The following is a 70618-nucleotide window of genomic DNA, read 5'->3' as shown; positions in this document are numbered from 1 at the left end:
TTAACCTTCTGCAAGGACCGGCCGTAGTCAAATTCGATTCAACTAAAGTGAGAGAAACAGACATCCGCCAGCCACCTTATGCAAAATAAGTTGCATCAATCGGTGGAACCGGTCTCATGTACGTGGACATGTAAGGTTGGTCCAGGCCGCTTCATCCCACAATACCGCAGAATCAAAATAAGATGTTGGTGGTAAGCAGTATGAACATCACCGCCCACAACTCCTTTGTGTTCTACTCGTGCATATCATCTATACATAGACCTAACTCGTGATGCCACTATTGGGGAACGTTGCATGGAAAACAAAAAAATTATACGCACACGCAAGATCCACGGAGATGCATAGCTACGCGAGGGGGAGAGCGTATACATACCCTTGTAGATCGCTAAGCGGAAGCATTTATCAACATAGTTGATGTAGTCGTACACCTTCACGATCCGTCCCGATCAAGTACCGAACGTACGGCAACTCCGCGTTCAGCACACATTCAGCTCGATGACGTCCTCGCCTTCTTGATCCAGCAAGAGGGGTGAAGTAGTAGATGAGTTCTGGCAGCACGAAGGCGTGGTGACGATGGTGGTGAAGAACAATCTCCGCAGGGCTTCGCCAAGCACAACCGAAACTATGGCGGAGGACAAACTAGAGGGGGCGGGGTTGCCGGCACATGACTTGGTGATTCTTGATGTGTTCCGGGTGCTAGCCCTGCCCCTCTATTTATATGTTGAGCCCTGGGGGCGTTTCTTGGAGAAAGAGCCTCCTCAAAGTCGGTTTGGCACACAAGGCAAGAGTCCTTCTCAGACTCCAGGACCAGACGCCGGGGTCCCTGGCGTATGCCCCCCTGGCCTCCGCAAAACTCATGTTTGCACCTTCCTTAGGACTCGCAGGCTTTACCCCTTGGCCCAAATAAAGTGTTCTCGTACTCGAACATTTCAGGAAACATCTGAAACCCCTTTCGGTGATTTCTGGACCCTTCCGGAGACTAAACACTATTATCCGATTCCATATATCAATCTTCACCTCCGGACTATTCCAGAGTTCCTCGCCATGTCCGTGATCTCATCCAGGACTCCGAACAACATTTGGTCACCAACATACATAACTCATATAATATTATATCATCAACGAACGTTAAGCGTGCAGAGCCTACGGGTTCGAGAATGATGTAGACATGACCGAGACGCTTCTCCGGTCAATAACCAATAGCGGGACCTGTATGCCCATATTGGTTCCTACATATTCTACGAAGATCTTTATCGGTCGAACCTTTATGACAACATACCTAGTTTCCTTTGTCCGTTGTTATGTTACTTGCCCGAGATTCGATCGTCGGTATCTTCATACCTAGTTCAATCTCGTCACCGGCAAGTCTCTTTACTCGTTCCGTAATACATCACCCCGCAACTAACTCCTTAGTCACTTTGCTTGCAAGCTTCTTCTGATGTTGTATTACCGAGAGGGCCCAGAGATACCTCTCTGTCATACAGAGTGACAAATCCTAGTCTCAATCCATGCCAACTCAATAGACACCTTCGGAGATACCTGTAGAGCACCTTTATGATCACCCAGTTACGTTGTGATGTTTGATGGCACACAAGGCATTCCTCCGGAGTCCGGAGTTGCATGATATCATGGTCGAAGAAACATGTATTTGACATTACGAAAGCAGTAGCAATAAACTGAACGATCATATGCTATGCTAACGATTGGGTCTTGTCCATCACATCATTCTCCTAGTGATGTGATCCCGTTATCAAATGACAACTCATGTTTATGGTTAGGAAACCTTAACCATCTTTGATCAACGAGCTGGTCTAGTAGAGGCTCACTAGGGACACAATATTTGTTTATGTATCCACACATGTATTTAAGTTTCAGGTCAATACAATTCTAGCATGAATAATAAACCTTTATCATGAATAAGGAAATATAATAATAACAACTTTATTATAGCCTCTAGGGCATATTTCCAACAACTACTGGCACGCCCTGGTGCCTTGTGGGCAGCTGGCCCCCCTCCAGTGGGTCTTGGTTGTAGCATTTTTTATTTATTCCAAAATAATTCTCCAAAAAGTTTCGTCCAAATCCGAGAACTTTTATTTCTGCACAAAAACAACACCATGGTAGTTCTGCTGAAAATGGCGTCAGTACGGGTTAGTTTCATTCAAATCATGCAAATTAGAGTCCAAAACAAGACCAAAAGCGTTAGGAAAAGTAGATACGATGGAGACGTATCAGGCACCCAGGGCTATACCATATCATGCTTTTATGAATTTCCTGGGATGTTTATCTCTTTGTTATTTGCACACTTTGATTGCACAGTAGTCAATTATTAGGGCGATCTCTCACAGTAAATATCAAGTTAAAAGGTGCTCTTCCCAGTGTTGCAACCGTCTACAACATTCTAGCATCACGGAGTAGGTCATGTCCACATGAGTACAAATGTGGTGAGAGGTGTAAGACGGATATGGTCAGACCATGTATGCAGATAGCACTCGGTTGTCTTGAAGTTCTGGCAGAATCGTTCTGAGCTCAGAGCACAAAGCATCGAAAGATGAACAAGAATCATATGGAGATATGATCGACAAAAGATTACCACCGGTTAAAATTCTCGTCATTAGTGATGTCCACATCAATGACTGGAAACTAGATTTGGATCTTGAATCACTTAATATCAATTATGAGAGATATTGTTCCGAGTGGGACAAAAATTATGTATTAAATTAGTTTAATCACTAATGCAAATTAATTATGAACAATGTCTATGTGTAGTTTGCACTATAGTTGTAGAATTATGGCTCACGGTTCCACCCTTGCTGTTGAAATTGATTGACTGTTGTTCATCTGGTTGCATCTTTTACGATTGAGAGGATTGTTCTCATAGAGTTCCAAGAAGGATTTTGTCCTACTGCATTCTTGCAATGCTCTCCTGCTAATGCTATCAAAGACAAGACTTACGTCTTTCCATCCAAAAGGCCAAGAATTACATAACAGTCTGCTTGCTTCTGAGAAACCCGAACTTCAAAATGTTTGCGATAGTTATGTGATATTCTTGGAACTGAAAATTGTTTTCAGAAACTAACAAAGGTTAAAAGATATGTGATATCCAAAGAAATGTTTTGTTTGCAAGTTCTAGTGAAGCATTCAACTATGTTTGAGACTAAAATGTGTAAGATCTAGAAGAACACAAGTCATGAGTTGATGGTGAGAACTTAAAGAGAAAGAACAAAACCAAAGGATGTAATGAGACTTACATGCCTAGGGAAGTTCGGAGCTCATGCCACTCTTAAAAAGTTAGATGATTCTACTGTTGAGTGGGAGAAATATTGAAAGTAAAACTATAAGAAGTTTAGAGGCGGAAAGAAAAGAAGACTGGAATGTTCAGCTCAGATATGAATGTCATACAAGTTATAAGATGCAGAGAAAGTCGATCAAGTACAGTGTGATTCGTGAGAATTGTGATTAAAATGTTAAACACTAAATTCTTTGGGAATTGTTGTTAAAAGTTGATCATAAGATACCGACTCAATTGCATGTTGTTGCGAATCGATGCAAGAATTACTACGTTTGACCAACAAATTTATGAGGATAAAATATGGGTTGAAGTGTTTATAAAAGTTATGATACTTTTTCATCAACATATTACCTCTGAATATATTGTCATAATTCATTTTAGAGTTTTAGGCACTCTAGCCCATTGCATAGAAGTTGCAAGGAGGTTGTTCATAAGAGAACAATAGTTGTTCGGTGCAATGAACAAAAGGCAGTGTTCCTATTGTGAATAGGATATAAGTTATGAATATTGATGATAGAATTTAACATCCATAACATGCTAAATGTCGCAATACTAAAATAATACCACATATGTGTGGCATTGCATTTAGTCACATTGGAGAAACCCGCATGGTGAAATTTCATAATGATGGATTTTGGAATCATATGATTACGAATCATCTGACACTTGTAGCTTTCATCTAAATAGTGAAGTAAACTAAAATAGCATTCACATGCCATAAAGAACAAGAAACAAAATAATTCGAAATATGCATATTGCGTATGTAGTCCAATAAGTTTTGTTGCAAGCAGTGAATTTATCTATCTTCAAGGGCGACTCAAGTAGATATTTATATTTACTAATTGAGACATAAATCTGGATCTTTTGGAATGTTTCAAAATATTTTCAGAATGAAATAGAAATTATTGTAACAAGAAAATTATGTTTCTACAATTGGATTGCAGAAAAATATATTTGAGTTACAAATTTAACGAATGGTTGATGAGTTGTGAAAAATATTTTATAGCTTGCACCTCCTAGAAATGCTACTAAGAGTAGAGTGTTTTGAGTAGATGTAATCAAACTATGTATGACATGGTGCGATCAAAGATGACATTAATTAGTTCGCCGATATACTTTTTAATGTGATGCTTTAGAGATTGTGGCTTTTACACTGAAAAGGAACGCCATCAGATCAGTAAGATAAGTGATATTTTGTAAGTTCTCCCAAACGGTTGGGTATTCCTCTATCACTACACCGAGGCAAAGTGTTTTGCCACAGAGTGCGGAAATTTTGAAGAAAATGTTTTCTGCAAAAAGTAAGTGGGAGGATAGTGCAAATCGATGAGATTGCAAAATCTTTGTGATCAGGTCAAAGAAAAGAAATGCTTGAAGTGGTTCTAAAATTTCTTACTGCAGCTGATACTGAAGCCTGTGCATAAGATATGGAGACTTTGATCAAATATGCAGTTGAACTATATATGTTGGAAAATTCGTATAGACCTTCAGGGTATGCAAACAAAGTATTGTTGAACCAAACAATGAACCTGTAATACATGGATAAGCGTTAATGGGCCCCGACTCCAGAATTGGCAATACGGCAAAATAATCCGAGATAGCATTCATACACATAATTCAAGTTTAGAACTTGATGGACCATCTGAAAGACTTCAAGTCTAAAATGCAGTGATGGATCTATAGATTGACAAAGATTAAAAATGTTTTATAATGCTTGACTTGTTGCAAATAGTTTATGACAAGATTAAAAAGTTGATTATGACGAGTTTGTCTCATCATAATCTCTAGTATATTAAAGGAGGATCGAACGTCGTTCGACCTCCTTCCCGCCCCCTCGTGATATCGCTACTTCCCCCGCCTCACCTGGTGCGACCCCCGTAGAAAAAAAACATCCAATGTAACAGAACAAACAGATAAAATCCCCGCACGAAAAAAGGAACAATTACCGGGGAAGCAACTGCATCCCACGATCGCACGTCCCACGCCTGGTCTCCCCAGCCCCTCGCTTCCGATCACATCTCTCGCCTGTATGGTCTCGCCGCTCTGCCCTCTCGATCCGCCGCCGTGAAGCCTGTATGGTCACCATCTAGCCTCCACCGTCTCCCTTCTCCTCTCTGAAGGCAGGCCCTCCTCGGTGTGATGAGTAGTCCGCGGTGCTGCCGCCCCCTGCACGAGAGTGGCCGCGGCGTCGGCCACACCAGCACTCTCGTCGGGGCCGCACTTCCTGTACCGTACCTGGCTGGCCGGGAGGAGCTTGCTGCTCGCCATGATCTTCTCCACGTGGTAAGTCATAACAGCTGATTGCGAAGTTGGTGACCTTCGCCGCCGCCTCCTCCTCCTCCTTGACTGCACGGAAGAAACACAGCCAATGATTAATGACTGACACAACTTTAGCAGTAGGCTACCCGGTCGAGCTCTCCCACCGGTCAAACGAGCCAAGCGCAAAAGTGACGAGAGAATGCATGCTCTGCAATGACGTGCACTGCGTACCTTGCAGAGTTCTTGCTAGGAATCTGAAGATAGCGTGTTGTACACCTGCAGGTAATTTGCTTTTATTGGATTGTGGGAGGAGAGGCCAAACCGTACTTGTGTAATGGTGCAGCTTAAATGTTTGAAGGAAGACTTACATCATACTTGGAGAATAATTACATCCTACTTGGAGGTAGGAGGGACGTGTCATATGTTTTTGGGATCCAGGTAATATTTAGCTTACCTGCTAGACCACATTACTTCCAAAATATTTACCTACCATGACAGGAAAATCTATTGGATCTAGCACTGCATTGTAGACTCAACATATCTAGCTCAGACCCGTCATCCTCTCATTCCGTGTTATGTATGCTTTTCTTTTGAAGTTTTCATCAACCTCGCTTTCTTTATTCAGAACAAGATGGTTGTATATACATCCAAATTCAGATCACACAGTGCCTTACAAGGTGGGAATCAGCAGGGCAAGGGAAGAATCCTGGGAGGTAATTTTGATTATCCCATAATGGGGTCCATGATAAATGTTGGCTAATTGTGTTTTGAAAAATATCAGTTTCATGTTCTCTTGGTGTTTTTGGATTTGCCTCAATGTCATCCAGATTGATTTCATATACCAAAATCTTAATCCAACTCTTTTCTGGACATAAGTTTATATGCACATGCTACATAGTTTTGATGTATATATGTCTCTTCCTCTGAGTAGTATGCTCCAATTTTTGTTTCTTGATGTATATTGCCACTTGAATAACACTCAGTTTCTCTAAATAAATTTGTACTCTACATACCTCTCTCTCTGCGGTGGAAAATCTATCATACAGGGCAATAAGATGAAATCAGTTTTTAATTTGAGATGTCCTTTAAAAAACCCATGGAGAAACCAAGCGAATTGACAGTCAGCCCGCATCAATATGGCGAATCGACCGGAGTTGCCTTCTTGGGACGATGCATTTGCATTGAAGCAGTGTCGCTGGTCTGATCGCGGCGGTCAGCACCGCCCTCCCATCCGGTCACATTGCGCGACATCAATACAGGTCTGCAGCTCTGGGCCGGCATGAATGTGGTGCGGGAAGCTGCGCGTCTGTTGGAGAGATAGAGTATGTATGTTTATTTGTATTTTTCTTACTTAATAGGTGGATTTGCTCCAGTGATTCTGCGGCCGTCGAGGAGGTGAGGTTTTTCCGTCAAATGATTTTACAGTCTGTTTGGTGTGACCACTGCTACTAGGTGCAGAGTAAGGACTAGGACAAGCATCAGTCATGTAAATTGTTAATCAATCTGGTTTTGCAAGTCGTTGAGTCGTAGTAGCTATGTAGGATTCCTAATGGATACTACCATGAATCATGTTCTGTCGTTAAGGAGAACCTTTTCTAAATGTATTCCAGCTGAGCCTCTTCTATTTTTTTCCTTTTGGCATGGACAAGGATTCACCTTAAATACTACTCCCTCCGTCCCAAAATAAATGACTCAACTTTGTACTAGCTTTAGTACAAAGTCGAGTCACTTATTTTGGGACGGAGGGAGTATTATATAGAGTACATCTCTGCAGTAGTTCTTTTTTTACAACAGAGTACATGTCTATAGTTAGCGTAGAGCGATAACTCATCTGTCATTTGCACTTGCTGTTTCATATGCTTTTGGAAAAGGTAAAGCTTCTGGGATTACAATTATAGTGGTTTACTTGGAGTAAGTACAGTTTACGTCCTAATATTGTCACTAATACTGTATAATCTAGCTTTACATGCTTTTCTCACTCTGGAGGGTAATGTCATGGACGTCTGATGCGATTTCAGACTTTTCAGTGTGCAAATGCTTAGAGCATTTGACTTATATATATACATGACATATGTCAAAATGACCATGAAGGATATATGTGCTACTCAGAAAATGCCGAGCAATATGAGCTTGTCATAGTAGCTATTTAGTTGGAAGAAAACATAGATTGAAGATGGATATATCAGATGCACCTGCTTGATAGGATTCTTATTTAGTTATGTGGAGGCAGTGATGCTTCCTTTGATGCGGATATGTGTATTTTTTAAATATTTGCTTACTTGCTTCTTGCTTGTCTATCAGGCTACTTTGGTAGATTTTAGAGAGAAATTTGTTTTTGAACAAGACTGTCAAGGAAGCATCATGGCAAAGATATATGTTGCATTACTACAGTTGAGATAATTTGATTTGATTATAATATGTCAAGCTTCTGAAACTTCACTATGTACGTTGGTTTGGTGGTTTCATATTTGTCACACTATAGTAATAAGCAACATACGACACATAAATTCTTGATTTTTTTCTGACTCAAGATCTCTACGCCTAAATTTATTGTTTTGTGGCACTGTGCGGACATTTTTCTCTTGGTGACCAATATCCCTCAAGCTCTACGAGATTTGATTAAGAACATAGGGATAATTTTTTTAACTCGTGATGATAAGTATGTATATCTGGACTTCAAGTTTGAGTCACATGTACTTGGTTTAGTAGTACTCTTTCCGTTCAAAATAAATGTCCGGTTTTAGTTCAAATTTAAACCGACACTTACTTTGGAACGGAGGGAGTATATTGTATAGGGAAGAAGGTATCATACTATTTCGTGGGGTGAGCGCTTTAAGCGGGAGGGGTTCTCAGGGCTTCAAGTGGGTTTATCGTGGGTTAGTAGATAACAGCGAGCAACTAGCAAGGTTGGATCAACGTTGGAGGCGAATAACAATGGTGAGCGATGTTTAAATTTATGTTCCATGGCAACGCACGGGCACTCAGCTAGTAATACTTAAATTCAGTTCGGATCAAACTAGCAATTACTAAATATTTCAGTTATGAGATATAATAGACGGGCGTCAAAATGATTCCCATGAGATGGAAATAGAACCAAGGTTGTATATTTGATGGTCCAAGGTAATTTTGTCGATCCAGAGGATGCTAGTAAGTGTGCAAATCTGAAGCAAGCATAGTGGAGTTGGAATCTTCGTCCTGATGAAATGGTCAAATAATTTGATTTCGTCGAGGAAAGTGAAGATGCTTGTATTTACAAGAAAGTAAGTGGGAGCATGATAATGTTTCTAAACACTATGTGTGCATGAAAAAATGTTGATTGGAAATTATATGAATTTGTTCACACAGATTAAGACAATATATAGTCCTGGTATTAGACATAATTATCTATGGAGATAGTAATGCCTAATCGGGCTTAGCCAAAATACATATTGACATAATACTGAAACAATTTTGTATGAAATATGCAAGAAGAGTTTCTTGACAAAGTCACGTGGAAAGAGTTTTGAGCAAGAGTCAGTATTCTGAAATACTGATGAGAGAAATACATGATTTCAATCACACTTGTATTCCATGGTATGTAAACAACCAGATATATACAATACTCCTAGTAACTTGTGAGTAAAAGTTACCAGAATGACCAGATTGTTGATCATAGGACATCAGTGGAAATGTCGTTAAGTACTAACGACATGTTTCCCGCATACGGAGAAGATGAAGAGATTGCTAAACTCATTGTAAGTGGTACATCGATAAAATCTTCAATAGTACTCCAAAAGATTTTTGGTTTCAACTAAATGATTAATGGTGGCATAGTAAGTTGGAATTGGTCCAAGAAAGTTACTGTGGTGAATTCTATAACAGAAGGTTGAGTATGTTGTTGCTTTAGAAGCAACAATAGAGGGTGATGAATCAAAGGTTCATTTATGAACTTGGTATGGTTTCTAGATGATTGTGCAAATGAAACACTATTCTCGATAGTGGTTATGTGGCTCAATCTAAGGAATCAAAGGTTCTTCCAGTGATTCAATACATACAAAGTCGGTTTCAGAAAAATATGAATTTATGTGGAATCATGATAGATGCATTAAAATATAAATGATACACACAGATATGGAGATTGTCAGATTGGATAGGACGAAGTCTATACCACAAGCAAAGCATGGACTGACACCGGATTGCCATTGGTGTAGAAGTTAAAAGTGCCAACTGGATTATTGACTTTAGTGTAAGTGAGAGACTATTGAAAATATGTCTTAGAGGCAATAATATTTGAATTATTATATTTCCATATTCATAATTAAAGAGTTTATATTCTATGTTATAACTGCTATGATCCTGGACTACATGATTCAATGGAAAACGCATATGCATGTGTGGAATGATAAACGGTTAAATAAAAGATTCCTAGTCTTTCCTCTAGGACTAGATCAAGTGTTGTTGGTGATCACATTTTCCGGATATTAGGATATCATTTAAAGTGTTAAATGGTAGTCCTGAAACAACATTGAGATTATGACATTAGAAGAACGATCATATTGAATCGACCCAAAATTGTCTGTTATGAATTGAATAATATCATCTACAATCAGTTGTAATAACACATAGTGTTAATGTGTGATTTTGCTCCTTAGACTATGAGAGCATCGTAGTCACTTCTTACCGTACGGTGAGCTTTGGGGTTGCTCAAACGTCACCTATAACACGGTGATCATAACGATAACTTACGGGTTTATCGGAAGTTTGGCAAGGGACTAGATAGCTCGAGAGTGGGATTTGCTCCTCCGACGATGGATAGATATTCTTAGGGCCCTCTCGGTGTGACAACATCCATCATCGTCTGGCCAGACACAGGTGGCTACGTCACGTCGATGCCGGAAAACAACAACGAGAGAAAGGAAAATCGGTAACGAGGATTTCAGTATAATGAGCATGTGCTGACTCAGGAGGATACCGATGCATCTCGGATTTTGTAAAGTATCGCAGAGTAAAGGGAACATCACATGATAACCAAAGGTTCACTTGAATATTATTCGTGTGCTCATAGGGATCGATATGGACGTCCACGGTTCCGCTATCGGTCACTGAACGAAGGGGTTTCGTTCATGTCTATGAGTTATCGAACCTAGGGGGTGCTACTTCTTGAGCTTGCGTTGATTTTTCCCTTGAAGAGGAAAGGGTGATGCAGCAAAGTAGAGATAAGTATTTCCCTCAGTTAAGAACCAAGGTATCAATCTACTAGGAGGCACAAGCAAGTCTCCAATCTATGCACCTGCACAAACTAACAAACACTTGCACACAACGCGAAAAGGGGTTGTCAATCCCTTCACGACCACGAACAAGAGTGATATCTAAAATAGAAAGGTACAAAAGATAAATAAAAGAGCAAACTAAAGTAAATATAAATAAATTGCAGCAAGGTATTTTTGGGTTTTTGGTTTATAGATCTGAAAATATATAATGGAAAATAGACCCGGGGGCCATAGGTTTCACTAGAGGCTTCTCTCTTGAAAGAAAACATATGGTGGGTAAACAAATTACTGTCGAGCAATTGATAGAAAATCGCATAATTATGACGATATCTAAGGCAATGATCATGAATATAGGTGTCACGTCCGTGACAAGTAGACCGACTCCTACCTGTATCTACTACTATTACTCCACACATCGACCGCTATCCAACATGCATCTAGAGTATTAAGTTCATAAGAACGGAGTAACGCCTTAAGTAAGATGACATGATGTAGAGGGATAAATTCAAGCAATATGATGAAAACCTCATCTTTTTATCCTTGATGGCAACAATACAATACGTGCCTCACTACCCCTACTATGTCACTGGGTGAGGACACCGCAAGATTGAACCCAAAACTAAGCACCTCTCCCATTGCAAGAAAAACCAATCTAGTTGGCCAAACCAAACCGATAATTCAAAGAGAAATACAAAGATATTTAATCATGCATAAAAGAGTTCAGAGAAGACTCAAATAATATTCATAGATAATCTGATCATAAATCCACGATTCATCGGATCTCGACAAACACACCGCAAAAGAATATTACATCGGATAGAACTCCAAGAACATCGAGGAGAACATGGTATTGAAGACTAAAGAGAGAGAAAAAACCATCTAGCTACTAGCTATGGACCCGTAGGTCTGTGGTAAACTACTCATGCCTCATCAGAAGGGCAGCAAGGTTGATGTAGATGCCCTCCGTGATCGAATCCCCCTCTGACGGAGTGCCGGAAAAGGCACCAAGATGGGATCTCACGGGAACAGAGGCTTGCGGCGATGGAAAAGTATTTTTATGGACGCTTCTGGTAGTTTGGGAATATTTGGAAATTTATACTGCAAAGATTAGGGTTAGAGGACCTCTGAGGGGCCCACAAGCCAGAGAGGCCCCCCCCCTAGGGCGCACCTTGAGGGCTTGTTTCCTCCTCGGGAATCTTCTGACCCCCTCTCCAAGTCCTCTGGATGTCTTCTGGTCCAAGAGAAATCATCGCGAAAGTTTTATTCCGTTTGGACTCCATTTAGTATTCCTTTTTTGTAAAAATCAAAAACAAGGAAAAAAATAGAAACTGGCACCCGGCTCTAGGTTAATAGGTTAGTCCAAAAAATAATATAAAATAACATATTAATGCATATAAAACATCTAAAACAAATAATATAATAGCATGGAACAATCAAAAATTATATATACGTTGGAGACGTATCACGGGGTCACAAGCTTAAGGCAATCACAATCTGCTGAGTGTTAGTAGGACGGGAGTGATGAGAATATATTTTTGGAATTGTTTCATTAATATTCGAAATAGTTCCGAGAGAATCCGGAAGCGTTTCGGTGTCACCAGAAGGGTTTTGGTGAATATCGGGTAATATCGGGTATTACTGATAAATATATATAGGTGGAAAATGTTTTCGGGGATGTTAAATCATATATAAAATGGTCTAAAAGTATTTAGAACTATTTTATATATAATTAAATATCAACGGGTCTTAAAAGACCAAGAGGTGGAAGGCAACTTGGGCCACAAAGGCCCAAGTGGGGAGGCGCCTTCCTTCCCTAAGGAAGGAGGCCGAATTGGAGTGGGGGAGGAGTCTAGTTCCTCCTCCCTTGGCCAACCAAAGGGGAGGGACTTTCCCTCCCCTTGTGGTGCCCCTCCTCTTCCCTCCAACCTATATATACTAAATGATTTCCACCCTTTTGAGACACAAGTTTTGGAATCTCCTCTAGTTCTTCTAGTTTTAGTTCTAGTTGATCCCAGTTGACCAATTAGAGCTAGACTAATCCTCTAATCCTCATAATTAGAAACCCTATGTGGTTCTAATCTCCTCCCTCTAATTTTCCGGCGACGATTAGCTTTGGACGGCGAAGCGCTGCCGGATCGTGAAGGCTGCACGCTTGCAACCAAGTATAGTGGTCGTGCTTCCGGTCTTCCGTTCGAGGGACTGTTCATGGGTGGTTCGCGGGATCGTTCATCAACGGTTCGAGGGACTCCAGGTATGATCTAGGCCGACACGTTCTTCTTCTGCTGCAACTCGGTGATGGTAATGATCGTGATCCCAGCCCGTTATGCATCTTCATATTAATCTTGGGTGCGTAGGTGCGATTTTTTGTTTTCTACTACGTTTCCCAACAACGGTTGCCTCCTTCTCCGGGCTTCCTCCTGTCGCTAGGCCTTGCGGTCCCCCAACCCAACCTTTTGCCTGGTTCTCCTTGGTAAGCCACCCCCAGTGTATGACACCGTTAGGCACCACCTCGAAGGCTGGTTCACGCGATGGCGGAGCCTCCCCTCCTTCCTTCTTGTCTTGGCCCTCTTATTTCTATGGAGGAGGTCTTGGAGCAGTAATGGAGGTGTTGTGATCTGATCTTGAACGAATGACGGCTCGATGAGGATGATTCCCAACGGCTAAGGCTGGAGGTGTATATATAGGGCCTTCTTCAATTCTCCTCTATATATGTGACTTCCTCCTCCTTCCTCCTAGGGCTCGAGGGGAGCCAAATGCTCTCCCAAAACATCCCCTGTTCGACAACCAGGATGAAACCAGAGCAAAATTGGGAAATTTATGGCCAAAATACGAAGATGTAGGGGTACAGTACGACCGACGATACGACCGGGCACAGTCGTACCGTGCGCCATCGATCGCTCTGGACCCTTTGGTAAAGTGGTCGCCATTTCTTCACACGAACTCGGATTTCGACGTTCTTAGACTCGTTGGATTCGTATGAGCGACGCTGAGGATTTTGAGCACTTTGCAATAATGTCATCTTTGACACTTCCAGATGCCTAAGTCTCGGTGTGTGTAAGGCCTCCTTGTTGATCCCAACCATGCATTTTTCATCGTGTTTGGTCCTTAGTTGCTACAAAACAAATAAAGAAGACTAGTAAAAACTAAATAAAACCCATAACTATGCAATGCTCACGATGCAAAAAGTGAAACTGGAAATCATACATAATAGACATGTAATTGGCTCGATGGGACATTGATATATGAGGATAATATGCAACAAATGAGCTATAAAAATGCGTAAAAAAATGGAGCCATGAGTAGCCATAGCTAGGTGGTCCATTGACCTTTTTTTTATTAATTCTGTTGTTTTTGTTCTGGCATGACAAATTATGAATATATTGATTTTTTTTTTCTAAAAAGGAAAGAGAAAAAAGTTACGAATTAGATATTTTGGAAAAAAATAAAGAAAATACTATACATCAGGGAGTATATTACACCTTTCTCATCATTTTCTCACCGTATCCGTACGTGCGCAAGAATAGTTCTGATCTCGTCATCACCAATCAAAATATATACCCATGCAAAAAATAAATAAATCAAAATATACACAACAGTGAGGAAAGAAAGTGTATCATTCTCATTTCTCACAGTATATAAAATAAAAACTGCTCAATTTTAACCGAACGCGGAATAAATCCCTATCGCGCTGGGGCGCGCATACTCTTTGCTTCTGCCCTTCCCTCCTCCTCCGCCTCCGACAAGTTCCCCACCTTCATCGCCGTCGACCCGCTCTAATGGAGGCGGAGCAGCAGAAGCCGCAGCGCCCGCGGCGCAAGGCGCAGAAGCGCAGGATTGACGACGAGGCCGCCGCCTCGGCCGCCGCAGCCGCAGCCGCCGCCGCCGCCGCCGCCGCAGCGGCTGCCGCCGTCTCGTCGCCGCTCGGCAGCGCCGATGCCGACGACGACAACGAGGACGACGAGGTCTCCGTCGGCCCCGAGATCTGCTGCCGCCAGTCCCAGGCGGCGGTCGCCCGCGAGGTCCGCACGCAGGTCGACGCCCTCCACCACTGCTTCTCGTGGCGCCACGCCGACCGCGCCACCGCCAAGCGCGCCACCAGCGTCCTCGCCGAGCTCGCGAAAAACGGTAATCCCCCAACCCTACGCCGACCGTGCCGATCCGTACTCTTCCCCACCCGTTCAGGCGCCGTTACTGAGGCGGATCTGCTTGCTGCTTTTGCCGCAGAGGAGATGGTGAACGTAATCGTAGAGGGCGGCGCCGTGCCGGCGTTGGTGTGCCACCTGAAGGTGCCCCCTATGGCGGCGGCGGTGGAGGAGGAGCAGCAGCCGCGGCCGTTCGAGCACGAGGTCGAGAAGGGGGCTGCCTTCGCTCTCGGGCTCCTAGCCGTAAAGGTTAATTCGATTAGTTTTCCTCTTTGCACTTTAGCTGATTTTGCTTACATTCCATTGCAATTGCTTGAATTGTTCTTATAATCCAAATTTTCTGGGCCTTGGCCTGCTCAAGGCTCATACAACCTCCCATTTCGTAGTAAAATGCAAGAGAAAAACAAATACCACTCTCTTCCCTTCTCCTAATCTCTCGTATGTCTGTGAATGTAACTTCATACGCCTTCATAAGAATCTAGGTATACTTGGGTTCAAGCAGAATAGGTTTCAACCTTGCCTAGTTCTCTTTAGGCAATCCATAAATATTATTGTTAACTTTTCTTCAACACGACTACTTCATTGTTATGATTTTAGCTATGTTACTCTCAGAATTTAGTCATTTATTACTTTTTGTGTTGGTTTACCAGCCTGAACATCAACAACTTATAGTTGATGCTGGTGCCCTACCCCTGCTGGTGACTCTCCTAAGAAGGCATAAAAATGCTACAAATTCGAGGGCAGTTAACAGCCTTATCAGAAGAGCAGCTGATGCAATTACCAACCTTGCTCACGAGAATAGCAACATCAAAACTTGTATCAGGTTTTGTTCTATCTACTGCTCACTAGTCAATGCTGCGTTTCCATAAAAGTTTTCTGTGCTTGCTGATGGTTTTGTTGTACTGCAGAATTGAAGGCGGAATCCCACCTCTCGTTGAATTGCTAGAATCACAGGATATTAAGGTGCAGAGGGCAGCTGCAGGGGCCTTGAGGACTTTGGCGTTTAAAAATGATGAAAACAAAACCCTGGTAAGAATATAAGAAAGTTTAAGTTAATGAAACCAACATTAATGTTAGATTTTAACATCAGACTTTCATCATTCACCCATATATATTATTTCCTTACTTCTAGATGGTAAATCTTCCCTTTAACTCCTTAATGCAGATCGTTGATTGCAATGCATTGCCAACGTTAATCTTAATGCTGCGGTCAGAGGATGCTGCAATTCACTATGAAGCAGTAAGATACTGAATATTCATATATTTTCATCAAATACACTTCTTTGGTTGAACCCCTCTTCATTTTTAGTGCAGCACTTGTCATGTATCTATTACAGGAAAACATTGTTCTGATTTTGAACCTTGCTATTTCTCTTGTTTTCTACAATCTTGAATAACAGTTATCCTAAGGCCTCATGGAATGTAAACTTCAAAATGTATTGTCTTGATTGGCTTAATGGTGAACCGTAGTACTATATATTGCTTGGGAAACTTCCAGGTCAAAATTTCTGTTCAAGTTGGAATGTAACTTAGGTTAGTCGGCACAGCGGCACTTACCTTAACTTACTTATCATTATACTCCATTTACATTATGAGCAATGCAGTTATGGTGCACTACATCGATATTAGAACCCAATTCCTTAAGTGTATTGAATTGTTGTCTCTTATTATTATTAAATATTAAATAAAGGATAGAGTAATTCCTTTGTCTAGAGATTCTAGAGCTGCAATAAGGCCTCATATTGTCATTATGTTAATAAAAAGTGGTTCAGTGGCATGTTAACGAATCTGTCGATTAGGAAAACTAGACTTTCTGTCTCTTGGACTTCTTATTAGGTTCAGCCGAGGTAGTGGACAAACAGCGGGGAAGAAATATGGCGGGGGAGAAATTTCTTGTGATTGTGAGCAAGTAGAATTGCTTGACTTCAACAAACAAATGGAAGTTCTATCTATCAATATCTATGGTCTTGACCGTCATGATTAACCTCCTTTCATAATACTCCCTACCCCCAGGGAAGTTGAATCCCCGCCGCCTCCTTGAAAGAGAGATGGCAGTGAAAAATTGAGTGTACGCCTAGGCGCGCTTAAGTGATGAGCGTAGGCCTACCGCTTTGTTTTTGTGGTAAGTGTTGAAACAAAGCGCTCGGACGCCTAGGGTTAGACAAAGGAGAGCGGGGTGAGAGAAACAGAGGAGAGCAAGGCGACCTTGCGCCGCCAGATGTGGGGCTTTCTTCCCCGGCCTCACCACCCATCTTCTTCCCCGACCTAGCGCCGCTGGACCTCGAGCTCCCTGTCCCCGACCTCGCCGCCAGTCCTCCCCCCTCTTCCCCAATCTCGAGCTCCTCCTTGTCTAGGCTGGAGCCTGGTGATTTCTCTCCAACCTCACCGCTGCCAGCTTGCTTCCCCTTCCCTGAGCTCGAGCTCCTCCTCGTCTCTTCTTCCCCAACATGCTTGCGATTTTAGGCTTAATACATGATTTACATGTTTTGAAAATTGTTTTTTGGGTGCCCTTGTTCCTGTCCATATGACGTCCGTACAGAAAGCTTCAGCGCCTAGGCTCCGCTTAAGCCGCCGCTGAAGCTGCCATTGCACTAAGCGGAGGCACAACTCTGGCTCAGTGCCTAGCGCTTAAAAAAAACCTTGGACGATAGGCAGCAAAAGAGTTAGTGCTTTGATACATCATTTCTGATGTCCGGAACTGCAGCTATCGGAAGAAAAGATGCTGCCTGAGGAAGTGAACGAACTAGTTCTTACTTCTGTTTGATGCGAGATCCCATGGCGGTAGAGGAAAGCTTTCTTTGGAATAGTCTGACCCAGGGAGAATAGAGTTATTACAAGTGAGCTAATTAGATCAAGTCTCATCAACATACATTACTTCAGGAGAAACTGAGAGGAACACAGATATGAGAAATCTTACCCCCCAAAACAATGAGAAACAGGATCTAAAAACATTGTCTATTCATGATGATTCGGTTTCAATCGCTAAGGTAGCTGGACCAATGTGATCTACCAAGAGTGTACCTCGAGGCAGTGTGCCTTTAGGGGTCGTAGTATCTGGTAACCAGTCTACTCAAAGAATGAGAGTGGGATCATCACATCATTGCTAGAAGACTGGGCGTCATTTCACTCACAAAAATGTGCAGGATAGCTCAGTTGGTAGAAAAATGAGTTTAGCGCTGTTAAGAAAATCATATAAAAATAAAGCAAAAAAAGGATAATAGAACTTGGTGAGAGCTATACTTGATTGCACAAATGAACCTAGTGCATGATGGCAGCAAGTATATAAGTATGCCACAGTGGAATTGCTAGAAAATCGTCTGATGAACTCGTTCTAAGTGATAGCGACTCGTATTGCAGCAAGTGCAGAATAAGAAATAAAGATACACAAAATATATTTGCCTAACCATGCTGATTATCAGAGAAATAAATTGCATTAGAGGTTGTCAGGCTTCCTGGCTGTGTATCTAGGTGTTTGGGCTTTGAACTAAACATTAGCCTATCGGGGACTTGCTTAATTGAGCTAGTTAGGTCCATCCATTGGCTAAATGATGGAAAATTAATTTGACATGGAAGATGCTTAATTGGTATGACAGCTTGAGGTTCATAATTAGTAGAGGCAAAACATCCTTATAATCCGTACTGTGCTCTGCCACACCATTTTCTGTCGCATTACTAAAGATAGGCCTAGTTAGTGCAATTGACCAAGCTGAGGCCTTGAGGGAGCCTGCAATTCTGAAATTGAAGTTAAGGCCCTTAATGTCACAAATGGGCTTGTTTGAGGAACTCATTTTTCTGTCACATTATTGAAGATGGGCCTAAGTAGTACAATTAAGCAAGCTGAGACCTTGATGAAGTCTGCCAGGCTAAAATTGACGTTAAGAACCTTAATATCACAACCCAACTAGGCACGTTTGAGCACCTGTCCTGCAGCTTTATATGTTTGATGTACACAAATTACTTTTTGGAGTGTTACAAAAGAAGAGCTATTCCACATCAGCCAATTAGAAATTTGGAGCATTAACACCTTTAACTTAGCAATAGAGTTACTGATCCTGTGGAATTTATACAAAGAAAATGATCTGACTATTTGCTTCTATCAATTATATATAGATTTCGAGATAGATTTATACTTTTGCCAAATGCAAAGGCTGTCCTCATAAAGTTCTCTGTATACAACATATATTGTGACAATTTTGCATAAAAATCACCCTAGTCGTGGAACTAGCCATATGTATGATATTGTTTTTGCTGTGCATGCCAGTAAGTACTAAATACACTCTGTTGGCGTGGCAGGTTGGTGTCATTGGAAATTTGGTCCATTCATCCCCAAATATCAAGAAAGAGGTTCTTAATGCGGGGGCCTTGCAACCTGTAATTGGGCTATTAAGGTATGATGATCGTCATATGCAGCTTATGATGATAGTTTTAATTGTATCTGTTAATAATGAAATGCATATAACTTACTGTATTTATTTATTGAGTTCTGCTAGAGTACTGCTGGAAATTCAAATTCTATATACTTTACTTTTAGCTGTACATGAGCAATACACACTCGATTACTGATTACACCATTGTGCATGTGTTCCTGAATGCGGATTAATTTTGTTGCTTTAAGGTCAAAACAATATGTGATTATAATGATATAATCTTATGAGATTTTCAAGTGTAAGCTTGCGTGTAGCAAATTATCTTCTAACCCAGATTCCATATCATATCCATATTGTAACACGAGAAGCTGTTTTATTGTAGTCCCAATCTTAGTATATGAAGGCATGGTATTACCCCGGGTCTGCTCTCCAGCTTAAAGAACCTGTGCTTCATCTTTTCTTTTGCAGTTCCTGCTGTACGGAAAGCCAAAGAGAAGCTGCTTTGTTGCTAGGGCAGTTTGCTTCGGCCGACTCTGAGTGCAAGGTGCTTAAGGATGCTTCATTTGTTGTTAGCTCCATATTTTTTTATGACGAGTGATGAAGTGGAAGAGTAAAAAATAAAATGAAGTACTTTTTCCTATATAATACTCTTGTGCTACATATCATTGATTGATTATGTCTACCTACTTACTAAATATGTTGTTTCGTACGATAAAGAGTTAGCCATGGTGAATCAAAAGAATACAGAATTGTTTTTTGAGCTATCCTCTCTAAATATGCATGTATGGGGTTTGGCAGGTCCATATTGTGCAACGGGGGGCAGTCCGACCACTAATTGACATGCTACAGTCAGCTGACTTCCAACTCAGGGAGATGTCAGCCTTTGCCCTTGGGAGGCTTGCACAGGTTATATTTCTCATTCTATACTCCCCTTGCACACAACAATATCAATCTGATTGCTTATGTTTGTCAGCGGGTTTTACTGCATGTATTTTAGGGACGCATTGTAGCAGTGAAAGAGAAACAACAATGACAATCCTTACTTCCCTTCATAAAATCACCTGACATAGTGACAGAGCACTTTCTCAACTTTGCTGCTTCCCTTTTTCTCTATTTTGATTTTACATTGGGATGCAGTGTCCCCTCTTAGAAGGATTGACATGAGAGTGACCACAGGTTATGTTTAATGTACCATCAATAATTGAAGCCATGCAGCTCATTCTCTTTATGTGTGTTAAATATCCAGACTAACTGTTGAGCATCTGCCTCTCAAATGGTTTCTGTTCAGATTTGTACCTTTTATTTGTATATATGCTTCTTCGCTGTATCCATTGTCCCGCGACAAGTAATCGTAACCCAGCATAGTTCAGCATATCTCTTGAACATGCGCATTTCTGAATAGTCCTGAAGGAAAAGACACCATTTTCTCCCTGGCAGATTCTTCTGAGTGAAATGCCTGTTTGACATGCATGATGAAGTCACCCTGTTCAAATACAATCACTATTAGAATTGACGAAATTGCACAAGAGATAACTTCTCCGCCAGATTATTTGATTAGTTTTACTTTTACGTGAGAGATAAACCCTGTTCAAATACAATCAGATCAATTTAAACTGCAGCATCGCACACATACAGATTGATATACAGTTTTACAGATTCTTGTACATAAATTGAAATACAGTTTTACAAATTAAACTAACGTCTTTGATCTACATAGGTCAAAGGCTGAAACATAAGCCCCAATGGTCATTGTCATATGGCGTATCATGTTGGATATATTATTTTTTGCCTACCAGGTGTCATCTGGACTGTATTTGTTACTCCCTCCGTTTCTAAATATAAGTCTTTGTAGAGATTTCACTATGGACCACACGAGGATGTTTGTAGATGCATTTTAGAGTAGATTCACTCATTTTGCTCCGTATGTAGTCCATAGTGGAATCTCTACAAAGACTTGTACTCCCTCCGTTCCTAAATATAAGCCTTTCTAGAGATTTCAATATGGACTACATACGGAGCAAAATGAGTGAATCTACATTCTAAACTACGTCTATATACATCCGTATGTAGTCCATAGTGAAATCTCTAGAAAGACCTATATTTAGGAACGGAGGGATTAGTAAGCAAGAGTTTAGATATTTTAGTGTCAGGCACATGCCAAGTTATTCCCTTTTCATTGTCTTTCTAAGCTGTAAACATTCCAATCATGGGATTGGAAAATGAAACAGTATTCTATTAGTTTTAGTGTGTTATCTCTTTGTTTGGAGTGGGCATATTTTATTTACTTATTTATCTTGATTAACCTGTATGGCTAATTTGAAAGAAAATCTTTTGTTTCACAGGACACACATAACCAAGCAGGTATTGCATACAATGGTGGCTTGTTGCCTTTACTAAAGCTTCTTGACTCAAAAAATGGTTCTCTGCAACATAATGCTGCGTTTGCTCTTTATGGAGTTGCGGACAATGAGGTAATTTTTTATTGTTCAAAATATTGGTTTCTATTTATTATTTCATATTTGTTCTTCAAAGGGAACGAACTCATGTAGTCATGTTCCATTTCTGTTTTATGTAAGCTTCTTACTTTCATGTATCAATAATAACTTTCTTCTTGTAGGATTATGTCTCTGACTTCGTTAAAGTAGGAGGTGTCCAAAAGTTGCAGGATGGCGAATTTATCGTCCAGGTATGTCAACCATCATACCCCCTCCGTTCCAAAATAGATGACCCAACTTTGTACAAAGTTAGTACAAAGTTGGGTCATCTATTTTGGAACGGAGGGAGTAGCATAGATTGGTACTTTCTTAGTAAATTTATACCTGAGTCTGGTTAAGCACTTTTTTTCAGGCTACAAAGGACTGTGTAGCTAAGACATTGAAGAGGCTAGAGGAGAAGATAAATGGACGAGTAAGTTTTGCTCACTGTTTCTTTTTTCTTTTATTTGCCAAGCTGTGGCATCTACTCCAGCTGACCCACGCGCGATCTTTAACAGGTATTGAAACACTTGGTTTATCTCATGAGAGTAGGAGAAAAGTCTGTGCAGAGGCGTGTTGCTCTGGCTCTTGCACACCTCTGTGCCCCTGAAGATCAGCGAACAATTTTTATTGATAATAATGGTATGAATGATTTGACATCTTAAGTGTTCCTTGTCTCCTTTGTGTTTTGTTCTCCATGGATTAAATTCTGGCTTAATTCAGGTCTCGACTTGCTTCTTGATCTTCTGGTTTCGGTCAGCTCGAAACATCAACAGGATGGTTCGGTAGCACTATACAAATTAGCCAACAAAGCTGCAGCACTCTCTCCGATGGATGCTGCACCTCCATCTCCAACGCCACAGGTTAGTGGAAACTAAAAAAAGGGTGATTTGTCTTTACTATGTAGTTGTGCTATTGAAGTGAATAAGGGCTTCACAGTGCTTGGAAAAGAGATTTTTCTAACAAAATTGTAGTAAAAAAATATAGTTCTAGGGATATATGCTAGTACTACTTTGGAGCTATTAGCAAAATCTGAATTAAATCAAGATCTTATGTGCACAAACTTCCTTAAAATGTTATTTCCTACAAATCTTGACATGTGCAACCTGTTGGACACAGATGTTCTGTCATGTAACTTTATACTGCTTGGCAGTCTGTTCTTAGTAGTTGGCAGGCTTTACCTTGCCCTATCCTGGATATTCTTAATGAGGTTTCCCCATAAATCAACTCCTAATACAGATGGATTGGTCCATCCATCATTCTGGCTATTGCTATTACTAAATGTACTTCTGGCTGCAGGTTTATCTTGGAGAGCAATATGTGAACAGTTCGACACTTTCAGATGTCACCTTCTTGGTGGAAGGTTCGTGACGTTTCTGCACCCTGCCTTCACAGAAACTGCTTTAGATAATTTCTGTTTTTTCATTAGGACCATAATAATCACCTCCCCTGTGATTCGCAGGAAAACGCTTTTATGCACACAGAATTGCTTTGCTTGCTTCTTCAGATGCATTCCGTGCAATGTTTGATGGTGGATACAGGGTTAGTCTCGACATAACATGATATTCCTTTTCTGGTTGGAAGATGTGGATCTTGTTTGCTAGTTGAACAATTTCTGTTTACAAGAAACTCACTATTTTCTCAACCAGGAAAAGGATGCAAGAGACATAGAAATTCCAAATATCAGGTGGGACGTGTTTGAACTCATGATGAGGTTAGTAAATCATTGATCATTCTTGTTCCTTGGCCATGGTCCATGGGTAAATCTGCATGTTAGTTCCTCACTCTGAGGGGACAAGGCCTGCAATTGAAGTTTAGAAACATCTTCTTTGTTTTGTGCAGATTTATCTATACAGGGACAGTCGAAGTAACCAACGAGCTTGCTCAAGATCTTCTTAGAGCTGCAGATCAGTATCTGTTAGAAGGCCTCAAACGCCTATGTGAATATACAATTGCGCAGGTGATTTCAGGAACATAACCCCCAAGTTCTATGTTTGAACCGCTGCCGACTGGGTCTAATTGATTGTTTGGAATATCTTGCAGGATGTTAATTTAGACAACGTCTCTGATATGTACGACTTATCCGAAGCCTTTCATGCCATGTCACTGAGACATACATGCGTCTTGTTTATTTTGGAGCAGTTTGATAAGATCTGCACCAGACCCGGGTGGGTATCTTAACTTAGGGCCACCACATTTGGTATATTGTAACGTGCTTCCAAGCAACAAAAATCCAAATCCATCTAACTGTCCATCTTGCAAATGCAGTTTCTCTCAGCTAATCCAGCGTGTCATCCCTGAGCTCCGCAACTTCTTCGCTAAGGCGCTAAGGCCAAGCCACCGGAGTGCGCAACCATGAGCCCTGCCCACATTCGTTGATAACACCGCCGCCATCTGACAGATGCTGCTGGAAATCTTGTACAGCCGAAGTTTCTGGTTCTGGGCATTGGGTACTCGCTCGGTGGTAAGGTTAACTATTCAATCTATTAGGTCCTCAATCGACACCCAGCAAGAATGTAACATCCTCCTGTTCGATTGAACAATGGCGATCATGCTAAGGGAAGTGTATGGTTATAGAGAGACATGTGGTTTGCCTAGATTCAGTCAGACCGGCCTAGTCTGTGATAGATTTTAGTTGGTTGGCCTTGACCGGATTTGTCGGGTCTCGCCGTAGTTACTGAGTTACTTAGGGTCATTTCCAGTTCGCAGTTCCGATTATGTCCGTGTATGTTTGGAGATGTTAAGTTCGACCGCTGTAATGCTGTAACATCAATCTGTGTTCTCCATGTTAACAACCGTGCTGATGTTCAAGACTAGTGTTCAGAACTCGGGCTGTTTCATATCAAATTCCCATATATAGCCTTTGCTCAGGTTGTTCGTTTCGGCGTCTTATTTAACTTCACATGGAGCAATAGAGGTATATATCCGAAAGTACCCTTCTACTCCCGAGCTCATTTGAGCTCGGGATGAACAGTAAATTCCAAAATAAAATGAGATAACATTAAAAAAATGAACATTTTTTAGGTGCAAACTTACACAAATGTTCATGGAAGATTTCAGCCTGAAATAACATTTATGGAAGGTGTGGCAAAAATATAATAAAATTAGCACTCCAAAATGCTTTTAAAAATAGCATTTTTTGAGCATTGATTTTGTTTTTTATCATGACTTCCAGGAATGGTGTTTTATGATAAATTTTTACAAGCACATAAAATATTCGTCAAAGTTTGCAACAATTTTTTTTCAATTTTTTTGATTTTTTTTTACTTTTTTTTGACTTAACTGTTCATCAGGGTGCATTTGAGCTCGAGTGTAGGTACTTCGCGTCCTTTACCAATTACAAAAAAAAGACATGGATGCCTCTAGCAAGTACACATTTAGACTACAAATCCTCTCTTCCACGTGGAACTTGTTTGGCATTATGTTAGACATATTTGACTCCTGTATTTTATCGGTTGGCTAAGCAGCCTTGCAAATATGTTTTTGACAGAAAACTAACTCAACGCATCTTAGAGCAACTATATCAGAGTTGCCATATTGCTTTCAAAGAAAAATTAAAATAAAAAAATATCGGTGTTGCCATATTGGGTGGAATTCCATGATAACTACTTTTATAGGGAATGGACTGGAAATGAATCACTGAGCTGGACTTTGTCACCCCTGCCTTCATATTTGGAGGAGATAATTTGGAGCGCACTCCATCCTGAAAATGACCTGGCATGACAGACATTTTCGCTCCCGCTCCTTCCTTCTTTGCGTTCATGATGTCGTTGCCCCTGCCTTGTCATAAGCCTTTGGTTGTCCCTGCCGCCGACGCCGTGAACTCTATCTCGACCCCCGTGTCCCATTCCATTGGGGCCCCGTAGGAACCGGCGCCTCTTGCGTTGCTTGCATCATCCTGCCGCCTAAGCCATCACCTCGTTAGCTCGATTGCCGACGACTTGGGCACACCGGTGAATGACCCTCCGTTGCCATTGCCGGCATTCACTCTGTCCTCCCCCTTCTTGCAGCCGCTGCAACGCAAGGTCGGTGGAGGCTGGGCGCCTAGCACAAAGGGAAGTCCGAAGCACAAGAATGTGTCGGGCTCCATCCCGTCTCGCAAGCTCTCCCTCCTCCCTTCGTCTGGCAAAATTCAATGGGCGAGGTTGAGGGAACCTATGAATGGCGAAGTGTTCGATGAAATGCCTAGTTGATGAAAAACATTGTTTTTCTTTGTCTTTCAACTTGTTCTCTTCAATTGTGCAAAGTAGCAATGCTTGTTGCGCAATTTGTTGTGTGCAATGGTGTCAAGATTGGTCAGTTGATCAATGCGAAGGAGTTGGCGGATCAAGTGATGCAAAGGAAGATGGACTTGGCTGAGAGGAGGTAACAAGTGAAGTTGGAGCGGTGGGGATAGATTCACGAAAATAAAAAAGTGCAAGGAAGAGATGGAGACACATAGGCTTCAACTTGAGAAGAATTGATTGATGCATGAAAAGGTGGGCAAGGAGAATCGATTCATGATGTTGGATCCAAATGCCATCAATGAAACGACAATAACATTTTCGGAGATTAGGTGGCCGTCGATCATGGCTTCTAGGATGCCATGAAGCGGCCAACACACATGTGGAGGGAGCGGTGCAATCTTGGAAGAAGGCGGTAGTGGTAGTGCTAACTGACACGTACTTTTTCGTGTAGCTGAATTTGTGCATGGTTATTGCTTTTGGTTGGACTTTATTCTTGTATGATGCTTCATCCTTTGTTCATGCATTTGAAGTTTGTGTCATATATAAACTTGAATTTTAAAATGAAAAATATGGTCTTGATTTGCAATGTTGTTGAAGTGCGTGGCAACGAAAAGTTAAAATCCGAAGCGCAAGAATGCGCTGGGCTTCGCCGCGTACTACATGGCTCCCCCTCCCCCCTTCATCTGGAAAATTCAATGGAAAAGGTTGGGGGAACCTATGAATGGCTAACACACGGGATGAGGGAGTGGTGCGAATTGTTGGAAATATGCCCTAGAGGCAATAATAAATGGTTATTATTATATTTCTTTGTTCATGGTAATTGTCTATTATTCATGCTATAATTGTATTGTCCGGAAATCGTAATACATGTGTGAATACATAGACCACAACGTGTCCCTAGTAAGCCTCTAGTTGACTAGCTCGTTGATCAACAGATAGTCATGGTTTCCTGACTATGGACATTGGATGTCATTGATAACGGGATCACATCATTAGGAGAATGATGTGATGGACAAAACCCAATCCTAAGCATAGCATAAAAGATCGTGTAGTTTCGTTTGCTAGAGCTTTTCCAATGTCAAGTATCTTTTCCTTAGACCATGAGATCGTGCAACTCCCGGATACCGTAAGAGTGCTTTGGGTGTGCCAAACGTCACAACGTAACTGGGTGACTATAAAGGTGCACTACGGGTATCTTCGAAAGCGTCTGTTGGGTTGGCGCGGATCGAGACTGGGATTTGTCACTCCGTGTGACGGAGAGGTATCTCTGGGCCCACTCGGTAATGCATCATCATAATGAGCTCAATGTGACTAAGGAGTTAGTCACGGGATCATGCATTGCGGTATGAGTAAAGAGACTTGCCGGTAACGAGATTGAACAAGGTATTGGGATACCGATGATCGAATCTCGGGCAAGTAACATACCGATGGACAAAGGGAATTGTATACGGGATTGATTGAATCCTCGACATCGTGGTTCATCCGATGAGATCATCGTGGAACATGTGGGAGCCAACATGGGTATCCAGATCCCGCTGTTGGTTATTGACCGGAGAGGCGTCTCGGTCATGTCTGCATGTCTCCCGAACCCGTAGGGTCTACACACTTAAGGTTCGGTGACGCTAGGGTTGTAGAGATATGTGTATGCGGAAACCCGAAAGTTGTTCGGAGTCCCAGATGAGATCCCGGATGTCACGACGAGTTCCGGAATGGTCCGGAGGTAAAGAATTATATATAGGAAGTCAAGTTTTGGCCACCGGAAAAGTTTCGGGGGTTACCGGTATTGTACCGGGACCACCGGAAGGGTCCCGGGGGTCCACCGGGTGGGGCCACCTATCCCGGAGGGCCCCGTGGGCTGAAGTGGGAAGGGAACCAGCCCCTAGTGGGCTGGGCGCCCCCCCATGGGCCTTCCCCCTGCGCCTAGGGTTGGAAACCCTAGGGCAAGGGGGCGCCCCACTTGCCTTGGGGGGTAAGTCACCCCCCTTGGCCGCCGCCCCCATCCAGATGGGATCCCTGGCCGCCCCCCCCCTCCCAGGGGGCCTATATAAGGGGGGGGGGAGGGAGGGCAGCAGCAACACAGCCTTGGGCGCCTCCCTCTCCCCCTGCAACACCTCTCTCTCTCGTATAAGTTCGGCGAAGCCCTGCCGGCATCCCGCTACATCCACCACCACGCCGTCGTGCTGCTGAATCTCCATCAACCTCTCCTTCCCCTTGCTGGATCAAGAAGGAGGAGACGTCGCTGTACCGTACGTGTGTTGAACGCGGAGGTGCTGTCCGTTCGGCACTAGGTCATCGATGATTTGAATCACGGCGAGTACGACTCCGTCATCCACGTTCATTGGAACGCTTCCGCTCGCGATCTACAAGGGTATGTAGATGCACTCCTTTCCCCTCGTTGCTAGTATACTCCATAGATGCATCTTGGTGAGCGTAGGAATTTTTTTAAAATTATGCTACAATTCCCAACAGTGGCATCATGAGCCAGGCCTATGCGTAGTTACTATGCACGAGTAGAACACAAAGAAGTTGTGGGCGTTGATGTTGCCAATTCTTCTTGCCGCTACTAGTCATTTCTTGTTTCGGCGGCATTGTAGGATGAAGCGGCCCGGACCGACCTTACACGTACGCTTACGTGAGACAGGTTCCACCGACTGACATGCACTAGTTGCATAAGGTGGCTAGCGGGTGTCTGTCTCTCCTACTTTAGTCGGAACGGATTCGATGAAAAGGGTCCTTATGAAGGGTAAATAGAAATTGGCAAATCACGTTGTGGTCATACGTAGGTAAGAAACGTTCTTGCTAGAAACCTACAAACCACGTAAAAACTTGCAACAACAATTAGAGGACGTCTAACTTGTTTTTGCAGCATGTGTTATGTGATGTGATATGGCCAGAAGATGTGATGAATGATATATGTGATGTATGAGATTGATCATATTCTTGTAATAGGAATCACGACTTGCATGTCGATGAGTATGACAACCGGCAGGAGCCATAGGAGTTGTCTTTATTATTTTGCATGACCTGCGTGTCATTGAATAACGCCATGTAAATTACTTTACTTTGTTGCTAAACGCGTTAGCCATAGAAGTAGAAGTAATCGTTGGCGTGACGACTTCATGAAGACACGATGATGGAGATCATGGTGTCATGCCGGTGACGAAGATGATCATGGTGCCCCGAAGATGGAGATCAAAGGAGCATGATGATATTGGCCATATCATGTCACTATTTGATTGCATGTGATGTTTATCATGTTTTTGCATCTTATTTGCTTAGAACGACGGTAGTAAGTAAGATGATCCCTTATGATAATTTCAAGAAAAGTGTTCCCCCTAACTGTGAACCGTTGCGAAGGTTCGTTGTTTCGAAGCACCACGTGATGATCGGGTGTGATAGATTCTAACGTTCGCATACAACGGGTGTTGACGAGCCTAGCATGTACAGACATGGCCTCGGAACACACACAATACACTTAGGTTGACTTGACGAGCCTAGCATGTACAGACATGGCCTCGGAACACGGAGGACCGAAAGGTCGAGCATGAGTCGTATAGAAGATACGATCAACATGGAGATGTTCACCGATCTTGACTAGTCCCTCTCACATGATGATCGGACACGGCCTAGTTAACTCGGATCATGTTTCACTTAGATGACTAGAGGGATGTCTATCTGAGTGGGAGTTCATTGAGTAATTTGATTAGATGAACTTAATTATCATGAACTTAGTCTAAAATCTTTACACTATGTCTTGTAGATCAAATGGCCAACGTTGTCCTCAATTTCAACGCGTTCTTAGAGAAAACCAAGCTGAAAGATGATGGCAGCAACTATACGGACTGGGTCCGGAACCTGAGGATCATCCTCATAGTAGCCAAGAAAGATTATGTCTTAGAAGCACCGCTAGGTGAAGCACCAATCCCAGAGAACCAAGACGTTATGAACGCTTGGCAGCAGCGTGCTGATGATTACTCCCTCGTTCAGTGCGGCATGCTTTACAACCTAGAACCGGGTCTCCAAAAGCGTTTTGAGAAACATGGAGCATATGAGATGTTCGAGGAGCTGAAACTGGTTTTTCAAGCTCATGCCCGGGTCGAGAGATATGAAGTCTCCGACAAGTTCTTCAGCTGTAAAATGGAGGAGAATAGTTCTGTTAGTGAGCACATACTCAGAATGTCTGGGTTGCACAACATCTTGACTCAGCTGGGAGTTAATCTCCCGGATGACGCGGTCATTGACAGAATCCTCCAGTCGCTTCCACCAAGCTACAAGAGCTTTGTGATGAACTTCAATATGCAGGGGATGGAAAAGACCATTCCTGAGATATATTCAATGCTGAAATCAGCGGAGGTGGAGATCAGAAAAGAACATCAAGTGTTGATGGTGAATAAAACCACTAAGTTCAAGAAGGGCAAGGGTAAGAAGAACTTCAAGAAGGACGGCAAGGGAGTTGCCGCGCCCGGTAAACCAGTTACTGGGAAGAAGTCAAAGAATGGACCCAAGCCTGAAACTGAGTGCTTTTATTGCAAGGGAAGTGGTCACTGGAAGCGGAACTGCCCCAAGTACTTAGCGGACAAGAAGGCCGGCAACACTAAAGGTATATGTGATATACATGTAATTGATGTGTACCTTACCAGTACTCGTAGTAGCTCCTGGGTATTTGATACCGGTGCGGTTGCTCATATTTGTAACTCAAAACAGGAACTACGGAATAAACGGAGACTGGCGAAGGACGAGGTGACGATACGCGTCGGGAATGGTTCCAAGGTCGATGTGATCGCCGTCGGCACGCTACCTCTGCATCTACCCACGGGATTAGTTTTAAACCTCAATAATTGTTATTTAGTGCCAGCTTTGAGCATGAACATTGTATCTGGATCTCGTTTAATTCGAGATGGCTACTCATTTAAATCCGAGAATAATGGTTGTTCTATTTATTTGAGAGATATGTTTTATGGTCATGCCCCGCTGGTCAATGGTTTATTTTTGATGAATCTCGAACGTGATGTTACACATATTCATAGTGTGAATACCAAAAGATGTAAAGTTGATAACGATAGTCCCACATACTTGTGGCACTGCCGCCTTGGTCACATTGGTGTCAAGCGCATGAAGAAGCTCCATGCAGATGGACTTTTGGAGTCTCTTGATTACGAATCATTTGACACGTGCGAACCATGCCTCATGGGTAAGATGACCAAGACTCCGTTCTCCGGAACAATGGAGCGAGCAACCAACTTATTGGAAATCATACATACCGATGTGTGCGGTCCAATGAGTGTTGAGGCTCGCGGAGGATATCATTATGTTCTCACTCTTACTGATGACTTAAGTAGATATGGGTATGTCTACCTAATGAAACACAAGTCTGAAACCTTTGAAAAGTTCAAGGAATTTCAGAGTGAGGTTGAGAATCAACGTGACAGAAAAATAAAATTCTTACGATCAGATCGTGGTGGAGAATATTTAAGTCACGAGTTTGGTGCACACTTAAGGAAATGTGGAATAGTTTCACAACTCACGCCGCCTGGAACACCTCAGAGAAACGGTGTGTCCGAACGTCGTAATCGCACTCTATTGGATATGGTGCGATCTATGATGTCTCTTACCGATTTACCGCTCTCATTTTGGGGCTATGCTTTAGAGACTGCCGCATACACTTTAAATAGGGCACCGTCGAAATCCGTTGAGACGACACCGTATGAATTATGGTTTGGGAAGAAACCTAAGCTGTCGTTTCTAAAAGTTTGGGGATGCGATGCTTATGTCAAGAAACTTCAACCTGAAAAGCTCGAACCCAAATCGGAAAAATGCATCTTCATAGGATACCCTAAGGAAACCATTGGGTATACCTTCTACCTCAGATCCGAAGGCAAGATCTTCGTTGCCAAGAACGGGTCCTTTCTGGAGAAGGAGTTTCTCTCGAAAGAATTGAGTGGGAGGAAAGTGGAACTTGATGAGGTGATAGTCACCCCTTCCGTACCGGAAAGTAGCGCAGCGCGGGAAGATGTTCCTGTGGTGCCTACACCGACTGGGGAGGAAGTTAATGATGATGATCATGAAGCTTCGGATCAAGTTACTACTGAACTTCGTAGGTCCACAAGGACACGTTCCGCACCAGAGTGGTACGGCAACCCTGTCCTGGAAATCATGTTGTTACACAACGGTGAACCTTCAAACTATGAAGAAGCGATGGCGGGCCCGGATTCCGACAAATGGCTAGAAGCCATGAAATCCGAGATAGGATCCATGTATGAAAACGAAGTATGGACTTTGACTGACTTGCCCGATGATCGGTGAGCCATAGAAAACAAATGGATCTTTAAGAAGAAGATGGACGCGGATGGTAATGTGACCATCTATAAGGCTCGACTCGTCGCTAAGGGTTATCGACAAGTTCAAGGGGTTGACTACGATGAGACTTTCTCACCCGTAGCGAAGTTGAAGTCCGTCCGAATCATGTTAGCAATTGCCGCATACTATGATTATGAGATATGGCAGATGGACGTCAAAACGGCATTCCTTAAGGAAGAGTTGTATATGATGCAGCCGGAAGGTTTTGTCGATCCTAAGAATGCTAACAAAGTATGCAAGCTCCAGCGCTCAATCTATGGGTTGGTGCAAGCATCTCGGAGTTGGAACATTCGCTTTGATGAGATGATCAAAGCGTTTGGGTTTACACAGACTTATGGAGAAGCCTGTGTTTACAAGAAAGTGAGTGGGAGCTCTGTAGCATTTCTCTTATTATATGTGGATGACATATTATTGATGGGAAATGATATAGAATTCTTGGAAAGTATAAAGGCCTATTTGAATAAGTGTTTTTCAATGAAGGACCTTGGAGAAGCTGCTTATATATTAGGCATCAAGATCTATAGAGATAGATCAAGACGGCTCATTGGTCTTTCACAAAGTACATACCTTGACAAGATATTGAAGAAGTTCAATATGGATCAGTCCAAGAAGGGGTTCTTGCCTGTATTGCAAGGTGTGCAATTGAGCACGGCTCAATGCCCGACCACGGCAGAAGATAGAGAAAAGATGAGTGTCATCCCCTATGCCTCGGCCATAGGGTCTATTATGTATGCCATGCTGTGTACCAGACCTGATGTAAACCTTGCCGTAAGTTTGGTAGGAAGGTACCAAAGTAATCCCGGCATGGAACACTGGACAGCGGTCAAGAATATCCTGAAGTACCTGAAGAGGACTAAGGATATGTTTCTCGTTTATGGAGGTGACGAAGAGCTCGTCGTAAAGGGTTACGTCGACGCTAGCTTCGACACAGATCTGGATGACTCGAAGTCACAAACCGGATACGTGTATATTTTGAATGGAGGAGTAGTAAGCTGGTGCAGTTGCAAGCAAAGCGTCGTGGCGGGATCTACATGTGAAGCGGAGTACATGGCAGCCTCAGAGGCAGCACAGGAAGCAGTCTGGATGAAGGAGTTCATTACCGTCCTAGGGGTAATTCCCAATGCGTCGGGCCCGATGACTCTCTTCTGTGACAACACTGGAGCTATTGCCCTTGCGAAGGAGCCCAGGTTTCACAGGAAGACCAGGCATATCAAGCGTCGCTTCAACTCCATTCGTGAAAGTGTTCAAAATGGAGACATAGATATTTGTAAAGTGCATACGGACCTGAATGTAGCAGATCCGTTGACTAAACCTCTCCCTAGAGCAAAACATGATCAACACCAGGACGCAATGGGTGTTCGATTCATCACAATGTAACTAGATTATTGACTCTAGTGCAAGTGGGAGACTGTTGGAAATATGCCCTAGAGGCAATAATAAATGGTTATTATTATATTTCTTTGTTCATGGTAATTGTCTATTATTCATGCTATAATTGTATTGTCCGGAAATCGTAATACATGTGTGAATACATAGACCACAACGTGTCCCTAGTAAGCCTCTAGTTGACTAGCTTGTTGATCAACAGATAGTCATGGTTTCCTGACTATGGACATTGGATGTCATTGATAACGGGATCACATCATTAGGAGAATGATGTGATGGACAAGACCCAATCCTAAGCATAGCATAAAAGATCGTGTAGTTTCGTTTGCTAGAGCTTTTCCAATGTCAAGTATCTTTTCCTTAGACCATGAGATCGTGCAACTCCCGGATACCGTAAGAGTGCTTTGGGTGTGCCAAACGTCACAACGTAACTGGGTGACTATAAAGGTGCACTACGGGTATCTCCGAAAGTGTCTGTTGGGTTGGCACGGATCGAGACTGGGATTTGTCACTCCGTGTGACGGAGAGGTATCTCTGGGCCCACTCGGTAATGCATCATCATAATGAGCTCAATGTGACTAAGGCGTTAGTCACGGGATCATGCATTGCGGTACGAGTAAAGAGACTTGCCGGTAACGAGGTTGAACAAGGTATTGGGATACCGACGATCGAATCTCGGGCAAGTAACATACCGATGGACAAAGGGAATTGTATACGGGATTGATTGAATCCTCGACATCGTGGTTCATCCGATGAGATCATCACGGAACATGTGGGAGCCAACATGGGTATCCAGATCCCGCTGTTGGTTATTGACCGGAGAGGCGTCTCGGTCATGTCTGCATGTCTCCCGAACCCGTAGGGTCTACACACTTAAGGTTCGGTGACGCTAGGGTTGTAGAGATATGTGTATGCGGAAACCCGAAAGTTGTTCGGAGTCCCGGATGAGATCCCGGACGTCACGAGGAGTTCCGGAATGGTCCGGAGGTAAAGAATTATATATAGGAAGTCAAGTTTTGGCCACCGGGAAAGTTTCGGGGGTTACCGGTATTGTACCGGGACCACCGGAAGGGTCCCGGGGGTCCACCGGGTGGGGCCACCTATCCCGGAGGGCCCCGTGGGCTGAAGTGGGAAGGGAACCAGCCCCTAGTGGGCTGGCCGCTGTTGGGAATCGTAGCATAATTTAAAATTTTCCTACGCTCACCAAGATGCATCTATGGAGTTTACTAGCAACGAGGGGAAGGGAGTGTATCTACATACCCTTGTAGATCGCGAGCGGAAGCGTTCCAATGAACGTGGATGACGGAGTCGTACTCGCCGTGATCCAAATCACCGATGACCGAGTGCCGAACGGACAGCACCTCCGCGTTCAACACACGTACGGTGCAGCAACGTCTCCTCCTTCTTGATCCAGCAAGGGGGAAGGAGAGGTTGATGGAGATCCAGCAGCACGACGGCGTGGTGGTGGATGTAGCGGGTCTCGCGCAGGGCTTCACCGAGCTTCTACGAGAGAGAGAGAGGTGTTGCAGGGGAGGAGGGAGGCGCCCAAGGCTCTTATGTGCTGCTCTCCCTCCCCCCTTTATATAGGCCCCTGGGGGGGCGCCGGCCCCAAGAGATGAGATCTCAAGGGGGGGGCGGCGGCCACAAGGGGGGAAGGGGTTGCCTTGCCCCCCAAGGCAAGGGGGAACTCCCCCCCTAGGGTTTCCAACCCTAGGCGCATGGGGGGAGGCCCAAGGGGGGCGCCCCAGCCCACTAGGGGCTGGGTCCCTTCCACTTTCAGCCCACGGGGCCCTCCGGGATAGGTGGCCCCACCCCGTGGACCCCCGGGACCCTTCCGGTGGTCCCGGTACAATACCGATAACCCCCGAAACTTTCCCGGTGGCCGAAACTGGACTTCCTATATATAATTCTTCACCTCCGGACCATTCCGGAACCTCTCGTGACATCCGGGATCTCATCCGGGACTCCGAACAACTTTCGGGTTTCCGCATACATATATCTCTACAACCCTAGCGTCACCGGACCTTAAGTGTGTAGACCCTACGGGTTCGGGAGACATGCAGACATGACCGAGACGCCTCTCCGGTCAATAACCAACAGCGGGATCTGGATACCCATGTTGGCTCCCACATGTTCCACGATGATCTCATCGGATGAACCACGGTGTCGAGGATTCAATCAATCCCGTATACAATTCCCTTTGTCAATCGGTATGTTACTTGCCCGAGATTCGATCGTCGGTATCCCAATACCTTGTTCAATCTCGTTACCGGCAAGTCTCTTTACTCGTACCGCAATGCATGATCCCGTGACTAACGCCTTAGTCACATTGAGCTCATGTTTTGGGCGCCTCCCTCTCCCCCTTGCAACACCTCTCTCTCTCGTATAAGCTCGGCGAAGCCCTGCCGGCATCCCGCTACATCCACCACCACGCCGTCGTGCTGCTGGATCTCCATCAACCTCTCCTTCCCCTTGCTGGATCAAGAAGGAGGAGACGTCGCTGTACCGTACGTGTGTTGAACGCGGAGGTGCCGTCCGTTCGGCACTCGGTCATCGGTGATTTGAATCACGGCGAGTACGACTCCGTCATCCACGTTCATTGGAACGCTTCCGCTCGCGATCTACAAGGGTATGTAGATGCACTCCTTTCCCCTCGTTGCTAGTATACTCCATAGATGCATCTTGGTGAGCGTAGGAAATTTTTTAAAATTATGCTACGATTTCCAACACGAATTTGGGAGGAGACAGTGGTGCGGGCAACAAGTGATTTTTCATGTGGTTGAGTGTGTGCATGGTGAATGCTTTTGGTAGAACTTTGGTCTTGTATGATGCTTAGTCTTTTGTTCATGCATTTAAAGTCTATGTCCTACTTAAATTTGAATTTAAAACTTGAAAAATATGGTTTGATTTGTAATATTGTTGACGTGTGTGGTGGTGAAAAGTTCTAACCTATATCTATGCGAAAACGGGATCAATAGAGTGTATATGCACAAATATATGAGAGAGAACACTATGAGTGCTGCAACTTTAGAGTGGGCCAGGAGTGCCACACATATTTCTGGGGTGGCGGGGGGTGGTGCCTGGTGGACTAACCCACCTCCAGCATGCCAGTGACTCCCTAACCTTCATCAGGAATTGGAGGAGGAAATCATCAACCTTAAGTTTCTTCTGATGTATTTCGAGGCTACGTCAGGCCTCGAGATTAATTTTGAGAAAAGTGAGCTGATTGCAATCGGAGGGGACTTGTAGTCGCAATTAAGGGCGGTCCATATGATGAATTGTGAGTTGGGGTCCATACCAGTGAAGTATCTTGGGATGCCCATCTCGAATGGATCCTTAACGATCATGGACCTTGAGCTGGTAGTCGACAAGGTGTCAGGGAGGGTTGAACCGTGACAGGGAAATCTTTTAGCCTCGGGCAGTAGGCTAGTGCTCATAAACGACAGCCTCACTAACATCCCATATTTATCATGGGGTTCTATCTTTTACAAGACGGAATTCATGAAAAATGGATAGGGTGCGATCTAGATTCTTTTGGCCTAAAGACTTAGGCAAACACAAATACCATATGGTTAAGTGGGACGTCATTTGCTCACCAAAAGAAACATGCATGCTTGGAGTTATAAATTTCAAAGTCATGAATTGGTGCGTGATCGCGAAATGGTGTGGAAAATCATAATTGGACAAGGGGGTCTATGGCTAGATAAACTAAATACCTAGTTGAGGGAGGAACATATTTGCGGCCAAATACTAAGCTATCCCAATTTGCGAGGGGAGTGAGAAAGGTTCGATCACTACTTGGATTGGGCATGAAATTTGAAGTGAATGATGGTAGAGTGGCACTTTTTTGGTTGTTCGGTGACAGTAATGGCCGGTGTGGCTGTTCAACGTTCAAGACGAAGGGACACCACCGGCTAGGGAGCCACCCTTGTCTCACCATGAGTTTTGGGGCCGGAGCCTCATTCACTGGAAGTTCTTTTCCATTCCGTGTCACGTTATTTGATCACGCTGAGCATGCATCCATTTACGTCATGTTTTGTATGTAAGTGTCACCGCAACCTTTTATTTTAAACTTATAAGGGCCTCATGTTTAAGGCCGGACAGATCCCTCCGCTCTAATTTTTTTTAACAACCTAAGTTTTTTTCCCGGATTAACAACCTAGGTTGCCTCTGCAACCTTTAAATAAAATAATACCCAATCCGTCTAAAATAAGTGTCCTAACTTTATACTCAACTTTGTACTTGTGCAAACGTTTAGACACTTATTTTGGGGCAGAGAAAGTAATAAAGTACACTTTAAAAGTTGTTCTTAGTTCACCAACCGAAACGAACTAGCGATAAACCCGTGCATTGCGTTGTGAGCCTCCAGCACGGCTCAGCTTAGGATAATGTTTCGGGCTAGGCGCCAAGCTGGGATAACGTGAATGAAGTGGAGGACGCATCGGTCTCCTCCTATTCCTGCTGCTACTAGTCTTGGCCGTTGGGCCCATCTTCTCTATCTCCACCCCCGCTAAAATACTCGATAAATCACGCCGATGAGACGACGACAAATAGCCTTCTTCCTCTCTTGGCCTTTTCCTCTTCGCACCGACGGATCAACATACAGTACCGTATTTCTTTAGAGAGAGAGACAGATCCATATAGTACTAGCTAGGGGGAAAAACACCCAAAAAAAGCTAGGGGAAAAAAGGCTAGGAAAAACCAAAGAACCAAAAGGTAAGGAACACTGACCGTTGCATATTGTTCTCGAAAGCATACGGTTAGTTTGGCATTTAATTACTTTAATGAACCAAACAGCATGGATGGTAAGTTGGCCTTTGAAGACAAACAAGAGCCACACCTGTCAGCAGATAATGACATGTCTCACATCCCCTTCGTGATTACAATAATAAACACACATGACACATCTCCTCTCTCGCTCTCCCTCCCAGGCAGCATCCAAAGAAGCGGCTAGCTTTGCTGCTGCTGCTCCAACCGAAAAGGCGAGGGGAGACGGAGGAGGGGCGGCCGTGGGGAGGAGCGTGAGGCCGCGAGCTCCAGCTCCAGCTCAACCCTGAAGAAGAAGGCCTCTCCCCTTCCCCCGAGCTCAAGCCCAGAGCAAAGCTGTAAGGATCTCTATCTACCAAGCCTCTCCCTCCCGTGCGGGTTGTTAGCTGGTAGATCTCAAGTTGCACAACATATAATGCTATCCTACCTACCTTTGTAAGTAGCTAGGTGCGGCATTTGGGTCTAGAGATGGGATTCCGGCCCAATCTGCCGCGCTCTTCTTGCTCTGATCTCTCATCTCTTTCGAGCGAGCTAGGGTTGTGATCCCGAAGGAGCGCAGGAGGGTCGGGGAAGCAGAAATCTGCTTGCCCGCGTGGTCTGATGGGGTCGTGTGCCGGGTACTTCGGAATGGATTTGGGGGCAGCTGCATCAGGAAGGAGTGTTTCTTGCCACCTCTTCATGGTTGTTTACCCCTCCTTTTGGTTGAGGGTTTAGGATTTCCCTTTACAAATGAGGCGAAATATTACCTTACCAAAAATAGAAGAGGAATAACCCTGTGGGTGGCCCAAAAGGGAGCAACACCCAGCTCCCTACTTTGTACTACTGCTTATCTTCTGAAGCAGCTTGATGGTCGCAGAAAAGGAAAAGGAAATAAGCAGATCCATGTTGATGTCTGTGGGTAGTACTCTACAACTTTGTACTAAATCAGCGACGAGTAATATGGAGCGGAAGGAGTATATTCTTGCGTGTATTTGACACACTCCTTAGAGAATGCCAAGACTTGGAAACTGTATTTTCGATTGCTATGTTGTGCAATGAGAGGGGTCAATTCAGAGCAACGTGTGGAGGTAGCTTCTAAATTTAGTATATTCTTGGTTTGGCTCCGCACCTTACGAGAATAGACGCAGCTATGGGTTTTGGTGCAATGCTATAATCCTGGGGAAATTAGCTTCAGCCTTCCTCTTCATCGTCTGATGTCCATCTTTAAATTTCTGCGTGGTTGACTGGTTGTACATAAACTGTCATCAACTTTTTTCCACACCTTCAGCTTGTCTACTGTTTTCTCTACAGAAAATCTTGTTGATTAATAACTTGCTTCACCTTTTACAGCACTTATGTCTGCCTATGGAGTCATCTACAACTGATGCCGGTGATAAGCATTTGGAGAGCTACCTGACATTGGGTTTGACAGTATCGCAGTCAAAGAAAGGGAATACCAAGTTTCCAAAGGTCCTGTCGCTTCTTGCCACATATCTGGGCAGATCAGTTCAGAAGAATGAAGAATTACTAGGTTCAAATGGAATAAAGGAGGCAGCCACCATCTTTCATGGCCAGAAGGTGCCAGATCTCAGTATACAGCTCTATGCAGAACGCATCTTCAAGTATGCTGAGTGCAGTCCATCCTGCTTTGTGTTGGCACTTGTCTACATGGAGAGATATCTACAGCAGCCAAATGTGTACATGACGCCCTTCAGCGTTCATCGCTTGCTGATTACAAGTGTGGTGGTTGCTGCCAAATTCACAGATGACGCGTAAGTACCCACTGCACGTGGAATTCAGCTGTATTTTGTGTATATCGCAAACATGTACAGGTTTCCCAGTAACTTTCTCAATGCATGTCGTGCAGGTTTTTCAACAATGCATTCTACGCTAGAGTGGGAGGAATCCGCACAATCGAGATGAATCGGCTTGAACTGGATTTGTTATTTAATCTGGACTTCAGGCTGAAAGTGAACCTAGAGACGTTTGGGAGCTACTGCTTGCAACTGGAGAAACATGCACCGGTGTCACCAGAGAGACTGCCGGTTCAGGTTCATCGTGTCAATGGATCTAAAGATTTGAGCTATAGCAACAGCAGCGCCGACGAGTTTTGCCAGAGCAAGCTTGTAAGCTACAGCAGCCAGGCTCTCCAAGGATGCAGCTGACCAATCTATTTATGGCCTAAAGTTTTGCAAAGCATGTGACCTGATTACTGATAATTCTTTTAGATCTGACATTTGTGCATTCAGATTGCATTAAGTTGTTCTGAGGGTGTTTGATTAGTAGGGATTCGATTCTGCTTTACTTGTGTAACACTGTAATTCTTGCAAACCACTTTGTTTAAAATGTTCACAATCTAGTTGGGAAACACCAGGTCTGAATATTATTCAGTCCTGTGATTCCAATGCCGCGGTTTTACCGGATCTGCTGCCAAGTAACCTGTCGGCAAGATGAATCTGGCTTTTCCAAGATCTGTGAATGGCCTGTGTTCGTTCTCTGTGCATCTTCTGATTCAGTTGAGTCGCATAACAGGATGTGTGATGATTTTCACCGGCATTGTTGCGACGAGGAATTTATAAAACGAATTACTTTCCTGAACACGAGACTATAACCACGAGGGACATCGCCGAAGCATGAAAACAGAACCAACACCTCGGATGCAAATTCAAGTCAGAATATTTGAGTGATGTAGCATATCATTCGAAACAGATGCTATGAAATGACTGGAACCACCAGCAGCTTCAACACCCCCACGCTACTCTAGTTTTGTTATCTGTAAGTAACATAAGCAATTAGTTTTATGAGGGGGAGAAACCATCCATACTGGTGTTTTTCTGTCAGCTTTAAATTTCTTTATGTGTTATCTGGGCAGTCCTCAAACGTTATCCCTTAATTAGACTACCAGAGTTGATATCTGGGCAGTCGCAAAGAAAGCCACAATTCTAGTCACGAGGGGATTGTAAAATTAACTACTCCCTCCGATCCATATTAATCGAGAGGGGATTGTACGTGCAAGGAAAGGAAAATTCATATTCCTATGCTTCTCCTCCACTTTTCCTATGGATCAAAGAACAACTTGTCACCAGAGTACAAAGATAAAACAATACAAATAATGTGATAGTAGTACACATGCATATTTATTACTATTCATTATTCAGGAGAAAGACAAAGCACAGTAGTAGATGGAGTTGGATCAAAATGCTTATAAAGCAAAAGCGTAGTTTGTCAAGATGGGCTCTTCATGACGGACAGATGAAACAGCAACATCAACATGCTTGACTCTGACAGGCCGTTTTTTCCCTTTGGGTGCATCTTCACGCTCCACGATCACGGTGGTGGCAGTCAGGGAATGGCTATCAGTAAAAGGATCCGCGGTAAAATACCCTTGGATCACGCAGAAGACAATGCAACCAGCAGAGATGCTGTCCTCCTCCTTACCAATACACTCAAAGCTCATAAACCTTCTGTCGGAGAACTTCTGCCAGGGAAATTCCAGCACGATGGGAGCACCAAGGATAAACTCTCCATCATCTTGAGCCAACTCATAAGCCTCGAGGCCTTCGTCCCAGCAGGCATATACGAAACCCTCCGCAAATATGCATCGCCCGTTCAGCAAACCGATTTCGCCGAGCCACCTGCTCATACTTGGTGGTTCCACAACAAACCACTTGCCACCATGCCTCAAGTCACACAGGAAGCACCTCTCCGTGTCAAAATCTGAGATCAGAAATGTGCCGTCGCCTACGTCTGCGAATCCAGAAACCTTAATCTCTTGCTCCAAATCCAAATCCCCCGATGTTCGGCGATGGACCCACTGTAAACTCTGCCTATCGAGAGTGTACACAGCCATCAACTTCTCACCTATGGCCACAATGTCTCCACCGGCTTGGAAGACGGCCGAAAAATAGATATCACGCCGTCTGCTCTCGACGAGGGAGCAGGACATGCTGCTCAGATCAATCTTGTACTGGCTATGGTCTGGAAAAGAAGGGATGACAAACAACTGGGATCCGTCATGTACAAAATGCCAGGTTGCAGGGAAATCTACACTGGCACCTCCATCTCTAATTTTGTCTAGGCACAACTGTGGTTCTAGCACACTTGCATCACATCTCAACTTTCCTCCAGTAGTAGAGATCCGGTATAAAACAGATTGCTGATCAACCTGGCATATGAAAGACACATCACATTTGGTCACCACTTTGCAGTCCACCAGACTGTCTGCAGTCCAAACCAGTTCGCCTTTTCGTTTCAAATAATTCCTGCAGGCGGAAATTGCAATCGTTAAAGCACACAAGTGAGGTGAATGCTCCCAGATCGAGTAGCAGAAGCCCAGTAACTAATTTAAGAGAAGCTGTTTCCAGTAACTAATTGTTACAGCATCACCCAAGACATGATCAGAAAGTTGTACTTGAACTAACTGAAGACGAGAAAATCGAACCTGCAGCATTTAAGAAGTTCTTGGGAATCTTCAACAGGGTGGCTGAACCCTCCGAACATTGCAGGCAGTGAGGTATCATCCACCTTGTATGCATCGTCAGCATATGCCCTGGTTCACCAATAAAAATATACAAATTAAGTCAAATACGTAAATGACAGCACAGCAACTTCTTGATAGTTTTCATCAAATGATGTCCACTTATAAAGTACTAATGCAATCAAGAACAAGTAGAAACCCCACTTCCAACTTTTGTTCAAGCGGAAACCAACTTATTATTAGAACTTAAAATGCAGGCACACTTACTGCAAAGTGGCAAAAGTGTCATAGTGATTGTACTGATATGATTTTTCTCTGAGCATGTCCACCCTGCGGCATGTGGAGTGCAAGACCTCGATGCTGCGGACAGGCCGGCTGCCTTCACCGTCTGATCCGGCTGCGCTCCCGACGCGGAACGTGGTGATCATCGCATGCCGCGCGCCGCAGCTGCACGCCTCGTACATGTTGATCCACACCGCGCACAGCATTTGGCCGGCGAGCTGGACGACAAAGCCACGCCCTTCGTCGTAGTACGGCCACAGCATGTCGACCATCGCCGGCGGCTCGAGCGGCGCGTCCTCCTCCTCCTCCGGCGAGTACTTGTAGGCGAACAGCGTGGTGCCATTGATGAAGTAGATCGCACCTTCCTCCTGGACGTGCACTGCCCTGCCGGAGATGCATTCGTATTCGGAGGCCTTGTCGGTGGTACGGACGCGGGTCAAGGAGCCGGTGGCGCAGTTGAAGCAGAAGAAGGTGCCGTCGACGAGTGACAGCAGGATGAACTTGTCGTCGATGACAGCGTAGCCCCGGAGCCGAGGGCCAGCGAATAGGGATTGGTATGTACGCTCCAGCCGTTCCAGGGAGTGGTGGCTGGCAACCACGTCCCATCCGTCGCCTCCTCTGTCAAGCCTATGCACAAGGAGGCAACAAGGAGGCGCCAGCTGAACATGCCCGGACTGTCCTCGCTTCTCTCTGTCAATACGGCTGGTGCCCAGAGCTCGCCATGGGCCGAGACGGCGTGGTATGACCCTTTCAGGAACGGGAGGGGTTCCAGTTGGGACGTTGACTTGTTGACGAGATCGATGGCTACCGCCTTCGGCGGCATGTTCAGCTCGTCGGGACGCATCAGGTGGGGCGGAGGATAGTGCGTGCAGATGACGTCCAGTCGGCGGCCTCCGGGAGCTAGCGCGGCCGTGGCTTCGGCGTAGACCGTGTTTTCCTTGTCTTCCGGGTGCACGGTGAAGAAGGGCTCGAGCAGGTCGTTGCTGTGGCCGATGACCCGGCCCCACGAGGTCACGCGGAAGCGGTGCAGGCGGAGGTTGTGGAGGTGCTGGTCGGCGCACGTGCAGCCGACGAGGACCGACCACCGTGGGCGGTCATCGGCGCCGTCCGGGGTGTGCCGATAGTCCATGCCGGGGGCGTAGCGCTGGATGCTGTCCGAGCAGTTTAGGCGCCAGCGACAGAAGCATCGGAATAGGTAGCAATAGGGGACTGCCGCCGCCGTCTGTCCATGGCCAGCCGCCGCCATCGATCAGAGATTCAGAGACTAGATATTGCTAGGTTTTCCTCTTTTCTTTTCAGAATACCATCCTCTTTCGCCGATTATAGTAAGACGGGGTGTGTCTGGAGGGTGAAAACAATGAAGAATATGCAGCGGGGAGCGGACGGAAGCGGCTAGTCTCAGATCGATGGCGGTGGCTGGCCATGGAGGAGAGTTATTTCTTTTTTCTGTATCGATGGAGGAGAGTTCGACCCAACAGACCTTACTAGATCGTGTTTTGAGAGGAAACCTAATCGGCCTGGTTCCCGACCATCGAATCACGCGATCTCGAACTGTTAGATCAACCATTTGAAGCGCGTCCTTGTTTGCAACAACCCCCTTGTTGCAAAAGGATTGCAACACCATCTTTGCTGCGTAAGCATTGCAACATCACCCTTGTCGCGAAAGCATTGCAGCACAATGCTTATTGCGGAGAGCTTGAGTGCGAGGAAGAAGACGAAGGCGAGAGGAATGAGAGCGTATCGCCTCATCCCTTATACGGGGAGTAGGGAAAATGAATTGGCGGCAGGTTAATCTCGTCATGTGGCATTAAATCCCCTCCCACTTCCCCACAATTGTGTTAATCACGTGTGGGAACCAAGGGCACTGCTGTTAATCCCATCGGGTATCAAGGCGCACGTCAGTTACTGATGGGAGGTGGCCTGGTTGGCCCCCTAGCCCACTCCCGCACGTCATGTTGACCGTCAGGTCAAAGCAAACATGTGGCCAAGTGGGCCCATGGATAACACTGGTCTGGCTCGTTAGCACTAGGCACAATGACTTTTGATTGCACAATGCGGGAACTTATCCCGCCAAGTGGTTGGATGCGCGGGAAATCCTTCCTGCGCGCAGGTCAGCCATCTCCATCAACATTTCTAGGATCGAGGTGGTTCACGTCACCTCGGGGGCAACTGGACATTTGGAGGCCAGCTGCATGAAGACACTGTTCGGGGGACGCTTCGTTGAACCTGTTTCAAGCATGGTCAACGAAGACGACGTGCAACTCAGAGTGACAGAGGTGCATCCAATCTTGAAGGCCGGTTCATGTGCTATTGAGAGTGTCTCGGCTAAGGGATCTCCACCGTGTCGGTTCCCGCCTGATTTGCTGACTGCGGCTTGAACTACGTCGGTATTTCCCCAAAGAGGAAGGGATGATGCAACACAATGACAGTAGGTATTTCCCTCAGTGATGAGACCAAGGTTATCGAACCAGTAGGAGAATCACGCAACACAACGTAAATGGTACCTGCACACAAAGAACAAATACTTGCAACCCGACGTGTTAAAGGGGTTGCCAATACCTTTCGGGTAACCGTGCCAGGAATTGTCGAGTTGATGGATAAAAATATGATAAATTGGATAAATAGATCTCGAATAAATGTAAAATAAAATAAAGTGCAGCAAGGTATTTTTGGATTTTTGGAAATATAGATCTGAAGATAAAAGCGAATAAAAATAAATCTCGAAGGCAAATATGATAAAGAAGAGACCCGGGGGTCGTAGATTTCACTAGTGGCTTTTCTCGAGAAAAATAGCATACGGTGGGTAAACAAATTATTGTTGGGAAATTGATAGAACTTCAAATAATCATGACAATATCCAGGCAATGATCATTATATAGGCATCACGTCCAAAATTAGTAGACCGACTCCTGCCTGCATCTACTACTATTACTCCACACATCGACCGCTATCCAGCATGAATCTAGTGTATTAAGTTCATGGAGAAACGGAGTAATGCAATAAGAACGATGACATGATGTAGACAAGATCTATTTATGTAGAAATATACCCCATCTTGTTATCCTTAATAGCAACGATACATACGTGTCGTTTCCCCTTCTGTCACTGGGATCAAGCACCGTAAGATCGAACCCATTACAAAGCACATCTTCCCATGGCAAGAAAAATCGATCTAGTCGGCCTAACTAAACCAAAGATTCGAAGAAGAAATACGAGGCTATAAGTAATCATGCATATAAGAGATCAAAGAAACTCAAATAACTTTCATGGATAAAAACATAGATCTGATCATAAACTCAAAGTTCATCGGATCCCAACAAACACACCGCAAAAAGAGTTACATCGAATAGATCTCCAAGAGACCATAGATTGAGAATCGAGAGAGAGAGAGAGAGAGAGAGAGGAAGTCATCTAGCTACCCGTAGGTCTACAATGAACTACTCACGCATCATCGAAGAAGCACCAATGAGGATGATGAACCCCTCCGTGATGGTGTCTAGATTGGATCTGGTGGTTGTGGAACTTGCGGCGGCTGGAATTAATTTTCGTCCACTCCCCTAGGGTTTCTGGAATATTGGGGTATTTATAGAGCAAAGAGGCGGTGCGCGAGGCCACCGAGGTGGGCACAACCCACCTGGGCATGCCTAGGCCCCCAGGCGCGCCCTGGTGGGTTGTGCTCCCCTCGGAGCCCCCTCTGGTACTTCTTTGGCCCAACAGGTGTCCTCTGGTTCAGAAAAAATCTCCAAAAAGTTTCGCTACGTTTGGACTCCGTTTGGTATTGATTTTCTGTGAAGTAAAAAATAAGCAAAGAACAGCAACTGGCACTGGGCACTATGTCAATAGGTTAGTCCCAAAAAAGATATAAAGTTGCTATAAAATGATTGTAAAACATCCAAGAATGATAATATGACAGCATGGAACAATAAAAAATTATAGATACATTGGAGACGTATCATTGGCCGAGCCGCGGACCCCTAGGCAAGTTCTGTCTTATGCCACTTTGGGGCGGTCCATGATGAAGTACATGAAGATTCCAAAAGACTTGAAGTATAATCCGAAGATACCAGAGCCGTGGAGGACTCTGCCTCCACTTACGTAACAGACTTAGTTCTGTAACCCTAGGATCCCCGGTACGCTATATAAGCTGGGGGCAGGGCTTGTCATAGAACACATTACAATCCCTTGATACGTTACCTATACGTTGTACACACTCCAACACAATATATACAAGCAGAACGTAGGGTATTATTGTAACGCCCACGATGCGACTATATCTCCCACGTGTCGAGGCACGACTTAGAGGCATAACCGCATAGTGGTTTTGTCGCAAGAAGGGTCATCTTCACACAATCCCATGTAATGAACAAGAATGGGATAAAGAGTTAGCTTACAATCGCCACTTCACACAATACATAAATATAATTCATACATCATCCAAAATACAATCATATAGACCGTCTACGGTCAAAATCCAGATGAAAATAAGATAACCCCAAATGCTAGATCCCCGATCGTCCCAACTGGGCTCCACTACTGATCATCAGGAAAAGACACATAGTAACGACCACGTTCCTCGTCGAACTCCCACTTGAGATCGACGCCATCATCTGCACTGGCATCGTCGGCACCTGCAACTGTTTTGAAAGAATCTGTGAGTCACGGGGACTCAGCAATCTCACACCCGCGAGATCAAGACTATTTAAGCTTATAGGAAAGGGAGGTGTAATAAGGTGGAGCTGCAGCAGCAAAAGCATATATGGTGGCTAACTTGCGCAAATGAGAGCGAGAAGAGAAGCAACGGAACGGACGTCATCTAGTAATGACCAAGAAGTGATCCTGAACACCTACTTACGTCATGCATAACTCAGACCGTGTTCACTTTCCGGACTCCGCCGAGAAGAGACCATCACGGCTACACACGCAGTTGATGTATTTTAATTGGGTCAAGTGACAAGTTATCTACAACCGGACATTAACAAATTCCCATCTGCCTCATAACCGCGGGCACGGCTTTCGAAAGATATTACCCTGCAGGGGTGTCCCAACTTAGCCCATCATAAGCTCTCACGGTCAACGAAGGATAAACCTTCTCCCGGAAAGACCCGATCAGTCTCGGAATCCCGGTTTACAAGACATTTCGACAATGGTAAAACAAGACCAGCAAAGCCCCCGAATGTGCCGACAAATCCCGATAGGAGCTGCACATATCTCGTTCTCAGGGCACAACGGATGAGCCAGACGTCGGGTTGGCATAGACCCTGGTTGCCTAGGGGGCGCCGGACATCACTCGGTTTGGGCCAGCACTCGAAGGAGCACTGGTCCGGGGGTTTAAAATAAAGATGACCCTCGGGCTCGCGAAAACCCGGGGGAAAAGGCTTAGGCGGCAAATGGTAAAACCAAAGTTGGGCCTTGCTGGAGGAGTTTTATTCAAGGCGAACTGTCAAGGGGGTCCCATAAATCACCCGACCGCGTAAGGAACGCAAACTTAAGGAACATAATCCTGGTATATCAGTAACTAGGGCGGCAAGAGTGGAACAAAACACCAGGCATAAGGCCGAGCCTTCCACCCTTCACCAAAATATATAGATGCATTAATTAAATAAGAGATATTGTGATATCCCAACATATCCATGTTCCAACATGGAACCAACTTCAACTTCACCTGCAACTAGCAACGCTATAAGAGGGGCTGAGCAAAAGCGGTAACTTAGCCAATCAACGGTTTGCTAGGAAAGGATGGTTAGAGGCTGACATGGCAAAATGGGAGACATGATATAGCAAGTGATAGGTAGCGGAGCATGGCAATAGAGCGAACAACTAGCATAGCAAAGATAGAAGTGATTTCGAGGGGTGGTCATCTTGCCTGCAAGGTTCTCAGAGTTGTCGAACGCTTGATCCTCGTAAGCGTACTCAACAGGTTCCTCGTTCACGAACTCGTCTCCCGGCTCTACCTAAGACAAGAACAAAAACAAACGGAACCACAATCAACAACGAGAAATGCACAAGCAACATGATGCAAAACATGTATGATATGCAAGATATGATGTGCGATGCATATACGTGCTCCGGAAGGAAAAATGATGAACATGGCAGTAACTTGGCAAACCAAGCATGCCACTGAAAAGATGAGATGATTTCGGTCGAAATCGATATAAAGATCACCGGAATCGGATGCACGGTTTGCAAATGGCAAGCAAAACAAGAATGACACTAATCTACGATAAACAGCAAGATAGCACTTAAAATGCAACAAGCAACAATGCTACAGTACCCCAACATAGCAAAAAAGCACATGGCAATAATCTACAGGAGATGCTTGACAAAACATGAACACTGAGCTACGGCTAGTTCACAACATAACAAGCTCAAACAAGCATGGCAAAAGTGCAAAAGATAACAGGATCACAGACTTGGTGAAAAACTGGACATGGCAGAAAACAGCATCAGGTAGCAATGTTCAGAGCACGAAATCAATATGCTACAGGAACTTAACATAGCAAAACAAGGCATGGCAGTGTTCTACTAAATGCACATGACAAAAGTACCTTACTGACCATAAGCCAAAATGGACCAGAAGATATGATGGCAAGCATGTAAATATAGCAAGTTTCGTTATCAGGTTTCAGACTTGGCAGAAAACAGAGCATGGCAGAAATAATAATATGTAGTCCTCTTTGTGAGCTTGATGCACTCACTACAGAGCAATTCATGACAAACCAAGCACATATACAGCAATATGACATGTTTATGAATCTATCCATGGCAAGAACAATTGCATAGCATGTATGGATCAACTACAATAAGCTTGGCAAAAGTGAATATCATGTTAAGAACCTGCCAGAAATATTTTATAGCAAAAGTAGAGCAAGATTGAGTCATGCTATGGCACTCCATAATTGCAAACAATTGCAGGAATGGATCAATTACAACAGTAGATACAAAACAACCTTACTGAATATCACCAAAATATGCATGGATCTCTCTATAGCCTCAAGTTTACATGGCAACAAAATAACAGCAGACAAGGACTAAGAGAAATCACTAAGTCCCTGAAATCAGAAACATTATGGAGCCTACTTTGAATGCTTGTGCTAGTCACCACAGAGATCCCAAAAATACATGGACTACACCACTGGAAAGATGGTATGGCATACATCAAAACACATGTAGAGCTCATGCCCAAAAGATGCACAGATTAAATGATACAAAAATGACAAATCTCCAAGTTCTGCTAAGAACCAGAGAATAACAGCAACTAGCCCTCTTCCAACAGAGATTTGGGCATCAAGATGACCTCTAATGAACGTGGTGCAATTGAACAAAACGAAGAGCATCACGAGACGAACAATTTGACATATTACACGCGCGAATCGAAGTTACATGCAAGGAGTTATGGCATCACGAACAGGGGCATATGCTGGAAAAATATCAAGACAGAAAAATAAGGGCACGAGAAAGTCGAAATAGAGTTCTTTATTTTTATTTTATAGTATTACTTCTCATTAATTATACTGCATAGATTAGTCCTACTATCTTAATTAGGTTCTAATTTAGTAGTATTTTCATTTTTATTTAATAGTCTCTTATTATTTTATTATTAAATATTAAATAAAGGATAGAGCTATTCTTTTTTTAGAGATTCTAGAGAAAGCGAGACAAAGTGAAACGAGAAAGTTTTCTAACGGGGCTACTGAGATCTGGATCGGGACTCGCTCGAGCTCGGGCTCGGGCTCGGGGCTCCGGCCGCCGGAGTCGGAGTGGAGGCGGCGGGCCGGCGACGGAGGAGGGCGCCGGAGGGCGCGGGGGAGAGGCGGCGAGGGGCGGCGGCGGCACGGGCGGCGGCGGGCGCGGCGAGCCGCGGCGGGGCCGGCCGGCGATGGCCGCGGCGGGGAGCAAGGTGGCGGCGGCGCGGGCGCGGTGGAGGCGGCAGGCGCGGGGCGCGGGCGGCGGTGAACGGGCCGGCGGGCCCGCGGCGGGCTCGCGGGCCGGCGCGGTGGAGAAGGCGGCGGCGACACGTGGCGGCGGCGGGCGGAGTGGACGCTTCCGGCCGGAGGCGGACACGTCCGGCGGCGCGAGGGGAAACGAACTAGGGTTGGACTGCAGATGTATTTCGGGATGCCCATATATATAGGTAGAGGGAGCTAGGAGGCTCCAAATGAGGTGCGGTTTTCACCCACACGATCGTGATCGAACGACCTAGAGCATGGAAGAGAGTTTGGTGGGTTTTGGGCTGGTTTTGAGGGGGGTTTTGCTGGACACTTAAATGGACTTGACGGATGCCCGGTTAACCGTTGGAGTACCAAACGACCTTCAAATGGAACGAAACTTGACCGGTAGTCTCCGGGTGGTATATTAAGGCCACTTGACAAGCCTCGGTCCATTCCGAGAAAGTTTGACACCCGCACACGAAAGAAAACAAGAGGGGTGCACCGGAGGAGATAGGAGCGCCGGATTGCAAAACGGACAACGGGGAAAAAGCTCGGATGCATGAGACGAACACGTATGCAAATGCAATGCACATGATGACATGATATGAAATGCATGACATGACAAAATGCAAAACGAAAGACAAAACCCGACCACGGAGGGAATATCATAACACATAGCCGAAAATGGCAAGAGTCGGAGTTACAAATATGGCAAGATTACATGCGGGGTGTTACAATTATCTCCCCCGTTAGAGCCCAAACCTGGGTAAACCTTGCCTCCTGTTACCATCTTGCCAAGTCGCCTAGCTAGGATACCATACCGAGACATCTGCCGGATCTATCTCCGACATTATCAGCCCCACGACCCCCTCCATTTGCACACCCTCCACAACCTCCTTCCCTACCTCTCATTGGAGCAAGTATGATGGGGGCATTCAAATTTTGCTTGATCATGTTCACCAATTCTGCATTCCTCATGCCAATGTCCCATTATTCCACACACATGACAAAAAGTTGAGTGCTTTTTTAACTTCACCCGATACTTCTCTGTACCATCACCCCTTGTAAAACTAACAAAACGTGTCAACTTTTACTAACACCTGACCAACAAAGCCATTTGGTAAGGTAATTTGCACCTCTTGTACCTCACCTATCCTACTTGCCAAGTTCTCAAGGGAAGACTTACTTCTCAGCACTCGATCACGCGATCTGTGTATCTGACACCAAGTCTCAAGCTTGTCAAGTTAACTTTTTCAGGACTTGAGATGCCATCGTACTCTAATAAAATAATAACATATCCGCGAAGTTCCCATGGACCCTAATGCATTTATTTGTTCCAGTTCCCTATACAATTAAACTGAATTGCAAATACGTTGGAATTAATTCTCCTCCACACTACTGCTTGAGCTGGGTTCCATGTTGCCCGCATATTAGCTAACAGAGCGCTATGACTGAAACTTCCTGTCAAGAGACAACCAAACGCGAGACACTTCAGCTTGATTTCATCCACTTCCAATTCCTCTTCCCAAACCAGATCATCAATCTCTTCATCCTACAGGTTTAGCCGCTCTAGCAACCTGGTGGCCTCATTCATCCCCTGATCTCGAGAACCAATCCCTTAATGTGATTCCACCATTGTCAAAACCCGCAGAAGCCTGACAACAACCTCTAGACCCTAGACACTCCCGTCGTCCAACCAAGGTCGGGTAGACAAAGCGAGTTGTCCCCAAGATCGGCCCAAGAAGGAGGGAGGACTTGTGAACGGCGGAGAGCCGGAAGAATGAATTCATGGCGGCGTCGCCACTTGAAGACTGGAAAACCCTAGTTGCGAGACCCTAGGGGGGGGGGGGTTCTCTTCACGCTGGCACGTAGGGTCTTTCTATCAAATACAACCATGAAAACTATCCGCAATAAAAAACACAACTATGAAAACAGAATGTATCCCTATTCTGATAGGTATGTAGGGTTTTTCTACCGGACACAACTATGAAAACTATCCGGAAGAAAAAGAAGACAACTATGAAAGCTGGATGTATTCCTATTGCTAGCTAATAAATTCACTCTTTATCCAAAAAGAAAGCAAATGGGGTCTTTCTAATCTAATTTGAACTTGGATTCAAAAGAAAGCGGCTAGAACTCAAAAAAGAATTCACTTCCTTTGATGCTTCCACTTTGGTTTACTGGTTGTAGTATACATAAAGCTCTGATCAACTTCTCCAGCACGGCATCAACCGGAGTCGAGGGCCGCAGCCTCGCCGGCAGGGATGCAGGGGGCAGGAAGGCTCCTTGTCGGCGCCGGAGGGTGACGGCGGCCGAATGGTGAGGGACAGCCCGACAGTCGCCGCCCTCTCAGCGCTTCTTGCCCGCTCCGCTTCTCTGTCCGCCGCTGCGGCGCTCCACGCCCGCCTCCTCCGCTCCTCGCGCCTCTTCAGCCACCCCTTCCTCGCCAACTGCCTCGCCGCCGCTTACTCCCGCCTCGGCGCCACCCCTTCCGCCATTGACCTGCTCACCCACGCGCCGGGCGGCGCAGCCAACCGCTTCTCGCACAACATCCTCCTCGCCGCGCTGCTCAAGTCCCGTGACCTCCTCGCGGCTCGGAGGCTGTTCGACGGAATGCCCCACAGGGACACCGTGGCCTACAATTCCATGATCTCTGGCTACGCTCAAAGCGGGCGCGCCGACGAGGCGCTCCGGCTTGTGCGCAGGATGAGGGAGCTAGGCGTCAGGCCTAGCGCCTTCACCTTCTCCATTGTCTCGTCCGCGGTCTGCTCTGCTCCCCACGGGATGCAGGTTCATGCAGCTGCTGTCCGTCACGGCTCTGCCCAACACAATGCCGTCGTCGGCAACACGCTTGTCGACATGTATCGGCGTGTCGGCCTCTTGAAATATGCCATGCGCGTCTTTTGGAATATGAACGAACTGGACATGGTTTCGCTGAATTCTGTCATGTCAGTGTACAAGGATGATGGCCAGAGCAGTGCGGTGTTTGAGTGTTTCCGATTGACTAGAAGCCATGGGTTTTCGGTTGACGAATGCAGTGTGTCGACGGTGCTTACCGCGTGCACAGATATTGAGGATTTGGCTAAGGGTGACCAGCTCTTGGCCCTTTGCGTCAAAACAGGACTCCTGTCAAATTCTATCATCTGTAGTGCTGTGATCGGCCTATTGTCCATGTCTGACAGACTACCTGATGCTGTCAGGCTTTTCGAGGGATTAACCAAATGGGACTCAGAAACATGTAACGCAATGATATCGTGCTATGCCAGGAGTGGTTTGATGGAGCATGCTCTGGGCCTCTTTGTGATTGCTCTGCGAAATGCCGTTCTTCCAACTGAGTTCACTTTTGCAAGCGTGCTGAGATGGAGTTCGTGTTTTGGTCTGATGGAGCAGGGCACCCAAATCCATGCACTGGTATATAAATGTGGGTTTGAGGATGATATGATTGTTGCCACTGCTCTCATTGACATGTATTGTAAGTTAGGTTCCTTGAAGCATGCCAGGAAACTCTCCGATAGTGTTTGTGTCAAGGATTTGGTGTTATGGAATACAATGATCATCGGTCTATCGCAGAATGGGGGAGGTAGGGAAGCTCTTGGAGTGTTTTGGTGGATGCTGGACTGTGGCGTCAAGCCAGATAGAATTACTCTTTTCGGAGCTTTATCTGCTTGTAGCTTGGGAGGTCTGGTTAATGAAGCAATGGATATAATTTCCCTGTTTAAAGCCAAGTACCATGTCGTCCCTGGCCTGGAGCACTATGCATGTGTGGCTGACATGTTAAGCCGTGCAGGGTTGTTTAGAGAGGCAGAAGATCTAGTCCAGAACAAGTTGCAGAAGTGCAATACTGCTGCCCTCCTCAATATTCTCGAGGCTTGCATGATTCAAGGAGATTTCGCCATGGCAGAGTCAATCGCAGAGAATATGTTGAAACTGAAGCCTCAGTCGTCACTGCCGTACACTGTTCTGGCTCGAACGTATGGTGCAAGATGTAAGTGGGAAAGCATGGCCAGGATGTGGAGGTCAATGGAAGCTTTAGGTGCAAAGAAGGTTGGGGAATGTAGCTGGCTCTGCATCAAGAATGAAATCCATGTGTTTACATCTGAACAAATACTGCATCAAGGAAGCGAAGCTACGTATGCAGTTTTAGACCTATTGTTCTGGGACATGATGGATGAGATCTCCATGATGGATCGCATTCATGCTCCTGGTTGTGTTGATATAATTCATACACAAGATCCCAAGAAGAGAAAGGGATTTGATTGCCTTCAGCAGTTCTTGGATTGCACTCTGTGAGCTGTGCAACTAACGTAATTATTCAGCTAGGACCGTCTCACAATGGTCATGCGGTTACCTTGACTTGACAGTAAGGCAGCTTAAGCTACATATTGTTAAGCAGGCAAGCACTATGAGCACCAAGAAAAGACCATTATCCCGAGAGGGTGCAGAAATCTGATGATCCAGTATGTTGGCAAAGAACAGTGATCAGGTTTTACTTCGTGTTTATGTATGTTGATGCGTATAGTATCTTGTCTTACAGATTGATTAATTTACTTGACGCCATGTTGTCTTACTGACTGATTAATTTACTTGAAATCTTTTTGCTACAGATCTTGTACGCAGGTTGGTGGTGGTCTCTTGTTAGAACCGTATAGGATTTTGCCATCGGGCGGTTACTTAGTGTGATCTGATAGACTGATGTATAATAGCACTTGCATGCCCTCGTCGATGCCACCACGGGCCAGAAGCGCATGTGGACGGCGTCCAGTTACGAGCAGGGCAGGCAACTGCTGCCAAGCACCTATGGGGTCATCTAAGCATTTGGAGAGCTACCTGGCATGTGGTTTGACAGTATCACAATCAAAGAAAGGACATACCAAGTTTCCACAGGTGCTGTCGCTTCTTGCAACGTATCTTGGCAGGTCCATTCAGAAAAATAAAAAAGTACTAGGTTCTAATGTCAGGTATACAGCTCTATGCAGAACGCATTTTCAAGTACGCCGAGTGCGGGCCATCTTGCTTTGTGTTGGCACTTGTCTACATGGAGAGATAGCTAGCAAGCAAATGTGCACATGATGCTCTTTAGTGTTCATCGCTTGCTAATTACAGGTGTGGTGTTGCTGCCAAATTCATTGATGATGCGTAAGTACCCACTGCCACAGCAACTGCAATTGTATTATCTTTATATCACAAACATGCACAGGTTTCCCAGTAATACATGTGTTGCAGGTTTTTCAACAGTGCATTCTAACATGCATAGGGTGGGAGGAATCAGTGCATGCGAGATGAATCGGCCTGAGTTGGATTTGCTGTTTAATCTGGACTTCAGGCTGAAAGTGAACCTGGAGTCATTTGGGAGCTGCTGCTTGCAGCTGGAGAAACATGCAGCGCGTTCACCAGAGACTGCCGGTTCAGGTTCATTGTGTCAATGGATGAAAAGATTTGAGCTATAGCGGTAGCGCCCATGAGTTTTGCTAGAGCAAGCTATGTAGGGCCTACAATTTTTGCTGATTACTGATTATTCTTTTAAATCTGAATGTTCGTGCGTTCAGATTACATAAATTATTTTACTTCTACAACAGTTAATTCTTGTAAACCAGTCCGTTCATCTGTTTAAATTTGCACCACCGAGTTGGGAAACAGTATTCGGTCCTGGTTTAACTGATAGGTGCAAGTATCCTGTCGGCAGATGAATCCGGCTTTCGAAGACCTATTGATGGCTTGTGTTCTTTACATGTGCATCATCTGATTCTATCGAGCCACATAACAGGATCTGTGATGATTTTCACTGGCAAATATCCTGTCGGCAGGTGAACCAAGAACTAACAAATTGGCTACTGGATTGCTGCAACCAGTAGTAGCATGGAAACACAATTTACTTACAATTTACTTAGCAAGGAATCAGAACCAACAGGCAACAGACAAGCAAATTCAAGTCAGAATAATTGAGGCATGTAACATATATATATATCATTCCAAACAAATGATATGAATAACTGGAACCTAGTTTTCTTATCAGTAAGTAGCATAATAGGCAAGCAGCTTCTAGGGGGGAAAGAGCATCCAGACTGATGCCAAAGGCTAATCCAACCAACCAACCCGTCAGGGTATAATTATACACAGCCCTAAAAGTAGACATTTATCATCGCCAAGAGAACCCTAACACAAGTTACAAGTTCTCTTATCAACACAAGTTCCCAGCCCCAGCCATGGTTGGTCTTCTCCGAGGAAGCAAAAGTACCACCACATTCCTTCAGCATCCCGGTTCCGCACCGCTGTCTCAACATTCCGAACCGATCTTCTTCACCTTAGAGGACGGACATTCTCCTCTTGCCGTTGAACACCCTCTGCGCATTGCCGAATCTCCCTGCCATTATCTGCTCGCGCAGAGCTGGATCAAAGATGCCAGTACCAGACGTCATGGAAGTCGTTCTTGCTGGAGCAGGTGAACCAAGAGCTACTCTCTTCTGGATACTGAAGCATAGCTTGCTGGCATTTCCAGAGCCTGACTGCATCCTCAACCTCTGCTGCGGAGACGAGATATTGTTCCTTGACTTCCGCATGGACAGCGTTGGAGGGCTTGAGAACCTGCTGCTGCTGCCAAACTCCATTCTAAACTTTCCTCTGACATCTGGAGTTGCATCGACTGCTGCTTGTGGTGTTTCTGGAATTGAGTTAAAAGCCTGTGGTCTTGCTGTTCTTGACATTTGGACATGGGACAGTCGTGACATTGCCTTCTTCTCGGGAAATATGGACATCCGCTCTCTCTCGCTTGGTAGGATCGCGATCGAGGATCGCCTCTTGGGCTGGAGAGGGATCTGCCGCATCATGGGAACCAAAGATACCCGCCGTGCTTTGCCAGCAGTCTTGTCCACAACGGTTTTGTTCGCCGTAGGGATGTTCTCTTTGTTCTGAACTGAAGATCCCTTACCAGCAAACCTCAGTCTGGAAGGGCCTGAAGGTTGTGGCATGTTGTTGCTTGGTGGTCTCTGCCTCATAGGAGCAAGTGGTGGTCTCTGCCTCACAGGAGCTGCAAATGATGGCTTCACGGATTTACCCGTATCCCTTGCAGCCTTCTTCTCATTAGCTAATTCATTCTCCAGCTCTCTAGCCTGTACAAATAGAACTGTCATAAACACAGACCAGCATAGGAAAATACATGCTGATGAGTTCTGCAGGCTTGCTCAAACAAGCAGAACTGAATCTCTTACTTACCCGCTGCTGATGAGTTCTGCAGGCTTGCTCAGTCTCCCTTATCTGTTGCACAACATTCATATATGTTAAAAACTTAGTTCCATATATGAATTGGTTTATAGTCTGTCAGTTGGCAATTATGGTTGGCACCACATACCTTATCTTGAAGAGTTCTGAAGACATTCTCACGAGAAGCATACTTGAGTTGCATCAGTTGCAAGCTTTCGTTCAACTTCGCATTTTCCTTTTCCTCATGGCAGAGCTTTTCGGCCTGGAACAATTTCCACTTAATACAATAGCTGAATCATGTTATAATTATTCAATAAGGTCAGAAATAAAGTACCATCTGCTTGATCTTGAAGTTTTCAGCTGGATCCACTTGTTTACGAGCAGGGCCATGTTCAATAGCTCGAACTCTACTAGCAAAATTTAGCGAGCATAAAGTTTCTCCTGAATCTGTAGAGCTTGGACTTATCTGCACAAACATGAGTGTCTTGCAATCTCCACCTGCAACAGTTAATGCAAGGTGAACACTCTTTATCTCTTCATTTTTGTCTTTGGACATTCCAGTGCATATAAGCAAGTTCAATAAAACGAGACATAATCATAACCATTTAGCTAGAAATCAGTGCACTTGCATAACTCTTTTAGAAAGTCACTTACCTAACGAGCTTTGGAGCAGATGAGTTAGCTTGGAGTTCCTACATTTGACAGCAAAGAGTAGTGGTAAGACTCAGCTGAGGTATGCTTCTTTTAGTAACTGAGCAAGGCAGATGTTGAAGCATGTGGATAATAAATAAGACTGACCGATATGGGATGTGGGCATTCTTGGAGGCAAGGGCAGCAATAACATCACCCAGTGCAGAGAGTGACTTGTTGATGAACTTTGCCTCCTTCAGCCTCTCTCCTTCTACTTCAGTTTTAGCCAAGCGCTCACTTCCAGCAAGGTCAACCAACCACATGTGGCTTCTGCTCCTTTCCCCAGTCACCAAATGCTCACTCGTAACGGTGACCCTAACCAAGCTGCAAGTACAACAGAAGTCCAGATATCATTATCCCGTTGCTGAAATAATGTCATTAATATGTCAAGTATACTAATTTGAATCTAGGAGTAGTTGTTAACAGTCAATCATGAGTTGAATTAATTAGAACGAGTGTCATACAACTGTAGAAGCGATACCTATGGGAGCGACTGCTCAGTTCATTGACACTGGTTGATCCAACAGATCTATTTCTAGCGCCAGCTTTCAGTTTCTCCCACACACCATCTATTGTAGAAATTGGAGCTTCAACCAAGCCAGGCACCTCTTGTGCCCCATCAGCACTTTGCTTTATGTCCAACCTTCAGATGCAACATGATATTAAGCTCCATTCCTTACTACAGAGTCAGGATAAATGATAAGAAAGGAGATGTACCTTTTTGATGTTTGTTCAGAGTTGTCATCAAGAAGGTCCCTGATTTTTTCATTATAGACTTCCAAGATACTCACACCAAATGAGTATGAGATAGATGAGCTTCTCTCCTCCGAGATCCTGAACAGTTCTTCAAGAGCCCTGTAATTAACACCCCTATTCTCTGGAACACCTTCCATAGTGAAGGTTTTCCCTGTTCCGGTTTGCCCATATGCAAAGATGCATACATTGAAACCATCCATCACTGACCTCACCACTGGCAGGCTCTCAGCAAATACAGCCTCTGAAGGAAACAATTAGAATAAAACCCATTAGATTCAACATCCTTCAACTATACAATCATGTAGTCCCTCTGTGCATAAAATAGATTCGGAGAAGCAATGCATATGCAATTAGTTCAATCAAATTATTACTACAACATATTGCCTGGGATATGCGATTAACCTCCATTTCATACCACAAAACTATGAATCTGAAACAAAGGTTAGGGTATATGTCAAGCAGAGTAAGGACAGTTAATACCTTGATCATCAGCCGGTCCAAAAACATGGTCAAATTTAAAGGTCTTCCTCTCTTTTTCCGTGGGAATAAACTGAAGGTCCATCTCCTGGGACGGATCAACCTCAACCACTGATGAGCAGCCACGGGAGATCTCATCGGAACTTAGAGGGCGGCATCGGCAGAATACCCTGATGTTTCCCCTCAGCTCGATGAGCTCATTGTACAAACGACGCCGCTCTGCACACTCCACCGTGTACTTGTTCTTCAAGCCATCAAACCTTGGTGCACACTCCTCGGCACACTTAGCCACCTGCTGCTCGTACTTCTCCATCAGGCTGTTGTGCTTCTCCATCAGGCTATTGTACCTCGCCCCTACAGGTACAATAAACAAGATCAAATGTCAATGATCTGCAAGCAATTAAGCAAATAAGTTTTACCATCCATCCGTAAGCAAGGTGCGTATTATGCTTGGCTGTGTACCTAGGAATTGGAGGGCAGCAGGGCAGTCAGGAGTTGCGATCCCCTTCAGGCGCGGAGATGGGATAATGCAGTCATCTGCTTGATCCCCGAATTCCTGCAGGAAGATATCTAGAAATCATTGGCATAGAACACAATGGGCAGATATAATGGAGAAAACTCTCAGGAGTTAAAAAATGTTAGGAGCTAAGAAATTCACGAGATCTGAGCGCAAGAACCCAAAATTTCCCACCTCCAAGAAGCTGCGGAGAGCCTCGCCTTCTCCTCCTGCAACAGCGGCCTCCGCCTCCACCACCCCCTCCTCAAGGGCGGGCTGTTCCTCCACCGCCTCCTCGCTGGCCAGCACCGCGTCCTCGCCTGACACTGGGGACAAATCCCGCACCGTGAAACGGATACCAACAAACCCTAGCGCTCAATTGCTTGCAAACAGGACCAAGGACCGTACCTTCGGGGTGCTGCGGCACCGGCGCGGCGGACGCGGGCGGCGGCGGCGGCGGCGCAGGGCTCGAATCCGCGTGGCGGTGCGGGCTCCGGTGGTCCACGGGCTCCACGGCGCGGAGCTCTTCCTCGCCTGCCAAAAAGAAAACCCTCGCCGTGAGACAACCAAGAGAAACTCAACACCTCGGTATCTCCCCACGACGGAACCCCAGACCCGCGCGTCGCGTACCTTGTCGTGGCTGCCGTGACGGAGACGCCGCCGCCGGCGAGGGGCAGGAGGCGTCCGGATCCGCTCCCATCGCCGCGATCTGGGGCCGGAGCGGAGCGGGAGGGGCGGGGATCTTCGGGTCGGTGAATCGGGGCGTTCGGGGGCGGAGGGCGGAGGGCGGAGACGAGATTGGGGGAGGAGACGAGAGACGGAGAGAGAGGAATGTGAGATTTGGGCAGCGGCGGATTCGATTTTTGAACCTGTGAGGGTTTGGGATTGGGGCTGCGGACTGCTGAGAGACGACCGTTGGGGACGGGAGGCGATTTTATTGCGGTTTCCTTGCCCGTTTCGGCGAGCCTTCGATGCTTCGATCGACGGCCTGGATTCCGTCTCTGCCGTGCCTTCGCCCGTGCTCTGTGTTCACACGCCTACACGGTGCGCGTTATTCAGGATCCCCCCCCCCGCCCCCCCCAGGGAAACAGCTGGACTGTATCTTTTATTTTATTTTTTGAAAAATAAACGATACAAGGTTCAGTATATATATAAGCAAAAAAGAACAAAAGCTATTGGTAAACGCTTGTATCTGGCGCGCCGGCCGAACGTTGCGCCGGACGCCTCGCTCGCTAACACACGTGTGCCTTCATGCACTTCTTCGTCTTATCCCCGTAATGCAGCGCAACCACTCGCTGTCACTCGTTTCTCTCTACTCCCAATCCCCTACCTCTGAACTCCCAGCTGCAACCGGCGACGCCGTCGTCAATGATTTTTGCTACAACCATGCTCGCAGATGCTACAACCGTGCTCACCGGAGCTGCAACAAAGACACCATCGTTGACGATTTGCTACAACCGGGTAATGGGGGTGCTAGAACAGTTGGTTTTTTTGCAGCAAGGGCGGGCGGAGGCGACGACTCACAATCCTCTGATTTTTGCTGGAACCAACTAGTAGTAGAGCTACAACCATGTGATGTAGATGCTGGAACTGTTATCGACGGAAGGTGGAACCAGTGTTTTTGCTTCAACCGACGAAGTGGTGCTGAAACAACGACGGGTGCCGTCGCGGTGGGCTGCAACCAACACCATCAAAAGCTACATCCGGCGTTTTTGTTTTGATGCGAAGGTTATGTGCCGTAACGATGACCCAAGAGACGACGACGAGGGGCGGCGAATGGGCACCGGTGCGCTGAGCGTTGACGGCGAGGGGCAGTGGGGGCGACACAACCCAATGCTGCAACCATGGGGGGCGCGAGCTACAACCCTTGTTGCACGGTGCTAGGAACGGTTCAAAGGATCGATATGGTTGACTAGAGGGGGGTGAATAGGCAACTAACAATTTTTAGCTTTTCTTTACCAAATTAAACTTAATATCAAAATAGGTTGTCTATATATGCAACTAGGTGAGCAACCTATATGATGCAACAACAACAAGCACACAAGCAAGCAAGGGATACAACACAATATAAGCTTGCACAAGTAAAGGTAAGAGATAATCAAGAGTGGAGCCGGTGGAGACGAGGATGTGTTACCGAAGTTCCTTCCCTTTGAAAGGAAGTACGTCTCCGTTGGAGCAGTGTGAAGGCACAATGCTCCCCAAGAAGCCACTAGGGCCACCGTATTCCCCTCACGCCCTCACACAATGCGAGATGTCGTGATTACACTATTGATGCCCTTGAAGGCGGCGACCGAACCTTTACAAACAAGGTTGGGGCTATCTCCACAACTTAATTGGAGGCTCCCAACAACACCACAAAGCTTCACCACAATGAAATATGGCTCCGCGGTGACCTCAGCCGTCTAGGGTGCTCAAACACCCAAGAGTAACAAGATCCGCAAGGGATTAGTGGGGGGAATCAAATTTCTCTTGGTGGAAGTGTACATCGAGGCCTTCTCAACTAATGTCTAGAAAATCAACGAGTTTGATTGGCTAGGGAGAGAGATCGGGCGAAAATGGAGCTTTGAGCAACAATGGAGCTTGGGGAGGGGAGAGGTGGTCTTCTTGGGGAAGAAGACCCCCTTTATATAGTGGGGGAAAAGATCCAACCATTATCCCCTTACTCAGCCCGCGCGGAGCGGTACTACCGCTTGCGCGGTAGATACCAGACGAGGGCCTGTTGCACAGGGCAACGAGCGGTAGAACCGCCGGAGCGGTACTACCGCACGCCCCTACGGTGCTACCGTGCCGCTGGAAGTGCACGGAATAAATAAATTACTTCCGTAAGTACTTCCGCTGAGTTTGGAGTCGTGCAAAAATCCGGCACAAACTACCGCTCACAGGGAGCGGTACTATCGCGTAGGAGCGGAAGTAAAAAATTACATCTGCGCCTACTTCAGCATGCTTCAGCGTCACGGCTGGAGGCAGTGGTACTACCGCTCGCCAGGAGGTACTACCGCACGCCCCTGCAGTACTACTGCTCCCTTGAGCAGTACTACCGCACGCCACATATTCTTTAGCATTTGGCAGCCTTCATATCGTAGAGACATGGATAAACGGAAGGTGCTCCATCGAAGCGAAGGAAAGGTGGTGCAAAGGAACATATGTGTATGTGTTGATTCCACCCTAACCTTTCCGAAGCGGACCCCCTCTTAATAGTACGGCTTTCCTACAATTCAAATCCACTGAAAAGAAACGTAGAGAACCGCCGTCTTCGACAGGCTCCGAGGGGCATCGAATCGTCTTGTGCCTAGGCATGAGATATCTGAAATGCTCAATGCACACGATTAGACCGCAAATGCACTGTCATCAATCACCAAAACCACATAGGGAGAAATATGCCCTTACAATCTCCCCCTTTTGGTAGATTGATGACAATACGGGATTTGCACATGGAGATATAAAAATGAACATAAGCAAACCCAAAATCTATAAAATATAGACAGGCTCCCCCTAGATGTGTGCATTCTATAGATATGCTTTGGACTGCACAACACACACAATAGGATCAACACTCCCCCTATATTTTATAGACAAGGCAATCCTTGCAACAATATAAGTGACACTAAGCATGGAAGAAAGGCATAGTAAGTGAGCATGATGTATAGGGCACAAGACAAAATAAGCTCACAAGCTACTAGACATACTAGACAATAAAAGGATAGGATAGAAGGCATATGTCTCACACCATATGATAGAATAAGTCTCCTGGTCTCACACGCAAAAAACACAAACCAAAGCAACGAAGGTTCAACGAAACGAAAGCAAGGAGACAAATACTCGCAAATCCTATACTCTCTCCCCCTTTGGCATCGAGACACCAAAAAGGCAGAGAGGACACCTAAGACACGGGTGGTATCTCCCACTGAAGTGATCACCCAACAATCTCCTCATCTGTCTCAGCAGCAGGAATGGACTCCTCATCTGACTCAGCCCACTGATAGCCTTGCTTCATCATCCAGGCAGCCTCGGGAGTGATGTTCTTCTCCGCCCCGCTCGAGACGTGCTCGCCAAGCTTCCTCAAAATCCGCTTGTCACGCTGGCGAATCTCCTTCTGAGCAACGTGAGTCTGGTACTGCCCCTTGGCCTGCATGCAGAACAGATCCTTCACCTTGGCCTTGAGTTTCTTAGCCCAAGATGGCTTAGCAGAGGGAGGTGCATACCCCTCAGAACTGTCCTCTGCCTCCTCCTCCTCAATCTCATCATCATCAACATCCATGCGGGCAGCTTCTGCCTCAGCCCGGGTAGTGGTGTTAGCCCACTTGTTCTTTTGGCATAGCTTAATGGGCTCATGGCGAATCCAGTTGGGAGCATGAAAATCTTCACCCGGAAAGAGTTTCTCCCAAGTCTTGGAAATCAAGAGGTGCAAATAAGGTCCATAGATGGGCACCTTGCGATTGAACACAACAAACTGAAGCTCACACCACATGATATGAGAGACATCGAGTGGTCTAGGTTGTTGAAGACGTGCTTCCTCACAAATAAGCATCATGTCCACAAGATAGGAATGCACCTTGTCCTTGTCACCTATGCGAGGAAAAAGAGAGTCGCGGAAGATCCGGTGCATGATGTCGAGGAACGGGTTCAACACATAAGACTTCTTGCCATTGAGTAGAGTCTTCTCGACAAGGTAGGGTTGAAGCTTGTTCTTGGAAGCAGACTCTGGGTTGGCATGCGGGTGGATACCAATGGGCACATCTAGCCCCTCATCATGAACGCGCAACATATCCATGAACTCCTTCCACTCAGCAGTCATCCTCTTTCCATTTTTCATCCAAGTCATGGTCCGCTTCTCATCCGTGTGAAAGTGGACAAAAGCAAAGAACTGAGCCACAATCTTCGGGTCATAGTCAAGGTGGAATGTGATGACCCCCTCAATACCAAATTGCTCCACCAGGTCCAGAGGCTCACCAAAATATGACTGGTTCTTCCTCAAATGGACCATGCCAATCCATTGAACCGGTACGTAGATGTTCTGCTTGGCCTTGATCACATCTAGGAAGATGACATTTTGTTGCTGGGTCCAAAACAAGTCATTGCCCCTTATGAGTTCCCTAAGCTTGATGTAGGGGTTGAGCTTCCTTTGAATCAGAAACTCTGCTTGAGGCATTTCATCCAAGCCGACAACTGGCTCCTTCATCTTGGTGGTTGTGGTCTTGATGTGGCGTTGCGGGGCATTGGACCCCTTAGGAGCTTCTTGGTTGCGAAGGCGCTTTGAGCTCGTATCACAGCTGGGGTTCGAGCGCCTAGCACCGGAACCAGAGCCACCACCTATGACACACAACGCAAACACACGAGAAAAGCGAGAAGGATTATTGCAAAGACCAAGCCAAGAATAAAACAAAATAGAAATGAAATTGGGTGTGACAAAACAAAGCAATTTTTAAGTCAAAGGTAGTACTGTAAAAGGACGCGGAAGTAAAAAATTTCATCTACTCTAGCCGAGGTAGTACTGCGCAGGGTCGGCACGGTAGTACCGCGCTTAGAGCGGAAGTAAATTTTACTTCCGCGCTCCGGGCGGTAGTACCGCTCCAGCAGAGGTAGTACCGCACGGGGCGGATCTCGCACGAACCGGCGGTAGTACCACTCTAGGAGGAGCGGTAGTACCGCACGGGACGGATCTCGCACGAACGAATTTGAGAACATCCGTGAGGGTAAATCGGTACTACCGTTGATCAAAACTATGTTGTTGCATCACACCAAATATCATATCTACTACACTAGCACTCTCCAACAATCTCCTCTTACAAAGATTTAACCAAAAATCACAAGACCTACTCATGCATCTCCCAAAACCTAGAAGCAAAATAAAGAGGCAAAGAGAAAGGGACAAGGGGAGATACCGGGGTCCATGGCAAGAGGGCGAGGTGGGGATCGATCCCACCGGTTGAAAAGAGAGGAGAGTGGCCAGAGACGGAGATCCGGCGAGGTCCTCCGGCGCCGTTCTTGGGCAGGAGAGAGAGACGATGTGAAGGGGAAGAGATGAATGGGTATGGGGGAGTTGGAACTCCCCGTGCCCGCGCTTAACCCCCAGTCGGTCTCGACAGCGTGGTAGTACCGCGGATCATCGCGGTAGTACCGCCCAGGCGGTAGTACCGCACTTTGGGTGGTAGTACTGCTCTACCAGCGGCAGTAAAAAATTACTGCCGCGATGGAAGCGGTATTACCGTGTTGTGGTCGCAGCTGTGCAAGCACAGGAGCCACCCACCTCCACTGTAGTACCTTGGTGTGCCATAGTAGTACCGTAAACCCAAGAAAGTGCAAGTTTCATCAAAAAGAAATGACAGGCCTTTGCAATACAACCTCCAAGCAAACAGACACACAAGAGAGACCACAAAAGAAGCAAGTTAACCACGAACAAGGTCCAAAAGAAAGCAAAGAGAGAACAAGGACCAAACAACGAACCCAAACCTCTCATGAAGAAAGGGCGGTGGTCGGAGCCACCTATGTTTGAGTCAATTGGTATGGCACTGCGAAGAATTATCCTTGGGCCCATATGACCAAAACTCATCTTTGAAGCACAAGTACCATTAAGAATGGCGAATGTGAAATAGTTATCAATTTATGCATAATGGGGGGAGGGAGAGTTCATTGAGAGAACAACACTCCCCCTATGTCCATGCCTACACCTAAACAAGACATCAAGATGAGTGTGGTGGGTTGTGCAAAGGTTCAAGTCACATTGCTCAAATCGATGATATTTAGCTCATGCCTTAACTCACGAAATCTTGCTTCATCCAAAGGCTTCCTGAAAATATCTGCAAGGTTATCATGAGGGTTGACATAGTGAAGCTCAATCTCGCCTCGCCTAATGTGATCCTGGATGAAGTGATACCGAATCTCAATATGCTTCATCTTGAAGTGTTGCACCGGGTTGAGAGAAATCTTGATGGCACTTTCATTGTCACACCAAAGAGGCACTTTGTCACAAATGACACCATAATCCTTTAAAGTTTGCCACATCCATAGAAGTTGAGCACAACAACCACCGGCAGCCACATACTCGGCTTCGGTGGAGGAGAGAGACATACAACTTTGCTTCTTAGAAGACCAACTCACCAAAGAGCAACCAAGAAATTGGCACCCTCCGGAAGTTGACTTCCTATCCACTTTGTCTCCCACCCAATCCGAATCCAAAAAGCCCACAAGATTGAAGTTTGTTCCTCTAGGGTACCATAAGCCAAAGTTTGGGGTAGGAGCCAAATATCAAAAGATTTGCTTAACCGCCACATGGTGGCTTTCCTTAGGTGAGGCTTGAAACCGTGCACAAATTACCACACTCAACATGATATCTGGTCTAGATGCACAATGGTAAAGCAAAGAGCCAATCATAGAACGATATACCTTTTGATCCACCGCTTTACCATTGGGATCAATGTCAAGTTGGCATTTGACAGGCATTGGTGTAGAAGCCGGCTTGACATCACTTAGCTTGAATATCTTGAGCATGTCTTGAGTGTATTTGGCTTGGTTGATGAATGTTCCTTCTCTTCTTTGTTTGATTTCGAACCCGAGAAAGAACTTCAACTCTCCCATCATGGACATCTTGAACTTCGAGGTCATGAGTGCGGCAAAATCCTCATTGAAAGCTTTGTTAGGAGAACCAAAGATGATATCATCAACATATAGTTGGCATACAAACAACTCCCCTTTGACCTTCTTAGTAAAAAGAGTGGGGTCAATTTTCCCAATTTCAAACCCAAGATCTTGCAACAACTCGGTAAGGTGCTCATACCATGCACGTGGGGCTTGTTTAAGGCCATAGAGTGCTTTATCGAGTTGGTACACATGATTGGGGAACTCGGGATCCTCAAACCCCGGGGTTTTTTACATACACCAACTCATTAATAGGACCATTAAGAAAAGCACTCTTCACATCCATTTGTTGCAACTTGAAATTATGATGAGAAGCATAAGCAATCAACAAACGAATAGATTCAAGGCGAGCAACGGGAGCAAAGGTTTCACCGTAGTCGATACCCTCGACTTGGGAGTAGCTTTGTGCCACCAAACGAGCCTTGTTGTGAATGATAATCCCGTGAGCATCTTGCTTGTTCTTGAATATCCATTTGGTTCCAATAACATTATGGTTCTCCTTCGGCCTTGGCACCAATCTCCACACCTTATTGTGCTCGAAGTTCTTGAGTTCTTCATGCATTGCATTAAGCCAATCCGGATCCTCGAGCGCCTCATAGACATTTTGGGGTTCAACACAAGAAACAAATGCATGATGTTCACAATAGTTTGCTAATTGTCTACGAGTGCTTACCCCCTTTCTTAAGCTTCCAAGCACATTCTTCATGAGATGATCTTTGGTGGTGAGCTTGGATGCAATGTTGGCGGCACGACGCTCCAATTCGTCCTCAAGAGAGAGTTGAGGAGTGGTAACTTGATCATCATGAGCGCCGTCTTGAGCTTGTTCTTGATCTTGAACTTGCTCGGTGGCAAGAACTTGACCTTGGGCATCACTTGGTGGGTCACCACCATCTTGAGGTTGATCCTGTCCTTGATCTTGTTCATTTGGTTGTGGGCCTTCACTTTGTTCTTCGGAAGCGTGTGGGTCTTGGGTTGGTGATGGTTCCACTTGAGTGGAACATTGTCCTTCTCCTTCGGCCACAAGGGGTTCCTCAATGGGTAGGATATAACCGACACCCATTCTTCTTATGGCTTGGGGAGGAATTTCATCACCTACATCACAAGTACCACTTTGCTCCACTTGGGAGCCGTTATTCTCATCAAACTCCACATTACACGTCGCCTCAATGAGTCCTGTGGACTTGTTGAGGACACAGTAAACATGAGAGTTTGTAGCATAACCAACAAATATGCCCTCATGAGCTCTAGCCTCAAATTTGTTCAAGCCTTTGCGGAGATAGAGCCGATTGGATGCATGACTAGCTGTGTTGATGGCTTCGTCCCAAAAGTCGTATGGAGACTTGAACTCCGCCAGCATGGTTCTTGCTGTGTCCATCAAGGTTCGGTTCTTCCTCTCCGCTACACCATTTTGTTGAGGGGTGTAAGATGCGGAATATTGATGCTTGATCCCCTCATCACTAAGAAACTCATCCAAGGTGTAGTTCTTGAACTCGGTGCCGTTGTCACTTCTTATCGTCAAAATCTTTGCATTGTGTTAACGTTGAGCTTCATTTGCAAAATCGATAACGGTTTGTTGGGTCTCACTCTTCCTCTCGAAGAAATATACCCATGTGTATCTTGATAATCATCCATAATCACCAAGCAATACTTTATACCCCCAAGACTATCAAAGGATGGACGCCCAAAGAGATCCATGTGAAGGAGCTCCAAGGGCCTCTTCGAGTAGATGATAGTCGTGGGAGGGTGAGCCTTCTCATGTAGCTTTCCTTCGATACAAGCACTACAAGCACGATCTTTGGCAAAACTAACATTTGTTAGTCCACAGACATGGTCCCCCTTGAGAAGACTTTGCAAAGATCGCATATTGACGTGGGCTAAACGGCGATGCCAAAGCCATCCCACGTCAACTTTAGCCATTAGGCATGTCGCTGTCTTAGTGGGTCGCTCCGAAAAGCTAATCACATAAAGACCGTTTTTGACATGCCCAACAAAGGCTACTTTTAGAGTCTTGCTCCACAAGAGGGCCACGGGGTATCAATATCAAAGAAAGTGGCAAAGCCCATGAGTGCAAGTTGACGAACGGAAAGTAAGTTCTATGCAAGGGACTCAACAAGCATGACTTTCTCGATCGTGAGATCATGAGAAATGACAACCTTGCCAAGACCCAATACCTTAGAAGACGAGG

At 45.3% G+C, this 70618-nt stretch overlaps 5 protein-coding genes and 1 long non-coding RNA gene across 8 annotated transcripts; 4 read left to right on the top strand and 2 right to left on the bottom strand.

The window, feature by feature from the left end:
* The first annotated feature begins 5252 nt into the window (after positions 1-5252).
* LOC123169713 (uncharacterized) lies at positions 5253-7148 on the top strand. Its single transcript, XR_006484927.1, has 2 exons — positions 5253-5572; positions 5687-7148. It is a non-coding gene; the product is annotated as an uncharacterized lncRNA (long non-coding RNA).
* Positions 7149-14476: 7328 nt separating this feature from the next.
* LOC123181933 (ARM REPEAT PROTEIN INTERACTING WITH ABF2) lies at positions 14477-24591 on the top strand. Its single transcript, XM_044594345.1, has 19 exons — positions 14477-14922; positions 15022-15188; positions 15590-15762; positions 15848-15968; positions 16105-16179; positions 19233-19327; positions 19775-19850; positions 20105-20212; positions 21649-21777; positions 21924-21992; positions 22154-22213; positions 22299-22422; positions 22504-22643; positions 23080-23143; positions 23243-23322; positions 23430-23494; positions 23623-23740; positions 23824-23948; positions 24049-24591. Exons 1-19 carry the CDS (start codon positions 14574-14576, stop codon positions 24137-24139), a joined length of 2229 nt encoding a protein of 742 aa, XP_044450280.1. The 5' UTR covers positions 14477-14573; the 3' UTR covers positions 24140-24591.
* A 14036-nt stretch (positions 24592-38627) lies between these two features.
* Positions 38628-40900, top strand: LOC123181932 (cyclin-P3-1). The gene is made up of 3 exons (XM_044594344.1): positions 38628-38854; positions 39846-40267; positions 40363-40900. The coding sequence occupies exons 2-3, from the start codon at positions 39861-39863 to the stop codon at positions 40658-40660; spliced, it is 705 nt and encodes a 234-aa protein (XP_044450279.1). The 5' UTR covers positions 38628-38854; positions 39846-39860; the 3' UTR covers positions 40661-40900.
* Positions 40901-41685: 785 nt separating this feature from the next.
* LOC123169703 (uncharacterized) lies at positions 41686-43526 on the bottom strand. Its single transcript, XM_044587576.1, has 3 exons — positions 43240-43526; positions 42937-43044; positions 41686-42757 (listed from the first exon to the last, which is right to left on the bottom strand). Exons 1-3 carry the CDS (start codon positions 43524-43526, stop codon positions 41698-41700), a joined length of 1455 nt encoding a protein of 484 aa, XP_044443511.1. The 3' UTR covers positions 41686-41697.
* A 9804-nt stretch (positions 43527-53330) lies between these two features.
* LOC123181931 (pentatricopeptide repeat-containing protein At1g43980, mitochondrial) lies at positions 53331-56948 on the top strand. 3 transcript variants are annotated; one of them, XM_044594341.1, is made up of 4 exons: positions 53331-55683; positions 55787-56066; positions 56149-56318; positions 56406-56948. In XM_044594341.1, the coding sequence occupies exon 1, from the start codon at positions 53499-53501 to the stop codon at positions 55470-55472; it is 1974 nt and encodes a 657-aa protein (XP_044450276.1). In that variant the 5' UTR covers positions 53331-53498; the 3' UTR covers positions 55473-55683; positions 55787-56066; positions 56149-56318; positions 56406-56948. The 3 variants fall into 3 exon arrangements, with proteins under 3 accessions (XP_044450276.1, XP_044450278.1, XP_044450275.1); XM_044594343.1 differs by having other exon boundaries at positions 53331-55665; positions 55787-56318; XM_044594340.1 differs by having other exon boundaries at positions 55787-56318.
* A 158-nt stretch (positions 56949-57106) lies between these two features.
* On the bottom strand, positions 57107-61711 carry LOC123181930 (kinesin-like protein KIN-14J). Its single transcript, XM_044594339.1, has 13 exons — positions 61429-61711; positions 61207-61332; positions 60994-61124; positions 60765-60858; positions 60306-60656; positions 59787-60066; positions 59551-59712; positions 59178-59393; positions 59034-59071; positions 58714-58877; positions 58528-58641; positions 58392-58433; positions 57107-58288 (listed from the first exon to the last, which is right to left on the bottom strand). Exons 1-13 carry the CDS (start codon positions 61496-61498, stop codon positions 57485-57487), a joined length of 2592 nt encoding a protein of 863 aa, XP_044450274.1. The 5' UTR covers positions 61499-61711; the 3' UTR covers positions 57107-57484.
* Between the last annotated feature and the right edge of the window lie 8907 nt (positions 61712-70618).

The sequence above is a fragment of the Triticum aestivum genome, chromosome 1D (assembly GCF_018294505.1).
Source record: "Triticum aestivum cultivar Chinese Spring chromosome 1D, IWGSC CS RefSeq v2.1, whole genome shotgun sequence".
NCBI lineage: Eukaryota > Viridiplantae > Streptophyta > Magnoliopsida > Poales > Poaceae > Triticum > Triticum aestivum.
This window is presented reverse-complemented; position numbering and strand designations above follow the sequence as displayed.

What these genes read in the sequence shown, in the direction of transcription:
- LOC123181933 (XM_044594345.1), top strand. Translation starts at nt 14,574, where the DNA reads ATGGAGGCGGAGCAGCAGAAGCCGCAGCGCCCGCGGCGCAAGGCGCAG. An exon ending in AACATCAAAACTTGTATCAG is followed by an intron (nt 15,763 to 15,847) that starts GTTTTGTTCTAT and finishes GTTGTACTGCAG; the next exon opens with AATTGAAGGCGGAATCCCAC. An exon ending in ATGGAGTTGCGGACAATGAG is followed by an intron (nt 21,778 to 21,923) that starts GTAATTTTTTAT and finishes TTCTTCTTGTAG; the next exon opens with GATTATGTCTCTGACTTCGT.
- LOC123181932 (XM_044594344.1), top strand. Translation starts at nt 39,861, where the DNA reads ATGGAGTCATCTACAACTGATGCCGGTGATAAGCATTTGGAGAGCTAC. An exon ending in GCCAAATTCACAGATGACGC is followed by an intron (nt 40,268 to 40,362) that starts GTAAGTACCCAC and finishes CATGTCGTGCAG; the next exon opens with GTTTTTCAACAATGCATTCT.
- LOC123169703 (XM_044587576.1), bottom strand. Translation starts at nt 43,526, where the DNA reads ATGGTCGACATGCTGTGGCCGTACTACGACGAAGGGCGTGGCTTTGTC. An exon ending in GACACTTTTGCCACTTTGCA is followed by an intron (nt 43,045 to 43,239) that starts GTAAGTGTGCCT and finishes TTGGTGAACCAG; the next exon opens with GGCATATGCTGACGATGCAT. An exon ending in GAACTTCTTAAATGCTGCAG is followed by an intron (nt 42,758 to 42,936) that starts GTTCGATTTTCT and finishes TTCCGCCTGCAG; the next exon opens with GAATTATTTGAAACGAAAAG.
- LOC123181931 (XM_044594343.1), top strand. Translation starts at nt 53,499, where the DNA reads ATGGTGAGGGACAGCCCGACAGTCGCCGCCCTCTCAGCGCTTCTTGCC.
- LOC123181930 (XM_044594339.1), bottom strand. Translation starts at nt 61,498, where the DNA reads ATGGGAGCGGATCCGGACGCCTCCTGCCCCTCGCCGGCGGCGGCGTCT. An exon ending in TGCTGCCCTCCAATTCCTAG is followed by an intron (nt 60,657 to 60,764) that starts GTACACAGCCAA and finishes TTGTACCTGTAG; the next exon opens with GGGCGAGGTACAATAGCCTG. An exon ending in TCAGAACTCTTCAAGATAAG is followed by an intron (nt 58,434 to 58,527) that starts GTATGTGGTGCC and finishes GTTGTGCAACAG; the next exon opens with ATAAGGGAGACTGAGCAAGC.